This window comes from Sabethes cyaneus, chromosome 2 (genome assembly GCF_943734655.1).
Source record: "Sabethes cyaneus chromosome 2, idSabCyanKW18_F2, whole genome shotgun sequence".
In the NCBI taxonomy this organism is placed as follows: Eukaryota; Metazoa; Arthropoda; class Insecta; order Diptera; family Culicidae; genus Sabethes; species Sabethes cyaneus.
This window is the reverse complement of record NC_071354.1, coordinates 26,605,831-26,664,897: the sequence shown is the minus strand read 5'-3', so window position 1 is coordinate 26,664,897 and position 59,067 is coordinate 26,605,831. Positions and strand designations below refer to the sequence as shown.

General features: G+C 41.3%; 1 protein-coding gene and 1 pseudogene across 1 annotated transcript; both read left to right on the top strand.

Moving 5' to 3' along the window:
• The first annotated feature begins 431 nt into the window (after window positions 1-431).
• Window positions 432-13,989, top strand: LOC128737698 (major prion protein-like). The gene is made up of 3 exons (XM_053832393.1): window positions 432-527; window positions 591-792; window positions 13,812-13,989. The coding sequence occupies exons 1-3, from the start codon at window positions 456-458 to the stop codon at window positions 13,913-13,915; spliced, it is 378 nt and encodes a 125-aa protein (XP_053688368.1). The 5' UTR covers window positions 432-455; the 3' UTR covers window positions 13,916-13,989.
• An 8,845-nt stretch (window positions 13,990-22,834) lies between these two features.
• On the top strand, window positions 22,835-57,912 carry LOC128735207 (homeobox protein 2-like; annotated as a pseudogene).
• The last annotated feature ends 1,155 nt before the right edge of the window (window positions 57,913-59,067 follow it).

Here is a 59,067-nt window from a genome sequence, read left to right as displayed (position 1 = left end):
CACACAGCCGCCAAAGCGTTTAATTACCGCAGTGGGACTTTCCCGATCGATTCGGAGATCCCACTGCATTATTGCTCTGAGGTGGTGCATGATCGCTTGAGTCATTGTTTGAGTATAGTTTTGGGCATTTTAGACTGGTTTTTTCAACTAATAAGGATAAGGCTCCCTGCGTCACGTTCAAGACCTTGCAAATAAATACGAAACCCGACCGCAGCTAGCCAAAATCACCGAATTTTTAGGAACCTCTATCGCATCCACCGGTTCATAGGTTCAACTGATTAACAACCTAACAGAACAACAAATAATAGACGAGTTCGGTTAAAATCGGTACATGGTTACTTGTTTTTGTACTGATAACGCATCGACGCATATCATCCGGACCGGTTTCCTTGAAGAATTCACCTCAGTTAGGATTCTACATTTGACGGTGTTACATCTGAGTGTGTTCCAAAAAAATGAAGTTCTGTGGTTTACTGCTGTTGTGTTTAATCGTGGGAGCGCTTAGTTCTCCTCTATTGGAGGTTTTGGTAATTTTTGAACGTTGCTAGAAACTAAATTGCCAATTATAGTTGTACTTTTCCGCATAAAAGAGCCGTATCCGGCGTGATACTACCTCGGCACCTGCGGTGAACTTCGGTTTTCCTGTATTTGGATCCGGTGGATCGTGGCCCGGCTTCGGAGGAGGCGGTTTTCCAGCGGCACAGAGTGGAGTTGGTGGTTGGCCTCAGGTCGGCGGGGGTTTTGGTGGTGGCGGTGGTCTTCATGGCCGATTCAACTTTGACGATATGCCGAGTGAGTGTTTGAAAAATATTATAGTTAATTTGATTTGATTTATAGATTAAATAGAAAGTTACGCTGTTGTTTAACCAAAATGCATGCTTAAAAAAGTTCCAGTTCATCACGGGTAAACATACATTGAAAACATTTTGGGTTGAAGGTTATGTAGTCAAACAAGTCGCTGGTTTTTTAGTTCTTGTGAAATGCTTGCTTAACCATAACGAGGCGGTATTTCATGATGGAAAAGTGATTGAGCCAAAAACATCACATCAAGAAGACTTGGAGCGACCTCTTGCGAAAAAAGTGGAAGCTCAAAATAAATATGGTGGTGTGCGCGAATACGGCAATGTATTGCAGAGAAGTGCATTCATATTCATACATCAGATGTATGCAAATTCTTATACGCGGATTATCGTTGGTACATCTTCCAAGTTACTTTGTTTTTATAACGCATTTTCTGAACACAATACTTTCTCCGGATGCCTACATTCAAGCACTGTCCTAATATGAGATAATACCTCGACTCTACCTTCTTGCTTAGCGGCTCCTCAATTAATGACTACGACAAGGAGCTTGAGCTCTAGATCATATTGCCTCACTGTTTTTCATCTGTTTTACTTAACCCAGAATGCCCTTCTTTTTGGTATTTCTTCGGTTTTTATCCAACTCCCCTAGCTTTGATTAGTATCATTCTAGCGTATTTTATTTCTGTCATTAGTCTGTCTGTCTGTAATCTGTCATTAGGTTTTGGTGCTTTAGATTTTGGTAACTACTTTCTGGTTGGTTCATCCTAAAACATTCGTAATCGTAATGACATGACACTTAAATAGGAAGCAATTAAACACCGGATTTTCATTTCAATCTGACTGTTATCAACTGTTGTTTTCGTTTTATAGTCGAGCGGGTCGAGTCGGTCAATCCGGTCACTTAAACCACAATAAAAACCATTTTCTTTATTTTTCATTTATGTTTGGTACCTATGAAGAATTTTAACGTTTTCATGCCTCTGGCTTCGAGCCGGTGAGGTAAAATATCGAACCGAGTTTCCACGGTTTGCCAAAAAGAATAGAAGGTCAAGTTTTGTTAACGGAATGTAGCACTTACATATTTATTCTGGTGCGATGTCCTTTAGGATTTCATCTGCAGATCAATGTTCCGCCAACAAGTTTCTTGCATAGCAGTCTGTCTCCAATTTCTCGAAAGTCCCACACTTTCCAGGTCTAGCTTTTTTTGGTGTAACCATCGGTCACGCTGCGCTCTTCTGCGTCTGGTACAAACCGGACTCGAGGCGAACATGTTTACGGGTCTTGTTGTCCAGCATTCTCACAACATATCCCGCCCATTGTACCTTCCTGCTTTAGCAACTTTCTGGATGCTGGGTTCCACGAAAAGTTGCGCCAGCTCGTGGTTTATCCTTCTCCTACATACACCGTTCTCACATACACCGCCAAAGATGGTCCTAAGCACACGACGTTCAAAAACGGCCAGTGCTTTCAAGTCCCAGCCGAGTATTGTATAAGTCTCGCACCCTTAGAGGACTTCCGATTTTATTAGCGTTTTGTACATGGTACATTTGGCTTCATCCCCGTGAAGCCAACCAGACCTAGGAGTCTTGTGGAATTCGTAGTAAACACGACTTCCGGCACAAATACGTTTGCGTATTTCTCTGCTGCAGTTGTTATCCGACGTCATCAACGACTCGAGGTATACGAATTTGTCCACTACCTGTCGAAGTCCCCTACGTGTTTCAAACGGACTTGATATCCTCACACAGCACTGTACACCATCCATCGTGACCATTATCAGTTTTGTCAGCTTCCCGGGAAAACCGTTTTCGTCCGTAGTTTTCCATAGCTCTTCATCAGCCACGTAGCCAGAGGTGGGGGCCAGGAGTCCTATCTTGGCTCCTAATACATTATATGCATATCTTATTGGTTATAACTATAATATATTATAATACATTTAATGTATTGTGGTTCTAAACGAAAAAATATGCACATAAAACAGTTAAAATCGGAAAGCAGTTCACTGGTGGTGTCCTAAGGTCGAAGAAGCGATTAAACTCAGACGAAAAACCCTACGTAAAATGAAAAAAACACCCCCCGACCACCCACTCGCTGCTGAACGAACTCAAATGTTTCGAGACGCGCGAAATAAATGTCGCTACATTATAAAAGAGGCAAAAAAATCCAGCTGGGAAGAGTTTCTTGATGGAATCGATGCCAGTACCTCCGTTTCTGAAATGTGGAGACGAGTTAACGCACTATCGGGCAAAAGACGCAACGTAGGACTTTCAATAAAATGTAGTGACGGAACAGTTACAGACGAACCAGCCAGTATCGCCAATCTAATGGGAGAGTACTTTAAAGGACTGTCTGCCACAGACAAATACACCGACCATTTTCAAAAAATCAAAAATAAACGCGAAGGCAGCATTATTGTTTTCGAAAACGAACCAATCGAAGTGCTATCAGACTATAACGCCAACTTCAACATGATCGAACTTTTAAGAGCCATCGCAAGTGCCCGAGGAAAATCTACAGGACCAGATGAGGTAGGGTATCCTATGATTAAAAATCTCCCGCTCCCAGGAAGAGCAGGCTTGCTGCGAGCCATCAATAACTGCTGGAAAGACGGAACCTACCCGGACACATGGAGAACCAGCACAATAATCCCGATTCCAAAGCCAGGTAAAGACCTCAACACACCATCAGGGTACAGACCAATTAGTTTAACTAGCTGCGTGGGCAAAATAATGGAAAAAATGATCAACAACAGACTAACAAATATCCTGGAAGAAAGGGATCTATTAGATCAAAGACAATTTGCCTTCAGAAAAGGGCGAGGATGCAGCACATATCTAACATCACTGGGAGATATTCTTGACAGAGCACTGGAAGCTAACCATCATATAGATATCGCGACTCTCGACCTAGAAAAGGCCTACAATCGCGTATGGCGCTACAAAGTACTCAAACAACTTAAAAGCTGGGGATTTAATGGAAGGCTCGGTCAGTTCATCGAAGGTTTTCTCACCGACCGAAAATTCAAAGTTGCTATAGGCGGAACGGAATCAGAAATATTTCAAGAAGAAACTGGGGTACCGCAAGGGTCAGTATTAGCCGTCACACTTTTTCTTATAGCCATGAACGACGTATTCAAGAGTCTGCCTTCAGACATATACATACTGGTGTACGCAGATGATATTGTACTCGTGGCCACCGGGAACAACGCTAAGCGAGTCCGCAGAAAAATTCAAACTGGAATTCGACGAATAGCTAAATGGGCTGACAACTCAGGTTTTGGAATGGCAACAGAGAAATGTGCAGTGACACACGTATGTCATCACCGACACCACCCCTGGAACATACCAGTAACTGTCGATGGAACCAAGGTCCCATACCATAAAACAATCAAAATTATCGGAGTTACCATAGACCGCCAACTAACCTTCCTGCCACATTTCGCTTCGGTCAAGTCAGATATGAAATCTAGGAGTCGACTCATTAAGACCATAGCTCGCAGGCACAATAATGGAAACCGGAGATCGTTACTGCAAGTCGGAGATAGTATTATAACTAGCAAACTATTATACGCGTCAGAACTAACAGCAAGACGCTATGATACTTTGATCAAAACATTAGCACCTGTTTACAACAAAATGGTACGATGCTGTTCTGGGCTGCTTCCCAGCACCCCAGCCATTAGTAGCTGTATAGAAGGAGGAATACTCCCTTTCGACATGGCCGTCGCCAACACAGTCATTCATCGCGCTGTAAGCTACCTGGAAAAAACAATAGGATCCAATGACCCAACTGAAGCTGCTCTTCATCCTATTTTAAGCAAATTCTCGTCCATAAAAATACCACAAATATACGAACTACACAGTGTTTTAGACCGCCGCTGGGACATCGAACCACCCCAAATCGACTGGTCCATAAAAAAACTCATCAAAGCTGGCGATCCACCCAATAAAGTATTAGCCGTATTCAACGAAACCATTAACCGAAAATATAGGCGCCACACTATTATCTACACCGATGGTTCAAAAAATGACGTAGATGTAGGCATAGGCATTTCTAGTCGTAGTGAAGGCATGTTTTTCAGACTACCAAGTGAATGTTCCGTATTCACTGCGGAAGCAGCAGCCATACATACAGCAATCACACAACAAGCGACGAACTCCGACACTCCCGTTCTCATCTGCACTGACTCGGCAAGCGCACTAGCGGCCTTAGAAAAAGGATCTAGAAAACATCCATGGGTTCAAGCGATAGACGGCATACGAAATCGAAGCATCACGTTTTGTTGGATCCCCGGACATTGTGGAATATCAGGGAACGAGGAAGCAGATCGCCTAGCGGCCACCGGTCGAAGAGGTAAAATGTTAGTGGAAAAAGTTCCGGGAACAGATATCAAAAACTCCATAAGGCATCAGTTCCAAAGTGAACTCGTATACGCTTGGGGGAAAGAAAGAACCCTATTCTTGAGGAAAATTAAGAACTTGCCTGATAGATGGAACGACCGTACATCCAGAAGAGAGCAGCAAGTACTCTCCAGAATCCGCACTGGTCATACACTCTTAACACACCAAGAACTATACTCTAACGGCAGCAGGCCAAACTGCCATGTTTGTACCGCACCTCTCACCATGGAACACATCCTAACAAGCTGCCCTATATACCAACATCTTCGAGACCAACACGAAATGTGCTACTCCATTCGGGATACTCTATCCAACGATTCGGCACGCGAGGAACAACTTCTTTGCTTCCTTCGAGAGGCAAACCTATTCGATAAAATTTAACACAAATTGTAACTATAATTCAGAGTGGCGAATGAACTTCCAGGTTTAAAACCACTCTCTAATAAAAATCAATACCAACCAACCAACCAACAGTTAAAATCAAAATTGGGCCCCCGGGCCCCCCCTTCTGGCTACGTGGCTGCTCTTCATGGTTGATAGTACCGTAAGTGGCTTGTAGACGATGAATAGGTGATGCGTAGAGACTTGGTATTAGTGAGAATTTGTCGCAGGCCGTCCACAAAACCGGCTTGATAACTTCCCCCGAATGCAAGAGTATATGGTTCTAGGTGATTAATGAAGGACTCAAAATACACGTTTTTGCAGCAGATTGCAAATCTCTAGGACCTTTCCTTACAAAGTTATCGCTTTTGGCTCGTGAAGTTAAGGAAAAAGAAAGCTTAAATAAGCGATAACTTTGTAAGGAAAGGTCCTAGAGATTTGCAAACTTCTGCGAAAACATGTGTTTTGAGTTTTTCAATAATCGCCTAGAACCATATGTTCTTGCAAAATGCAACCAATATACGCTAAATATGAAAAACTTATTTTAAAAGAATTTCCAAAGAAAATACTCTACAGCTCTGCACTCGATAGAGATAGAAATGTCATTTCCTTAGCATTATTGTTTATCTTTATATTTTCTACAACTTTGCCGAAGAAGCCATGTCTATCTATCTACGAACACAAAAAAAAATAGACGTGTGTCGAGCCTTTCGCGAACACGAAATACATTAAACGTATGCTTGCCGTACTCTTATTTCGGTGTGTGGGGACAAGTGTAACCCATACAAGTTTATAGTACTCGACTTAAGCTTTAAGATGAAGTACGGATTTCATAAATCCACTTGCCCCATTTTACCCCATGGGCTCGTGAAGCTATGGAAATTTGAAGCTTGAATATGCGATAACTCAGCAAGTAAAGGTCCAAGAGATTTGCGGTCTTCTGCAAAAACGTGTATTTTGAGACCTTCGATAATTGCCTAGAACATTGTATTCTTGTAAAATGCAACTAACAAAAGCTAAGTATGAAAAACCAATTTTTAAAGAAGTTTTAAAGAATATGTCATATAGTTCAGCACTCGATAAAGATAGAAATTTTATTTCTTCAGCAAAGTTGCTTGTTTTTATAATATTTACAACTTTGCCGAAGAAACTATGTCTATATTTCCTGACACAAAAAAGTTATTTTTTTATACTTAGTGTCTGCAACCGCAGATCGCTGAATTGCGTGGGTAGCGGCGGGCTGCTTCTGTAATAAATGGTCGTTTCTTCAACTATACCATCATAAACGTGCACAGTCTTCACGAAGGTAGAACCAACAACGAGAAGGAAGCAACGAGAAGATCGTCATTGAGGCCTGCTCAAAATCAGAAGCACTTTCTTTCCCCGCAAAGATATTCACAAAGCCACCTGGAGATCACCTGACCAACGAACTTCGGACCAAATCGACCTTATTCTCTTCGATGTCTTGACTTAGTCAGCTCCAGGCCGTAGTTTCCTCTGCTGTACGAAGAAGTCGTCTCCATTCCACTCGGTCCATGACGGCAATTCGCCAGCCACGTAGTCTACGTAGGGTCGGCAGGTCGCCTTCCACTTGATCGATCCATCTTGCTCGCTGCGCGCCCGCCGTCTCGTTGCAGTCGGATCGTTATTGAGAACTTTTTTAACTGGGCTGTCGTTCGACATCTTTACGACGTGCCCAGCCCGTCGCAGGTGACCACGTTCCGTCTTCCATCTGCACTCCGCCGTATATGGTGCACAAAACTTTTCGTTCAAAAACACTAAGGCCGCGTTGGTCCTCCACGAGCATAGTCCATGCCTCATGGTCGTAAAGGATTACCGGTTTAATCAGCGTCTTGTAGATTGTTAACTTCGTGCGGTGGCGAACTTTGTTCGATCGCAGCTTCCTACGGAGTCCAAAGTAGGCACGATTTCCTGCCATAATGCGTCTTTGTATTTCTCTGCTGATGACGTTTTCTGCGGTAACCAGTGAACCCAGATATACGAACCCTTCTACCACGTCGATTTCATGACCGTCTAAATGAACCCGGGGAGGGCGGTCAGCATTCACTTCTCTAGAACCTCTTCTTTTCATAGCAAGAAACACAAAACTCACACATATTTCTTCCCGCTTGATCATATTCTGCTTTGCTTCAACTGCTAGCCGGAGCTTTACACCTATACATATAAATTCGTTGTTGAACAGCATAGGCATTCTCTCGTGCGATACGTAACTGTGACTGAGCGTAAGAGAATGAATCTCTAAATAAATCGTAAAGTTAAACAAAAACACACATTTAAACTACATGTTTATTTAATTCTTATTAGGCTTTTTACTTTCTAATTAAGAAAATGTCGATTCTCGCGAAGGAAAAATGTAAATTCTGCCAATTTGTTTGCCATCTTCATTCATGAATGTGTGCTAGCTTTTTTCGAAGCTGATGTTTACTCTGGCGGTTAATTCTCTTTCGCTCTCTGGTTCGTTGCATGAAATGCCAGCTGTGAAAGTAGTAAGCAAAATGCTCTCAGCTGAATTTGGTTCACATCGCATAGCAACAGAGACATCGAATATAATAGCGAGAGAAACTCATATGTGAGTTCGGCGTTTCTGATCAAAGTTGAAATTTCTTGTGCTTGAAATCTTATTGAGTTTTTTGCTGCTATGAATTTTTCAACACTGCTCAAGACTGCCCCTGATACTCGAACAACACACATTACTCGATCCATCGTCGCCTTGACCAATCGCGTTAGTTTATCCGGAAATCCGTAGTAGTGCATAATCTGCCATAGCTGATCACGATCGATCGTGTCATACGCCGATTTGAAGTTGATGAATAAATGATGCATGGGCACGTTGTATTCGCGACATTTCTGCAACATTTGCCGAAGCGCGAAAATCTGATCCGTCGTGGCACGGGCACCCATGAATCCCGCTTGATATTGCCCCACGAACTCCTTTGCAAATGGTGATAATCGACGACATAAAAGTTGGGAGAGTACCTTGTAGGCGGCGTTCAACAGTGTGATTGCGCGGTAATTACAACAATCCAACTTGTCGCCCTTTTTGTAGATGGGACACACGATGCCTTCCGTCCACTCCTCCGGTAGTAGCTCCTGGTCCCAAATCTTCACAATGACCCAGTGCAGCGCTCTAGCCAGTGCATCACCACCGTATTTCAGCAGCTCGCCGGGTGGCTGATCAGCCCCAGCCGCTTTATTGTTCTTCAGCCGACCGATCTCTTCTGCTACCTCCTGGAGGTCGGGGGCTGGTATTTTGTCGTCTTCTGCACGTACCCCAAGATCTATTGCCATACCGTCACCTTCATGTTCAGCTACATCGCTGTTAAGGTGCTCGTCATAATACTGCTTCCACCTCTCAATCACCTCACGTTCGTTCGTGAGAAGATTACCGTCTGATTCCCGACACATATCGGCCTGCGGCACATATCCTTTGCACGAACGGTTTAACTTCTCGTAGAGCTTCCGTTTATCGTTAGCACGGTACAGTTCTTCCATCGCCTCGCGATCTCGTTCTTCCTGTTGGCGCTTTTTCCTCCGGAAGGCCGAGTTTTGCCTGTTCCGTGCTTGTTTATATCGCTCCACATTCGCCCTCGTACGGTGTTATTCTTTTCGATGGCCGGTTTTTATCGAACATCACCAACGTACCCACCCTACGCCTAAGGGGTGCGATCATCGACTCGGATCATTACCTAGTAGCAGTACATGTGCGCTCAAAACTATCGACGGTTTATACCTCGCGACAAAGCCGCCCTCTTCGATTAAGCATTCGGCAATTAAACAACCCGCCAGTTGTCGAAAACTACGCGCGTCTATTGAATGAAACTCTTCCATCCTTTATGGAGCTAGGTCAAGTGTTTCGACCCTCGAAGACGAATGTAGCAGAATATAAGCGGCCGTCAATGAGGTCGCAACCGCGGTGCTAGGAGAAGTGAATGCACGAAATGATTGGTTTGACGGAAAATGTCAACAAGCGATGGGAAGGAAAAGAAGAGCCTGGAAAAATTATCTAAGCATTGCCACGAGGGAGAATTTGGCCAAGCATCGACGAACGCCGAATGAGTTCACCACGATCCTGAAGAGGTAAAAGCGCCAGAAGGAGGATAGAGGTCATGAAGAGCCAGAACAACTGTTCCAGACCAGGCTATTGAGGTTCTGTGAGGTTCGCAAGTTCTATGAGAAGGTAAACCAATCTAGTAAAGGATGCACTCTGAAGCCTGATATATGTAGGGACTGTGGTATCATGATATGAATCATATTGAAGGCTGAAGTATGTAATAGGATGTTTACTCTATATTCACTGGGGTCACCTGCAGCGTGTACTGGTTGACAGACGAGGGAAAAGTAACCTTGGGATGGTTGAGGCAATCATCGTTGGAATTAAAACGGTGGCTAGAAGGATTACAAATCAGTGCATCGTAAACTAAATATATTGTAGGAAGAGGCTCCAGAGAAAATAACGTTTGCCTTCCACGGTCAGTGACTAGAAGTCACTAGTAGTTTTTGATGAATTCGTATATTTGGGATCTCTGGTCACCGCCGACAATAATACTAGTACAGAGATACAACGACGTATGCAAGCTGAATGTCGTGTGTACAAACGGATAACGGAGAGTGGCGTAGGTGTCGCAAGCAATACTCGGAGAGATTCCCTTCGTTCGCCTGGCGAAAATTGGGAGACTACGATGGGCCGGCTGCGTCGCAAGAATGCCGAATGACTGTGCAGTAAAATCCATTCCCTTCAAGAACCCCACCGGCATGCCGCGGCACCAGAAATAGAAGGGCTCAACGTGCTGGATGGCACGACCTGGTTGAAGCCAACTTCCGTGTGGACAACTATTACTGGAAACTTGGTGCTTGGAATGTCAGGACTCCACTTGAACCAGCACGCGCGGGTATCCTGGCAAGAGAGTTGCAGAAGATAAAAGTCGAGGTTGTTCGTATGAATATCCCCCTTAATCTAAAACTGTCAAAAATTCATTGCTGCTGTCATTGCTTAGTGCGGTGGCCGAAGACGGGAGTAGTAGATCCTATTGCGGGCACGACATTCAAGTATCACATCTACTACAGTGGCGGCGATAAAGCAGAGCATGGAGTCGGATTCGTATTACATGGAAAATGAAGCGAGTCATTAGGTGGAGACCCATTAATGACCGTCTATGCGTGTTGAGAATTAAGGGCAAATTCTTTAACTACAGTCTGATAAATGTGTACGTACCGACGAACGACAAACCCGATGACGTAAAAAAGGCGTTCTATGATCTTCTCGACAGGACGTATGGAGAGTGCCCAAGATATGACATAAAGATAGTCATCGGGGATACGAATGCACAGGTTGGACGTGAAGAGTTCTTTCGTCCCGTTATTGGTAGAGAAAGCCTCCATCCTACTCCGTTAACTCGGACCATTATCTCGTAGTAAGCTAGATCCGTGCCCGGTTGTCCAGCGTATTCAAATCGAAGCCAACGAGGAAGATACAAGTAATCATTCGGCGGTTACCAGCGGAGGGAGTTGCTGCAGAGTACTCTCGGAAGACTGATGAGCGGATCGGTGAACATCTCGGAGAGAACCTGAATGAACAGTAGAGACACATCCACGACGCGATCAGTACTACAGCGCGGGAAATGGTGGGTACTACTGCTGCAGCCACTTCCAGTGAGTGGTTTGACGCAAAGTGCCAGCACGTGACTGATGAGAAGAATCGAGCCAGAAGTCACATTTTGGCTGCAACTGTGATACGCCAGAGCAGAGAGAGATACCGAGATGCTAGAGCTGCCGAAAAGAGACTTCACCGTCGTAAGAAACGTCAGCACTGGGATCACGTTCTTGCGGAGGCGGAGAATTGCTTCGATATTTCGATGCATTGTTGAATGGTGAACAAGATGGAACGGTCAATAGAAACCGGATAACGATTGATGATGATGAACAAGCTATGGATCCACCAACTTTGGACGAGGTTATGAAAGCAGCGAGAGAGCTGAAAAATGGCAAAGTAACTGGAAAGGACGGCATTTCCGCCGAGGTTTTGAAAGTTGAAAGTCATGTTATGCTAAAGGTATGAACTGAGGAGGAATTACCTACAGACTGGCTGGAATCATATGCCCAATTTACAAAAAGGGTCATCGACTCGAATGCAGCAATTATCGAGGTATTACTCTCCTCAATTCTGCATATAAAATTCTCTCCCGCATCCTGTTTCTCAGACTGAGGCCGTTGCAGGAAACCTTTGTTGGCGAATACCAGTGCGGTTTTCGAGAGGGACGCTCCACGACGAACCAAATGTTCACCTTGCGACAGATCCTCGATAAATTCCCGGAAGTCAACTTGCAGACTCATCATTTGTTTATAGACTTCAAGGCGGCGTACGATTCAGTTAAACGAAACGAGTTCTGGCAGATTATGCTTGAACATGGTTTTCCAACAAAACTGATTAGTCTGATACGTACTAGCCTTGATGGTTCAAAATCAAGCGTCAGGATAGCGGGTGAGACATCGGACTCGTTTGTGACGTTAGGTGGTTTGAAGCAAGGTGACGGATTACCGAGTTTGCTGTTCAACATTGCATTGGAAGGTGCTATTCGAAGGGCCGGCGTGCAGAGAAGCGGTACCATCATCACGAAATCTCATATGCTTCTAGGGTTCGCGGACGACATCGATATCATCGGTGTTAATCGTAGAGCTGTGGAAGAAGCGTACACGCATCTTAAGAAGGAAACTGCGAGAATAGGGCTTGTCATACATTCTACCAAAACAAAGTATATGGTGGCTGGTAGAGAGCGTGGAGCCCTTCGGGTGTTGGAACTGCGGTGGTTATGGAGATACTTTTGAAGTGATCGACGAATTTGTTTACCTTGATACGTTAGTGATATGTGACAACGATGTGAGCCGTGAAGTAAAAAGCCGGATAGCGGCTGCCAACAGGGCCTTCTACGGATTACGTAGCCAGCTGAGGTCCCGTAGCCTACAACTCTGTACAAAACTCGCGCTCTATAAGACGCAAATTCTCTCGGTGGTACTCTACGGCCACGAAGCGTGGACGTTGAAAGAGAGCGACCGACGAGCTCTTGGCGTTTTCGAGCTTAAGATCCTGCGATCAATTCTTGGCGGCGTATTATACGAAGGAGTGTGGCACAGGCGCATGAATCATGAAATATACCAAGTGTACAAAGATGCGGATATTGTGAAGCGATTAAAATACGGCAGGCTACAAAGGGCTGGCCATGTAGCAAGGATGCCGGATGAGAGACCAGCGAAAACAGTATTTAGCAGAGAACCCGACAGAGGCCGACGACTTCGAGGCAGATCCAGTACCCGTTGGATGAGCGCTGTTGACGAGGATGCTAGAACAGCGGGTGTTAGGAACGACTGGAGAGTGGCAGCCCAAGACCGAGTAATGTGGAGACGGCTCCTGAATTCGGCATGGATTCGATAAGCGGATTGTCGCCGAAAAAGTAAAGTACAGTATTAACAACGAGTTTTGGTAGAGTACAGTATACGTAACGTATCACTAATCACGCGCAGAATTATGGTAGCGGTTGCGTAAATTTGCCAGATTATCAGTACCAATTCTACGCGGGCCTTAACTGCAGGCCATTCCATTGAACATTTGGTGTGACTAGGAAGGTTAAAGAGGGTCGGACACATTGTGAGGATACCTTACCTTGTACCGACTAGTGCGGTACAGTTAGATCTTTTTAGTATCGTGTAATGTATGAGCTGACACTCGATCAGCGAAAGGAAGGATAAAAAAGAATTGCCTTAGATTTATTCAATACTCTCGGGTCTTGCTGCAGGGATCATGATCACTGATCCGTGGATTGTTGAATGAAGCTAATTTGTCTACTTTTGATTTCTATCCCTGCATGAAAAAAGTGTTTTCTAAAAATTAAAATCTGTGAATGAAGCAAAGCAAACTGAACTGTAAGGTGTGTTTGCCAGGGACATTCGCTACTACACGCTTTCTCAACTTGTTTAACATACTTAGCAAAATTATAAAACCACTTTTACTTCATAAACCTTCCCAGTCCGCCTAACACTGGTTGATAAATAAAAGCTGTAATTGAGCTAGACTGTTTCCAAAATTAATACATGCATATTTATTATACTTTCACTTTAAATTTGTTTAATCAGTGTAATTTATTTGACACGGCTCATTTCACTCGGAATTGCTCGGAATAGTAAATATCGGTTTTTTTGCTACTCTTTTTTCCAGACGTTGAAGGAGGCCAAGTCACAAGCGGGGTAAGTTGCACATACTCCGAAGGTGGAAAGCAAAAATGCACCCACCACCAACATCACGAACGCAAGAAGAACTAACTTTGGGAGGATAAATGCTATGCTCATCTGTACCAAATCGTTTGCTGAGTAGGTGATAATCGTGATTAATAAATTGTTCCCCAGAATAAACAGTAGTTCTATTTACCATCCTCACCGGAATTAAACTCAACCTTACGTAATCAAAATAATCATACAAATATCCCATCAATTTGCAATTCAACAAAAAAACAAAGCGATTACACAACACATCGAATTCCGTAATTCGTGAACTTTGCCAACTCACATACATAGGTAGGTACGATCAGCTCTTGTAGCCGGATGGCCTTGCATACATCATCGGGGCCGGTGAGGCACCCGCAGAGGAAGAAACCGATCACCACGACTGATCTGCCTGGTGGGCTTCCGTCGACCGTTGCCAATGCGATCGCTGGCAGATCTCTGGCAACGGTCCCGCAGGTAATTTTTGCACGCGTGATTAGCTGCAATACGCCACAGCCACAGCCAGCCACACATCTTGTTGCGGGCTGAACGGCCGCATTCTGGAAGCGTTGCGTTGTTGAGGCCACAACATAGTGGTGCAATAATTTTCGGTTCATATATACCTAGATGTTCACTTTTCGCGTATGCATATACAATATCGGAGTTCAGCAGATATTCGGATGCGGGCTGAAACAGTTATCTGCGGCCGGGAAACTACCAGAGATACCAGTTACTGTAAGCTGTCAGCGCTGCCTGGCGCGATATCAGACCAGTATGAATATTTAAAAAAATATCGTCGAATGATATTGTTTCTTTTTATGGTTGTCTGAATAAATTGGAGGTTGCCTTTTCGGGAGAAAGAAACTAGTTACAGCTGGATTTTTCGCGTAAGAGTGAAGCTGGTTTGTTATTTGTTTTTGTCGCCTGTCTCCGCTCGAAATTTAAATGTAAAAGGAGGTAACTTAATCAGATTCGACCATTTTTTGCATAGTTTTTGTTTTCTGGATTTTTGGTTGGTTGGAATTTTAATTATGCACTTTTGTTCCTGCTAACACCTCTTTTCCAGTCCCAGTTAATCTTAGTTTGAATAAAATAATAGCATTTGTAAACAAAAATCTAAACAGAAGTCAGCGGCTGCACAATCGCAAGCCATTCTGACTGTAATTTTCTACCATTATTGGGTTTATATGGAATACTACAACCTACTTGCTTGGAATGCAAAAAAAAAAATCTTTTGAGTCCGTTGATCTCCTGTCGGAGTGATGCATGTGCAACAGATCGTATCGGTTGACTGTAAGAATCCTTGCCGAGCCAGATTCAAGCCGAGATTATACAAGATCAGCTGCCTAACTCTACTGCACTGCCCGAGAAGCAAGCTATCTGTTCTCAGCTTGTAATATTTATTATAGAATGATACGCCGTGCTCGCTACGTTAGTATTGAGGGCATAATTAATTAGAACTATCGTATTTAAAATATCATCAATTCAATTGATTTGTTGTGATTTGAAGTTAGGAAAAACCAGGCTATAAAGTATTTTACCTCAATTAGCATAGCAAAAAAAGAATTTGTCATCATTTGGCTACGAAAATAAAACAACGGAATTCATGAAAAATATTATGGAAATGCGTGCCTAGAATAAACAACCGAGCGAAATTGCTGTTTTTCATAATTTGTATAAATAACGGCACGAGGATCAACATACAATGTGCGATTCAAACCGGTGACAATGCTTAAGCTAAACTAATGAAAGACAGTGGGCCAGAGAATAACGATTTCAGTCAAAAAAGAGAGAAACAGACGACTAAAATCTAATGTCACACACACACACACACACACACACACACACACACACACACACACACACACACACACACACACACACACACACACACACACACACACACACACACACACACACACACACACACACACACACACACACACACACACACACACACACACACACACACACACACACACACACACACACACACACACACACACACACACACACACACACACACACACACACACACACACACACACACACACACACACACACACACACACACACACACACACACACACACACACACACACACACACACACACACACACACACACACACACACACACACACACACACACACACACACACACACACACACACACACACACACACACACACACACCCTTGCTTGTTCAATAGCAAATTTTGGAAATACAGTGGACTCTCGGAAAAGTTAACTCTCTGAAAAGTTTATTAATCAAAAAAGTTAAGCGAATATTAGCTCTCATGCAATACTCTAAAAAGTTAATTTTTGGCTTTGTTTTGCTTTTCTGAGAGTTTGAATTTATTGGTTGTCCAAAGCGTTCATTCACACAGCTGTGTTTTCCTTCTATCCCTTTAAGCACGGAGGGTTAATAAATGTTTGCTTAATTTAGTAACCTACACAATTGTGTAGGTTCGGCCTTATCTTATACCATTGCACTATGGGCAAAAGCGAGCCGAAAAAACGGATGAAATTAAGATATGGCCTGCAGGCTGATAAAATGTAGGTGATCTTATGTAAAATTTTCCAGAGAATCGCATGGTGCCCACCGCTTTCCTGTTTGTCATCGGGAAGTGCCCCATTTTCCTCATTTTCCCCTATTTTTAACATTTTTTACCCTTTTTGGACTATACCAAGCCAGGCTTTGAAAAAACAAAACATGAAAACCTAAATATTTTGTGTCAAGAAGTCCACAGAATTGAATAGGGTTGACTCCGTTTAGTTTAGAGCGAGATCATCGCATCGATGCTCATAGGCTTCAGCTTCTGAAGCAGCGGAACGGTCGTTACGTAGCTATGCAAATACACGCAACTTTTTGCAAGTTAAGTTTTTACTAACCTTAATACAACAGATTACCGGAATTACCAGATTGGCTTAAAAACATTCAAATGTTGATCCAAGAATTTGTCTTAGAAAATCCCGTAGTTGAGTACATCAGTGATCAGAAAATGAGATGTCAGCAACAGATTTCGTTTTATTTCATCTGCGATCTAGAGTATCTCCGGGAAAATGGATCCGGGAAAATTTGCCAATATATTTTTTCATTGAAGGTCAATCTAAGGTGGTTATTTGAAAACAACTTGTATAAAAATCGGTCAAAAAATAGTAAAAATAGAGCCAAAAGTGTAACGGCAAGTACACTAATTTTTGAAGTCCCGGCGGGAACATAAAGGTTAAAGTAGGTATTCAATAAGGCCGAATCTACACAATTGTGTAGGTATGAAAAGCAATGTGCATAAGTAAGTTGTACAAATTATTTCCCGTGACTTTTAATTACATCAATTAGAAATACTTATTACCAATATTTTTTTATGTAAGCAATTTCGAAATACGTATCCAATAAGAAAATACGACAAATACGAAAATACGAAAATACGATTAACTACAGGGGGGCCTGTAGCCGCAAGGTTACCGAGTCTGCCTTGACAAGCGAGTGGTCGTGGGTTCGAATCTTAGTAGAATCAGGCCATTCGATGTTAAGTGACTTTAGCATGGGTTTATTCTCAGGCCCCTCCACATCCTTCCTACTGCATTCTGCATTTACTAACAATGAAAGCCTCTTGCCAGGGTAAGTTATAAGAGTGGTACTTGCTTGAGGTGCGAATGAAGCCTCTTGTTCAAGGGCAAATTATAGCTTGTTCCGCTTCCTGGTTCTAGGAACGAGATTGGCAATGCATAAGTAGTAAGGAACACATACATACACACATACACACCCTCACTCTGTGCTGAACTCTGCTTTACCGACCATGAAGCCTTTAGCCGGGACTGGTTATAAGAATGATACTTGCTCCAGGTGCGAATGAAGCCTCTTGTCCAAGGACAAATTGTAACTAGTCTCCGCACTTCCTGGCTCTAGAGCTAGATTGGTTGAGAAGTAGTAAGAAGCGTAGAGGGAAAAAAGGGGTGAAAACACACCGACACTTTAAGCACGGATAATAAGCAGCAGTTCGCTCACTCTATAGCGGTACTGCAATAACAACGAAGTGCGGAACAACACCTGGATAAGCTCACAATAGATCAAAATGGTGGTCGTAGTGATAATATCCACACACACACACAAAAAACCTTAAACTAAACTGGATTAAATTAAACTAAATTATTGCAGTTTTACGCTGCAGTGAATCGCATTCGTGGTTTTAGTGTTGCTACGAACCCCGTGTTATTAAAAGATCCGCATCGTCCGAACAGGCAAATCGTTAAAAACCGGAAGGATAAGAAGGAGCAAAGTTAATCAGAAAATAGGGCAGAAGAAGCGTGAGCCTCGGCGAGACAAGAGTAAAGGTGATGTTTTAGTTGTCGAAGCAAACGCGAGCGTTTCGTATGCAGCAATCCTCCGGAAAGCTCGAAAAGCTCCACAGCAGAAGTGGCTCGGCGAAAAAAATTGTGAAGACCAGGCGGACCCAAAACGGAGAGATGCTCTTTGTGATACAAAAGCACACGGAAAGAAATTTGATTCCGATGCCATGAATGGAATCATAAAATCATGAAATGTGAGTTCATGTCAAATCGTGACTGAACTGCCATATTAGACAGCACAAAATCATGAATAATAGTTCATGATTTTGCGTTGTGTTGTACTGCAAGAAGCTCGTGATATCATGATTTTTATTCATGGTATATTTTCATAAACCATGAGCTAGAAACCGGGAATCATGAGTCATTTTGCTCGTTTTGGAGATCAAATTTCTACCCGTGCACTCGTCAATCAAAAGCGCAGTCGGACGGTACGCACTAGGAGATAATCGCTAAGTCGCTGGGGAATGAAAGAGTTTTCTCAAGAAACCGTGATCGAGTACAGGGATCTGAATGAGATCACGACAAAAAAGGAGCTTACAAGTACGTTGATAGCACAGTACGAACGTGACGTGCCATTAGCAATCCGGCTGAGGAAGGCCCAAGCAACAATTTGGGTTTTATTACACTCTTATGATGGCATTTAAGACCAAAATTGGCCTTTAAAACCACCATAAGAGTACAATAAAACTCACATTGTTGCTTGGGGGCCTACGGTGGAACGCAGATAGCGGCGATTTGTCTCTCGGCGATAGCAGCGCTAAGGCTACTAAAGAATTAGCAATAATTGCAGAGCAGACCTGAATTCCTCCCGGTAACAAAAACTGGGCAGTTGATTAAGCATCAATGGCTGCGATTCACGTGAAGCGCAAGTTTCCCATCGAGGAAGTGGTTTCCAGTTCGCATGCAAGTTTCGTGATTGTCAAAATCAACGTGTTCTTCGTATGCAGCTGCTATGCACCCCCAAGATGAAGCACAGATCGGTTTCACCACATGCTGGACGCACTGACCAAGAAACTGATCGGGCTCATTGGGCTGTGGAGTGGGGTAGCAGATGTACTAACGTCAGAAGGTATTGTTTGTTGGCAGTCCTAGCTAAGCTGGAAGTTGCACTATTCATCGAAGGTTCCTTAGCACTTCTCGTAAGGACGGTCAGGAAACCATTATTAATGTCATTTTTGGCACTCCATCGCTAATACCAAACATGAATTGAAGGGTCTGTGAAGGGTATGCCCATAGCGATCACCAGGCGGTTAACCATAGCATTATCATCATTAACCATAACATCAGCTAGTCGAATGCGGCTATATTCCTACAAAGAGCTAGAGTCCACGAGCGTCGAGGAATTCTGGGTTGATGACGTAGGATTGATCCAGAATGCAAACGAGTTGACGGATGCGTTGGCGATGGCTTGTGATGTTACCATGTCCAGAAAACTGGAGCTGAGAAACGAGCAGTGCTCAGCTTATTGGTGGAATGAGACCCCTAAGGCAAACTTTGTGCTAGTAGTCTCAGCAGGGCCAGAAGACACATTCAGAGAGCCAGAACTACAGCGAATCGAGAAGAGCGTAGCTTGTTGTTTAGCACAGACCAGAAGTGGAAGTCCGAACGATTCGGCGATCAAAACTGGTAACAGAGTCTTTTTTGTTTCTATTTTTCTTTGGGAAGGTTTTCGCATAGAAGCGAATAACAGCAATATAAGCAGAACGCTCGCTGCCAATCGCATAGCAGCTTTCACATGTTTTCGTGTGCATTCGTATGCGTTCGTGTGTTTTCGTGGAAAAAAGCGACTCGCTACCGCCAGGTTCGTTAGTATCTGTAGAAAGTAGTATGTACGTGTTTGGATTTCTACTTCCACTTCTGTACTGTGACGAAATGCTAATGCAAAAAAGCTAATAGATTATAGCGGTGGACGTCAAGCAACAAAAAGCATAATCAATTTTATTGCTGCTTCCAGCAGAGCATGATATTATTGTTTGAATTTATGCTGACTCTTAAAGAAGTTATAGAAGCCTCCTGAAAAGTTAACCTGTAGCGGTCATAAAAAAGTTCAAGTAGAGGTCATAGTTTTAAGTGCAATTTTTTGAAATTGGTCATGAAAATCAATAGAGGAATGTATAAAATAAAACTTAAATTGCTGCTTGAATGGTTCACAGTACAAAATAGTGCGTTCCGGCTCATGGCCGTAATAGTATGCAGTGCGTACAGAACCATTTCATCGGAGAAAGTATGTATTATCGTCGAGATACTTCCCATCTGGATCGTCCTGTAGGAAACTATAGACGAAAACACATCAGAGGAATTCGGAAGCTGGTGAGAGAGGAATCGTTGGCTAAACGAGAGCAAGTTTGCGCTAGAACCCAGATCAGTAGATGGACTTTTAGGTCATACCGGTTACAGTGATCTGGTTGAACAGGAACCAATGGGCAAGTAAACTTCCACTAGACGCAGTTTCTGTCAGGGCACGGTTGTTTCAGGCTATACCTGCACAAGTTCGGACATGCAACGACACCTGTCTGTCCAGAATGTGGAGAAGTAGAAGAAACAGAGCAGCACGTTGTCTTCGATAGCCCGAGATTTGCCGCGGTTCCAAGCAGGATGCCACCCTTGACCGTGGATAATGTAGTAAACGAAATACGTACTTAAAGTCGTTGTTTTGTTTTTTATTCCTTTTCCTTCATGTTTTTACATTGCTTTTCAGCCAACGAGGAAGCGCGGAAACTAGCTAAAATTTTCCCATGAACAAGAGGTATCATTACGCTCCTCGAGTCAGTACCACTCTTCTAACTTGTTCTGGTAAGATGGCTTCATTGCACATGCAGAACTCAATACCGTTTGATGACTTTATTGCGTTTTGCTGCGTAAAACGTCTACCTATCGATGCAGTTGAATATGTCCGTAGTGTTTAACCGTTATGTGTGCGACAAAAAAAACACCTTTAGCAGGGCGACAAGGGTACCCGGGTACCCAAAATTGATATTGTTATAACATCAACAATTTTAAACCGATTTTGATGAAATAGGTGTCATTTGATTCGTTAATTTATCTAGTTTTGAATTATGTGGCCATTTGGCCTTTAAAAGATTTACGGGGCCCAAAAATCCGGAATTCCGACAGAGTGTCCGCTGTGAGGTAGGGACCCGTTTGTATTGCAGGAAAATCAGTCATGCGGGTATAAAAACTCTAAAAATTCATACAATGAACTATTTCATATAATGAGATGAATCAGGTTGGCCATTCCAGAGTAGGTTCCTGTGGGGTCATGGGTGGCCAGTCTAGAATTGGAGGTAAAACCTAGCAATATGGGTATCAAAGTTCTTGGAATTAGTTCGGGAGGTAATATTTTTTACATTTTGATGTATTTTGATTGGTTATTTCGAAAACGGTTTCTACGGGGTCACAGATCATACCGCAGGATTCAAGATAATGCTTAGCATTATCACAACAGTTCAAAACGTAGAACAATGCGATACATTTGGAACCAGTTCCCAAATTATTTATCAGTACTAAACTGGCCATATCAGTTCAAAACATCTAAAAGATCCGCTAAACCAATCCTAATAATGGATTAGGCACCCAACTGGCCATCTGTAACCCTACAGGAACCCAATTCTGGAATGGCCAATGCGATCTAAAGTCACCAATTTATATAATAAGATGAAAAAAGGGTCCACAATGTCAAGTTCAAAGCTAATAGCTTTGCTGAAAGCTGATATTCTTTCAAAACAAGCGGCTTCCCACGCTTTACCGGACGTTGCTCCGGAATTATTGATTCCCGGGAACTACATGTCATTTGATGGCCAAATGCTTTGCCTAATCAAAACTGGATAAATGTACGAATCAAATGCCACTGGTTTCATCCAAATCGGTTCAAGATAGCCAAAGTTATAAACATAGCAAATCATGGGTACCCGGGTACCCTTGTCGCCCTCCTACGTAATAAAAAAATTCAAGTGCCTCTCATTGGTAATTCCCTTTATGGATATGCACCAAAAAAACCTCAATTACTTAAGATCAACGAGTTTTACGATGTCGCAAAATTTCAATGACGTATGTTTTAAATTGAATGAGTTATAACTATTTTAAAACTGAAAAGGTACCCGGGTACCCTGTTGCACACATAACGGTTAATGATTAGTTCTACTTGTGGTTGGAATTATGTTTATGCATAATGATTAAAATAACATTTGATTATACAGTAACAATCCGTTACGGTCATGTTCAGTACTAATATTACAAAAACCGTGAACCATATCACTGACTTAGGGCACATTGTAAATTCTCGTTCAATTTACAGCTCATCTCCCGCTTCCCAGCCTACAGCGATCAATAAATACACGCCCGTCGCTGATGTGAAGCGATCGTCCGACGCGGCGCGGGTTCGTCGCTTCTTTCATTCTCTGCGCATCCAGCTCTTCGGCGGGATATCGAGATCTACTCAGCCAGCAGCTCAGCAGGCTCGCGCTCAGCAGCAAAACGGCTACGTGATATGTGTGTATAAAGTTTAAACCAACCGAAATTCGCATCGCATTAACTCGCCGCGTGCCGAACAGTACGGACGAAGCTCGCTGTACCTACGTGTATCTTTGTCTTCTCTCGTGACTTTGTGATTTTCCACGGTGTGTGCATATTGTCGTGTGACGACGGGTGATTCACTTGCCACGGGGTGTGATTGAAGTCGGAAGAAGCTAAGTGGTCTTAAGACGCAGTTAAAATGAAATATCTAGGAGCATTACTCGGTGTCGTCATGCTGGCCGTCGCTGCCAGTGCAGGTAAATACCTACTTGCATGGGGTTTGTTATAGGAAAAAATAGTCAGTATTTTTAGTTTGAAACAAACACGCCGCTTGAGATGAGCAGCGACAGCTTATCCGCTAATGGAATAATGGTGTGAATGACAAATGTAGGACCAACTGCCCGAAATACCGGTTTCTTCGTACACTAGCTGCTGCTGCTTCTTCCTAGCTTCCTTCCTGCGCGTTAATTAAGCGAAACTTTGCGCTGAGATTTTCGAATGAACAAAAGTCGGTGGATAGGAGTGATAATTTTGTACCTTTTTTGCTTGTTTACCTTCTCGACGTGACGGTCGACGTTACGAAGAACTACCGAAGTATTATTTCACTTTATTTAAGTATAAATATTGTATTATGAATATGGAAGTATTCGTGACATTGACACTGAACATGAAGCCGTATATTCTTGATGGCCTTACCTTGATGGTGGTGGGAAGCTCTCAGGCTGAGATCAACAACAATAATTTGATGGATGTTGTATTAACGTATATTTTAGTTGGTGAGTCGATGGAAAGAAGCGTCTACAACGTTGGATGAACAAAAAAAAATTACAAAGCATTCCATTGTACGTCGATGCAATGATGCAATCTTCGGTTAATGCATTTGCTGATCATGATTCTATGGATTCTGATGATTCAAACAGGAAGAGTTCACCAACGTTCACGTGTTGTGGTCTATAGTTGTTTTTCTAATAATAGAAGGTAAGGTTGCTCACCTTTTAGCATAATACTCCCCCGGGCCACGAACAATTGCAAATTGTTCAAACTCAAAACGAAGCTGAATGGTTTTTTACCCAACTAGCAGAAGTTGCTAAATAACCCATTTAAAAATGAAATATCCAATTTGCATCGGATGGATGGAAAACAATCGATCGATTCATCATGAATCCGTTCGGTTTATCCCACATCTTCCATGGTCCCGTAATGGGTTCTTGGCCTAATTCCTTTCGGGCAAGGGTTCTTTTCAACAGCAGCAGTAAACTGTTATAAACATCATCATGGGTCAATCGGAAGAGCAGAGCAGCTGGTTGTGTGTCTGCGAATTTGAAAATTTGCATGCTGCCTGATTGTGTTGAATTACGGATTCGGATATGGGCAGCGTAAACGTTGGCGAAGCTGCCAATGGAATCATTCCGGAAAGCAAAAGATGGTTTAAACGGTGATCGATTAATCCGTCGAAAATTCAATCTGAATCGAAGCTAGTGAAAGTCTTTCGTTTTGGACCTAAACTGATAATTACTAGTCACAATTGTTCTCGTTCCGGTTCGGGTTATTTTGGGACTGCATATTCTCTTTAATATTCATATTTATATATGTTCAGGTTAGTCAATCTAGGTTAACTACAGCTTAAAACCGCATTAATTTGTGTGCCGTCATCTTAGCTAAACAATTTGCATTTAGTATTTTAACCGGTAAACTTGTCCTATGGCTTTTGTTCGCGGCTAGAGGCTCCAGATAGCCAATGTGAATTAGAAATTTGAACCCAATTTGAAACTATCTGAAGACTGCTCTGCCAGTTAAGAAAAATTATTCATGAAAATTTAAAATAGTCAATCCTTTGCTGGTCTATTGTATTGAGTTGTTTGCTTCAAAACGCTTATTAGTGATTTTCCGTACAGAGTCAGATTCATCGGACAATAAGATCTTAACATAATTCTTCTCGATTTGTGGGTTTGCAGCCACTCCTTCTGTTTCTGTATTTTGACAAATTTATAAAAGTAAGATGCTTTTCAAACTCCCCCATTGTCTGATACATAACAGACTTTGACTTTTTCACAAGTTTTGTTATATTTCTATAGAAGTCATTACATAATAAAACAGTCACACATAAAATGCTTATCTAGATCAATGCGTACCACATCTAGAAATTGAGCTGCTTTGTCACAAAATCTAAAATGTCCGCGCATCTCTAATAAATGTTTATACACAGCAAATGTTTACAGTTTCTCAAAGCTTGTTCAACAGGTGAAAAACTTCTGCTTATAAGTTTTATGTCGATTTCAACGATGTCGATTAAGACCATTCAAAGATACGGTAGCCTCTGGCACTTTAGCTAACACTCGGTAGACGGAAAGTAACATCAGTTGGATAACTACTATGCAAAAGATTGTTTATTCTAGACCAGAGATTTCCAAAATGGAACCAAAAGTATTAGAAGCTTCGCGAAAAATTTGGCGGACTGTTTGGTTCTCATTACTTTCTTTGCGTTGAATATCTAATTCAACAGCTGTTAGCAGAGACAATAAAAATGTCAACTTTTTTTTCAAATCAATGCTAGTAAGATACGAGTTAGTTACGAGTTGCTGAGACTGGAGTGCGATGTTAAACTTCGTAGGTGCATAGGGTTAACTCCATAGCTAAGGAGGGAGTAAGGGTCACCGCCAATGAACCAATGCAAATATGCTGCTCAAGCACAGGGCTAGCCTGTTACTGAGATCCATGAAAATGGACCTGAAATTGGACTGGAAAGCGGATTTAAAAGTCGCTCTGAAAATAGACCTGAAAATGGACCAGAAAATGAACATGAAGATGAACTTGAAGATGGACCTGAAAATGGATTTGAAAATGGACTTGAAAATAAATCTCAAAATATACCAAATATGGACCAAAACAAGGAACAAAGAATGGATCTGAAACATGAAAAATTGATCTGAATATGGACCTAAAACGTAGATCATAACTAAATCTAAAAATAGACTTGTAGATGAACCGGAAAATAGGTCTGAAAAGAGACTCCAAATGCGTCTCAAAATAAACCCGAATTTGGTCCTGAAAATGGACCAAAAAGTGGATTGGAAAATAGACCTGAAAATGGTCCTGAAAATAAACTTGAATGTGGACCAAAAGTGGTTTTAAAATAAACCTGAAAATAGACCTGGCCTGAACATAAACCAGAAAATTTCTTGAAAATTTACCTGAAAACGAACTACCGTGAACGTTCCACATTCTGCGCTGTTAAGACATTTTTATGATTCTTCCGCTATTCTAAGTATTCTAGATTTAAATTAATAACGTGGATAGCAGCAACGTGTAGTGCTACGGTCTATAATATCTGGTAAAAAATGTGGGAATTATAAATCGACCAACAATTGAGTATATTTTTCGTTTTGTAAACTTATTCACGTGCCTAAATCTGTGCACTTTCTTGCCCATGTTCCTAATTCTGCGCACCCAAAAAGTGAAAATAAATACTTCTGCCATGCTGTTTATGTCTTTATACGCTGAAAGCACACCAAAAAATCCGGCATTAGCCATTACCATAATTAAATCCATGATTCGGCCTTCTTGTGCTGTCCGGGTGGCAGAGGAATATTGTTATCATTTTGATTGCCTCATTTTAAATATTTTATTCTCGATAACGTGAATTTCGATTGATTCGAGTTTTGTGCATACTGAACATTACACTTTAGACTAATACTAAAAATTGTGTTTTCATATAGAAACCACTTCCCCACTCTCTGACATCCTCATGAGGTTGGACATTAAAAAAATAGAAAACATGGTTTCATGAATTGGCGTTCATAGGTTCGGACCCCGAGACACAGCTCAGGATTCCAATCAATGCAAGTTAAAGATTCTACTTGAATTTTCATGCCTCTATACCTCAGCCATTTGGGTGAGGTTGCATTTCTTCGCGGTTTCTTCGTAGGATACATTACTGCGCAGAATTTGGAACATGAATAAAAAATCTGTGCCTAAATCTGCGCATTATTGGTTCGCATTTTTCTAAGGAAAGCAATGCATACAATCACTCTTTTTGTCTGAAACATGACTAAAACTAATTGTTCTTTCTAATTATGCTCGATAATTTGAACATTGCAAAGAATTTCGATCATAAATTTGTTAATTTTCTTGAAGGACAATCTTAGCGTTGGTGCTAACGGCGATGTTTTCTGCCATATAAAATACTTACAGTTTTACGTTAAATTATTTCGCTCTCAAATATTATGGCCGGTTTGTGAATAACGGCGTAATATTCAACAGACATTTATAAAATATAACGCAGTGATCATAGTTATGCACAATGTTAAAAAATACTTATATAAAGAAAAATGCGCAGAATTAGGAGCGGTCACGGTATAAAATGGACCTGAAATTGAACCAAAAAATGGACTTGACAGTGCACCTAGGAATGGACTTAAAATTGGATCTGAAAATAAAAAAAAGTGGGCCTGCAAAAAAATCTAAAAATTGCATTGAAATGGAGCTGATATTTGACCCTAAAATAGGCCTAAACTAAATAAATAAATAGGACCAAAAGTAGTCCTACTGAAAATGGATCAGAAATTCGAAATATCTACAAACAGGTGGACTAAAGAATATATCTGAAAATGGTCCTGAAAACGTATCGGAAAATAAACCAGAAACAGGTCTCATAAGCTGGCCGGCTTAGTTGTTAGACTGAATACTTTGAATAACTTTTCCGAGTCTCAACTATCGCAGGCAAACAAAACCAATAGCACGTGACGCCCACAGTACGTCGCATCATTCACGTTAACTCTGAGGTAAAGTCGTTAAAATTGACACGATGATAGACTGCATTTTTACCGAAACGCAGAAAGCCGACCCAGTATTATTAGTGCAATTGTGCATCTATTCAACAATATCTGAGAAATCGGCGGAAATTTTCGGTGGAGTGTACGCTTACTTAATTACTTAAGTGGCTTGCCGTCTTAAGACAAAGCCTGTTGAACAAGGTTTCCCCAATTTTAACTCGGTTGTGAGCTACCGCTCTCCAATTTCTCGCACACCGAGTACTCTTCGCCAGATTCCGCTCCACCTGGTCTAACCATCTTGCTCGCTGCGCTCCTGGTCGTCTTGTTGCTAAATCCTGGCCTGAAATCCGGCGAACACCATATTTGCAGGGTAGTTGTTCGGCATTCTTGCAACATGCCCTGGCCATCGTATCCGTCCAGCTTTAGCCACCTTTTGGATACTGGGTTCGCCATAGAGCTGTGCGAGTTCATGGTTCCGCCTCCATACTCCGTTCTCCTGTGCGCCGCCGAAGATCGTTTTTAGCACTCGTCGTTGAAAAACTCCGAGCACTCGCAGGTCCTCCTCGAGCATTGTCCACGTTTCATGCTCGTAGAGAACAACCGGTCTGATAAGCGTCTTGTACGGGGTGCACTTTGTACGGGTCTGCTCGACCGCAATTGCTTGTGATGCCCATAGTAAGCACGACTTCCGCTGATAATACGCCTCCGAATCTCACGGCTAGTATCATTGTCCGCCGTTACGAGTGAGCCAATGTAGACAAATTCGTTGACTACCTCAAACTCATTGCCGTCGATCAATATACTACTGCCCAAGCGGTGTCGTTCGGCCTCGGTTCCGCTGGCCGGCATGTACTTTGTTTTAGACGTAATTACCTTCAACCCAATCTTTTCTGCTTTAGTCTGGTGTACTTTTCAGCCACCGCCACAGATGTTCTGCCGATAATGTCCATGTCATCGGTAAAGCAGACGAATTGACTAGATTTGTTGAAGAACGTGCCCCGCGTGTGGATATCCACTCGGTTCATAACACTTTGTAGCGCTATGTTGAACAGCAGGTATGAAAGACTATCACCTTGACGCAGCCCTCTGTGTGATTTGAAAGAACTTGACAATTCACCCAAAATCCGAACACAGCACTGTGTACCATCCATCGTAGATTTAATCAGTTTGATGAGCTTCCTGGGTACGTTGTTCTCGTCCATAGCTCTTCTGGTCGATGGTATCATATGCGACTTTGAAGTTAACGGAACTCAGTTGAAGAAACTCTCTATTCACGGCTCTTTTGGAGGATCTGCCGCAGTGTAAATATTTGATCTGCTGCAGAGCAGTGGTTGGAGAATTCGCGAAAAAGTGATCGTTTGAATCGATGAACATCCCTCATGAACACACACTATTCGCCTGCCTCGGCGATAATGCACGCATCAGCTTTGAATTTTATCACGAACAGAACCTCAATGTGAACATCAGAATTCGTTCAAAAATTGAATATTGAACATTGAGTGTGTTCGATTTATCGGATATAGAATGTCCGGGGACGCCAGAAAGTATTCAAAATAATATTACCACGAAAAGGGAATAGTTTAAAGTAGTGTTAGTGGCTTTACAAGCACCAGAAAGCAGTAATTTGCACTTTTGCGTTGCTCACGATATTCGTATATTCAGCGATGCTATGAAGCGTGAGTGTATGATGCTCATTGTTATAGGCGAATTGAACCACTCGCGTAGCTGTTTTATCATGATAAAAACCGTTTGCCGATGGTCGGCGTATATATTCATTTTGCGAGTTTTCCAACCTCTGCTGCAGAGCGACCTTCGACGAGCCGGTTTGATAAGTTTCCACAAATCTGTTCGCAATTGGTGACAGTCGGCGGAAAATGAATTTGGACAACACTTTGTAGGCGGCATTGAGAGTTCTCACAATCGAACTTGTCGCCCTTTTTGTACATCGGGCAGATAACCTCATCTTACCACTCCTCCGGTAGCTGTTCCGTATCCCAAATTCTAACAATTGGCCAGTGCATACAACCGGCCAGCTTTCCTGGTCCCATTTTAATAAGCTCCGCTCCGATGCCATCTGACTTGTTGTTCTTTAGCTGCATGATGACCTGCTTAACTTCGTCTATCGTTGGGGCTGGCACCTCTTCCCCGTTTGTTGCACCGTCGAAACCGCTTTCCCCGCCGCCATGGTTCTCCGCCTGGGCGCCACTCCGGTGTTCGTCGAAGTGCTGCTTCTACCTATCGGTCACATCACGATCGTCCGTCGGAATACTGCCATTCTCATTCCGATAAATTTCGGCTCGCGACATAAAGCCTTTGCGGGTCCGTTCAGTTTCTGGTAGAACTTCCGCGTTTCCTGAGAACGATGCAGCCGCTTCAACTCTGCATATTCCTGCTCTTCCAGGTAGCGCTTTTTCTCCCGAAAGATTTGGTTCCGCTGCATCTTCTTCTGTTTGTGTCTTTCCACGTTCTGACGTGTGGCACTGCGCATCTTGACCGTCCGCGCAGCGTTCTCCTCATCCATCATCCTCCTACATTCATCGTCAAACCAATCGTTCCGCTGATTCCGGGCCACATGCCCGATGGAGCTCTCTGCTACACTGCTGATGGCTGTTTTGATAGTGTTAGAACAGTACTTGAGAGGGGCTTCGTCCAGCTCGTCCTCTTCTGGCAGAGCAGCTTCGAGTGAATGCGCGTAGTTTGCGGCGACGTCTGGCTGCTTCAGCCGCGCGAGATCTAACCGAGGCTGGCGTCGGAACTGAATGTTGTTCACAACGGAGAGTCTTGGGCGCATCTTAACCATCACTAGGTAGTGGTCCGAGTCAACGTTAGCGCTTCGATAGGATCTGACGTCGATAATGTCTCAGAAGTGCCGACTGTCGATCAAAACGTGGTCGATCTGTGATTCTGTCTGATTTGGTGACCTCCAGGTGTACTTGTGATGGATTTTGTGCTGGAAAAAGGTACTACGTACGACCATATTCTTGGAGGCGGCAAAGTCGATAAGTCTTAGGCCCATTTCATTGGTCCGCTGGTGTGCACTGAACCTTCCAATCACCGGTTTGTATTCCTCCTCCTGGCCGACCTGAGCATTGAAATCCCCGATGACGATCTTGATATCATGTTTTGGGCAGCGGTCGTATTCACTCTCCAACTGCGCGTAGAATTCATCCTGGTCGTCATCGGAACTTCTGAGGTGAGGGCTGTGCATGTTGATGATGCTTATGTTGAAGAATCGGCCCTTGATTCTCAACCTGCACATTCGAGGATTGATTGGCCACCACCCAATCACCCGTTTCCGCATCTCGCCCATCACTATGAAAGCTGTACCCAGCTCGTGTGTGTTGCCGCAGCTCTGGTAGATGGTATGTCCATCTCTGAACGTACGTACCGTTGAGCTCTTCCAGCACACCTCCTGCAACTTGCGGCTCTTCAATACGTCGGAGAGCACTCGAGTGCTCCCTTGGAAGTTGAGAGATCGGCAGTTCCACGTCCCGAGTTTCCAATTCATAGTCCTTTTTCGTCGCGTGGGTCTATTCCGATTGTTCCAGTAAGAATATATTTGTTCTTCGTTTCGTGCTTTAGTATTTTTCGTGGTGACGGCTTGCAAAGCCTGCTACACCAACCCCCTGTTTCGCCGGAGGGCCAACGAAGCTCGAAAGAGCCCTCCTTTCCTATCAGCATACGACCTTGGCTTCCACCGGGGTTGGTTACCCGATCTCCACCAAAGTTGCTCGTATCCCGGCTGGTACCACGAGGAGGTAGGAATAGGAGTTTCTGAATAAGAGGCTATGAACCACTGTAGGGTCTATTTTATGCCAACACGTGCACAAGGCACCGACGGACGGTACGCATTATTCAGCGGTTTACCAGCCAAAATACATCCAAGAAATGATGAAAATTGAAGTGGCTTCCCTTACTACGACGGGAATTAGCAATAGCATTAGCAACTTGGTTATGAGGTACAACCATATTCATTTGACAACAATAAAGAATTTCGTTCTGCTGCACTGTAGAAATCCTGTTAGAAATTGCCAAAATGGGCGAAGAAATAGAAAAGCGAATCAGCCGAATTGTTTTACTTATATTTAAAAGAAAAAGTGTTTCGTCTATAGACGTCTCTAAACTAAAACACCCAATTGAAACGCATTGAAATTTTTGGACTATTTGCTCCTGAGTTGATTGAACTGTTGAATTATTCCAAGTCCACGGTGTGTGATGTTTGATGAAACGGGATGTGAACCGTGATGAAATGATTTAGAGAACGCCGACAGAAAAACCGAAAGTGGCAAAGAAAAATAAAGGTAATCCTTAAATTTATGCGAAGTCGGTGGCTTTTTTCAATTAGAATCCTAAATTGACGTCAACAGACACTGCGAAAATGGCAGGTAAGAGCAGGAATCGCTATCCTATGTTGGATGCTGATTTTATAAATTTAAAAGCACAAGCTGACCGTAACGCGAATGAAAACAGAAGAGAAATGCTCAATAAAGCATTATGAGAATTTATTGACATAATAAGATTGCAGTTGCAGTTTTTGGACATATTCTTGAAAAAGTAGGTTTGTTTTCGTTCAATCAGCAACGTGTCCTGGAACACTTAAAGTTAGTAAGGCTTCATGCACAAATTACGTAACGTTCAGAGGGGAGGGGGGAGGTCAAGCTTGCGTTACTTTTTGTTAGATAGGGAGTAGGGGGAGTCTTGAGCAGAGTTACGTAACAAATTTATCAAATTAAAAAAATACGGAATTATATTTTGCTAAATAGATCTGAGCAGCTGAAAACCGTTTAACCCCGTTACATGCAACATAGGGTGATGCCTTATTGCTGTTTCACTGAGAAACTCTATGATTTTTGCCTCCATTCTACTTGATCAAATCCATTTTGATCAAAATTCCTGTTTTGAACACAGACCTGGTTGTGTTAAATCATATAGTTTGATCAGAATTCAAAATTGACATTCTGATCAGAGTAGTTTTGATAAGAATGTAAAATCGATGCGTTTCTTGAGTTTGCAAAACCAAAAAAAGTTAAATGGATTGTACGATTTTCATTCAATGATAGGGGGGAGGTTTAGTTAACGTTACGTAATTTAAAGGGGGGCTATGCCAAGCGTTACTTTTTGTTACATAGGGGTGGGAGGGGGTCAAAAAACCATAATTTTTGCGTTACGTAATTATTGAACCACGCCTAAGAGGTAGTTATTTGGCAAGCAATCTGCAGTTGTGGACTGAAAAGTGACGCTTTCGTAACGTAATTTCTGGAACCATGAGCAAGAAAACTTAGGCAGTTTCAACAATTCGATGACAACTGTTTGAACCGCGTAATTTACGTACCATTCCTGGGTTTGAAAAATTAAAAAGAATGGTATAAGAATTTTGTAAAGCATGCAGTCAAATTTGTCAACAATTCTTGCTTTCATTTCTATAAGCACTGCGTTGTGCAAATTACAACCCAAACAAACCTGTAAACCAATTAAAAAAATACGACAAATTTCGGATTTGAGGAGAAAATAACGGAACTATCTTGCTCCTGGTTTGGTTCGACAGACATATTGGCGTATCTACACTGGAGCACTTGGGTGCACGAATCACTATAAAATTTATTGCAGTGACTGTATACTCCACAGTTATGGATCAACTAAGGCGTATTTTACGCTAAATTATAGGATAAAAAATTTAACTTAAATCAACCTTTGTCTAAACCACAATTATGGATCAGTGCAATAAATGGTCACAGTTATGGATAAAAGCGTTACATATTATCATATAATCAACGGAAGCAATTAAATCAAGTTCGAAAGATTTTTGCTGCTAATAGCATTAAACGCAATTAAGTAATATCAGTTACTTTGCTGCAGGTACAATACATGCCATCCGGATCCGGGGGGACACATTATCTGAATGTTCATAATTTTAACCAAATCGCTCAATATTCTTGAGAATAATTATGTCATTGAAATAAACTGTAAACTGTAAAAATAAATTGAAATGATTATTTGATTTTTCTAAATCAAAACATGCTTTTAGGATGATGCGGTACCTCACCTTCTCTTTATACCTGAGCACGCAAGTTTTTATAGTTCAAATGAATCAAATTTAAATAGCTATAAAAAGTTTTCGCAGTCTTAAATTCCAACCCAATTATCAGTTTTATATTCCCAGAAGCTAAAATATATCGCAAATTTCGATAAATACAATCGACTCCAAAATTTAAATAAAAAAAACCTGAGCTCCCGGCAGTCGATTTTCTAAACTTTTCAACACCGTGAAGAAAATTACTATTATTACAGGCATTCAAGAACAAAAAAAGTGTGCTTTCATTACACGCATTCATTGCTGCCAGAAATAGCTGTAAGAAATTAGCGAATTGTTCATGTATCTTTTTTGGCTCTTTTGGCTTTTGTTTTTCGACTTCTAACATCGTTTATCTTCATTCTCCGATTGACTTGCAGAGTTCGGTTACTACATCCCGAAGGCTTTCTACAAAATCGACGAGAACGGTTACCGATCACCGCTGACCTACATCGATAATCTACCGGTAAGATAAAATAAGTGCTGCCTGTCTTAGGCACGGGGGAGGAACCAAATGGAACAATTCGATACACTACAACTACACTGTTGCGTTGTTGGTTTGATTGTTTTGTTTTTTGTTTTCGGTATGGGGGTAAAGTAATTTTGTAATTGTAGACCGATCGAGTTCTTCCGTTTGATTTGCTTCAACTAGTTTTTTTTCTTTCTTCCTGCTGATAATTTTTGTTTTGTTTTTATTCTTCTTCTACTTAGCCAATGTTCCACCGCACGAGGAGAGCGGCTCAACTGGGAGGAGGTAATTATTGCGACGTGCTTTCACGTAGTATAAAACGATGTAAACAGTTTCCAAAAACACCCTCGAGCCTGCAATCAGTCACCCTAATTGTGGACTTGATTCGAAAGTTTAGCTCGACCGGTTAGACTGCCCGGAATGCACCTCTCGAGCGGGATTTCCAACGCGCTCGGAAGTCCATTATCGGAGATTTCTTCACCACGGACATGTTCGCCCCGGCGCATGTTGTTCGGTTTTCTCTAATTGCCTGCATTGTTTTTGATCGAATGTGTTAATTAATTTCTGTATTCTTCTCTTTCTTTTTTCTCGCTTTTGATCGATAACAGTAAACTTCGGTTTCCCGATACAGTTCCCGCAATTCCCACAGCTTCCCAACGGACAGGGAAGCTTCCAGGGTATTCAGACGTCCATCACCAGCAGCGGGTAAGTGAAGAACGCAAAAATTCTGCGGATGCTGTCAGTAAATATTGAAACCAATCTGAACTGGTATCTTGCTCAGATAAGACACATATCGAACGTCACGACCCTACAGTGAAAAGTAAACAAACTTTACGTCAGACACGAACCAAACCGGTTCGGTTGTGATATAGTCTTGTGAACAGACAAGGTTACTCATCGGACAGACCATGTACGCCATAATGAAATGAAGTGAATTCAGACAGCGTGCTAAATTATTATCATCAACTTAACAGTCTTTGGAAGACAAAGCAGTGCTTGCGAATAGCAGCCAAATTTTAGATCACCAAGTTATCTTTCCCTAATTTTTCATTTAATTCTTTCGAAAAAACTTGCAGGTACTTGTTATTTGCAAGTAAAAATGCCAAATTAGACAATATTCAATAACCTTTTGGGCCTTTTTTCAAAATTAGACAGCAACAAATGAGTGATTATTCATTAATCGTTTTATATCTCTGTTAGACAAATTTGGTTCATATTTCTCACATTACAAATCCTCCCTAAACAGGATTTCAGCAACTCGATTGATGAACTAATCAAGTTCATAAATCCATTTTGTTAGACATAAAATTTGATTAGGAAATGAAATTCTATGTATTCATTATGAAATCTCAACTGTCCTTTCAATTTGGACAATGTATTTAGTGAACAGTTAAGAATTATAACGCCGTTGAAGGAAAATTATTACTTTGCCCCATTGAATTAGATAGATATTATGCGGAAGGCGATTTATTGATGAAAATGGCAATGTAGAATGGAAGCAGCAGTTAACGATGCTGAATGAACAGCCCTGAGTGATCATTACAGTAACAACATTGACAATCATTAGCCATTTGACGGTTGGAAAGCTAAGGTGCAAAAGAAAATTAAATTACATTCTTGCGTTTAAAAGACGACAATATAAAAACCAGTCAAAGAATACGTTTTTTAAACGCAATCTGCGGAAAGTTATTTCTGCTGGCAAATGTATTATGCCGGTAGTGTCATTTTACAAGCAATCTAATCCGCAAAATGATGATTGTACATCAATCTATTTTCATTTAAGATCTACAAGAAAAGTAAATATCCCGAAATTTTGAATTCAACGTGCTTTATTTTTAATTATCACCAGGTTAGGCTTGCTCAAGGGACATTGGAACATTGTATCAAGATTCGATGATTAAAAAAATTTAGAAACGAATTTTTGAAAATGTAGACATTCCACTGTCCGTCAATTGCTTGAAGAAAATCTTAACGTTACTCCACTGAAGGCGCTTTTCTAGACATTAACATGGAGCATTGGCATTGGAGTTGGATACGAGCCTAGAAGTAAATTAGGCAAAGACCGACTATTTACAATAGCATCGGTTTCAATCACCATTGTAAGAAGACACATTATTCAACTTGGCATTTCATTGTAAGCTGAACATCACGGTTTTACTTGAGTGGACTATGCTCTCCCACGATCCACCTATACTGAGTGCTGAAGGTGGAATGAAAAGCCTTTACGTTTCAGTATTAGTGAATGTTGCGGCGGATTCCTGACTCGTTGTACTTTCGGATAAGGAATTTAGTTGTTTCTGGGACTAAAATTAGCGTATTCATATGGCCATCGATATCCAAGAATCCGTCTTTATCAAGTTTCGGCAGTCGAGTTGGCATTTTGTCTGCACCACAAAATTCTTGAGCAAAATCGGGCAAACCAGAGCCCACCATTCTCCTACTTTTCCTACCATAGATTCTCAGATTAGAGAAAGTTTGTAATTCTTCCATAACAGTTGAGAAATAGGGGTAGATGGTGCAAAACATTTTACTTCTCGTCATTTCCCTGAAATGAGACCATCACGAATCGATTTCTCGTTTTAATCGGTCGATTTTGTCAACTGTGCAACGCTCTGTCCAGTATGCTTCCTTATCCCTGGGCTGCCTCCTGAGCACCACCTCGAAAAATAAAACCGCGAGTACCAAGCTGGTTTTCGAGATGATCGCTCTACGACGGATCCCCTGCGTCAGTTGCTAGACAAGTTACGGGAGTACAACTTGCAGACTCATCATGAGTTCTTGAACTTTAAGGCGACGTACGATTCAGTCAAACGAAATGAGCTGTGGCAGATAATGCTAGAACGAAGTCTGACATGCTTCTTGGTTTTACGAATGACGTCGAACTCAACTGAATCAACCTTAGAGCACTGGAAGAGTTCTGTAGGCCTTTTAAACGGGAAGTTGTGAGATTGGGACTTACCATTAACACCGCCAAAACGAAGTACATGGTTGCTGGCAGGTAACATGGGAGTTTAAATGATGTTGGTGCCGAGGTGGAGCTGGATGGGGAAGGATATGAAGTAGTTCCTCCAGTTCATAAACTTTGGTACGCTCGTGATAGGCAACAACGACGTAAGCCGCGAAGTAAAACGGGGAATTGCAACTGCGAATCGAACTTTCTGCGGATAACGTATCCAGCCGAAGTCCCGTTATTTGCAAATTAGCACAAAACTGGCACTCTACAAAACATTAATCCTCTCGGTGGCCCTGTACAGACTCGAATCACGGACGCTAAAGGGAACTGACCGACGAGTACTTGGGGGTTTTGACCGTAAAATTTTGCGTTCAATACTTGGTGGTAAAATAGAAAATGTAGTATGGCGTTGGCGCGTGAACCACGAGCTGTATCAAGTATACAAATGTGCTGATATACTGAAGGTAGTGGCAGGCTGCGGTAGGGACCTCGTGTTGCTTCAACAGAGGAAGCAGATGCTTCTGTAGACACTTCTTGAGGTAGATCTGCCCGTTGAAGTCCCGGTACTCACGAACGGCGCGCTCCATTTGCCACATGAGCAGATCGCTTGCCAAATCATGTATTTCTTGGCAAACTTTAAAAGTTTGTGCTCTTCCTCTGGAATATTAAACATTTGCTGGGCGGTGAAGTACAGTACCACCGGAAGCTTCCGAAAGTTTGCCTTGACGTAAGTCTCATCGTTCATGATGAGGCAATGAGGCTTTATCAGCATCTTGGTGTAGTTTCCGGGTCAGTGACTTTCCCACCGTATTTTGCCATTCGTCACGATTTGGAGCCTTCTGCACTTTGTTCGTATGCAGTCCTTTCCGGTATTTGGGTACTGAACGAAGACGGACAGATTCAACTTTTTGGTCACATCACTGATCGAAGCATTGGGATTCCGCCTAAACGCTTCCACGCCACACTTGTGATCTTGATCACTAGTAGAACATCCATTCTGGCCGTATTTATCCGTTCGATGCTCAGAGTTTCGTAGTAACGTTTAACCACACGACTCACCGTTAACTGCACGATTCTAAGTTGTTTTCCGATCTCCCGATGAAAGAGTTGAAGATTTGTCAGGTGCTTGCGCAAAATAAATTCGCGACGTTGCTTTACGGGTAACGCCATGTTTTCCAATTTTCAATAAACTGGCCACGATAAAAATACAGTGCAAATAATACCCAATGGGTAATTGGGCTTTGAAATGGGACGTTGCAATTGAACCTCAAAGTCCACTAGGAAATAGAATTGTAATTGGCCTTAAAATCGGACATTAAATTGTACTTGAAATTGAACCTAAATTGAATCTGAAATCTGAATTGAATAGAATCGGAATTGGACTTCAAATGGGTTACATAGAACATGAAATCGAACTTAAATTGGATTTTTAAATTGAGTTTGAAATTTGGTTTGAAATCAGACTTGGAATTAGACATGCAATTGGACTTGAAATTAGACATGAAATTGATGGTGAAATTTAAATTAAATTTGATTAAAAATTGGCTTTAAAATGGGACATTGAAATTAGACCTTAATTGGACATTGAAATTGGACCTTAATTAAATCAAATTGCACTTTAAATTGAACTCGGAAGTGAAATTAGAACTAAAGTAGACTTAAAATCGGACTTAAAATTTGAAATGAGATCGGGGGCGAAATTGGAACAAAATTGAATTTGAAATTGGCTTTAAGACATTGAACAGGGCAAATGAAGTTGGACTTCAATTGAAGTTCAAGATGCACTTAAAATTAGACTTCAAATTGACCTTTAAGTCGGTCATTAATTTGTACTTGAAATTGGGTCTGAAATCGGAGGCAAAATTGGAATTAAATTAAATTTGATGTTGGTCTTATCGTAATTTTCGGATGCCGCAGGGAAATCTGTCGTCTCCATGTTGGCAGTTCATCATTCGACGCGGGATGCCTACTGAATCTATTACTGCTACTGCTGCAGCGAAGGGACTTTTCTAATTGGTGTCCGTGCAAGATTACCACTGGTGGGGTCTTACATAGAGCAAAAGGAAAACGGACCTCGCTCAACAGAGAATGATGAATGAGCCGGTTGCTAAGCAAGTATATGAATATATGATACTACCACCTGCCTTAGCAGAACATCCGTTCATAGCAATGAGCCTATCATGTCAAAAAGAGTTGAACATATTCAACGATTGGTCATGCCTCCCAACTCTTGTAAGAAGGGCCAAAAGGGAGTTGATCGATAAGCAACATCACTTACACGTACCAGGGATTTAGAGAATCTCCTTCCAAGGGCTAAATCACCTGAGTCAATCGTTGAATAATCCGTCTTAAGATAATTATAATAGACCGTTGAATTTTTATTAAAAAGATGTGGCTTTTCGGTCTCGAGTTTCTTACGAAAACTTTATTTTACGTTCAGCTGACGTTTCGAAGAACTATGCCTTCATCATCGGAGCAAAACGTTTATAAATGTTTTCTTAGTCAAGTGTTTAAACATGAAAATGTTAATTTTGTTTAACCCTCTATAACTATAACCGTCTACGCACATCACAACCAGATCAATTGAATTGACGGTTATAGTTATAGAGGGTTAAACAAAATTAACATTTTCATGTTTAAACACTTGACTAAGAAAACATTTATAAACGTTTTGCTCCGATGATGAAGGCATAGTTCTTCGAAACGTCAGCTGAACGTAAAATAAAGTTTTCGTAAGAAACTCGAGACCGAAAAGCCACATCTTTTTAATAAAAATCCGTCTTAATGCAGAATGACTCCAGCAGGTGGGGAGAAGAGCCCGCTCATTATCCACGATGTGTTGTTAATCGGGCCAAGATTAACCCTAGAAAGTTGACTGTTTCACTCTCCCTAGGCCCACCGCTTTAAACAAGTGCTCTGATGGTCCCTCCCTCTTCCCGATTATATTTTATTTATGAAATATGGTATATATGGGTAAAAATAGGACAATCTCACCAGCAGTCCTTCGAATGGAATAGAGTTGCGTCCTTTTAGTTTCCATAACTGCTTCTAATAATTAACTTAATTTTTCTTCTGGTATCCAATAGCCATGTGCAGTATTAACACTCGTATTGGCCAAAGTTTTCACTATATAGCAGTAAATACTTCATAAGCTAAAACGAAAAAAATAATTAAAATAACTTATATTATGCTTACCTATTAACAAGGTCGTGTGGTGTCTGCCCAAAACCTCGATTATGAGATCAGGCAGCCGAGAACAACACAGTATCGCACCTCCTAGCTTGGCTACTCAATAGAGCATTACCGGGTATGGCCACGTGGAGGCGCTAGGTAGGGGCTTGGGATAGCTAGAGCTATATTGGACGCTCCTCATTTGCCTTCCCCATTTCATACCCTGAGCCGGTTGCTAAGCAAGTATGCTATAAAATAGCTGCTGCTTGTATGCTGGTATGTGAATCCAGCCGGGGAGAAAACTAATACTGCTGCTCTCGCTGTGACGTTATGCTCTTTTACTGTCGCCGTTTTGGAAATCTAGTGGGCGGAAACCAGTGCGATTTGTACGTCAATCATTCAGAGTCAATCAATCAATCAGAGATCATTTGATGAATAGGGGAAAACCAAATCGATTTCTGCTGCTAATATAACCATCCGACAAAGCAATCGAATATTCAAAGGAACTTTTCGGATATTAGACATATTATTAGTAATTTTTTTATTGCATTGCATGTATTTCCCTACAGGACTTGATTGGACATGAAAATGGATATGTTTTAAACTTCGAATCGTACTTGAAAATGGATTTATATTGGACACGAAATTAAAGTTAAAATTGGACTTGAGATTGAATATAGTTTTACGCAATTAATTTACTTAATGCTTGTTATTTAATACCGAATTATTGAATTGAATTTAATTTAGTTATACCGCGTACCCAAATAATATATTTCCGCTTCTTTAGTTTCTGAAAAATAACGTTATTCTGAAAAATAACGGGTCTGATGCAACAGACGAAGAAGACGGGACAGACGAAACAGACGGGACAAACAGGTCGACTAAATATAAGGGACAAATGGGAAACACGAAATAGACAGGAGCGACGGAGTATGCGAGAAAGACGGGCAGACGGGACAAACGGAACAGACGGGACTAAAAGGTCGATCGAATAAACCGGACAAACAAGAAAGACGGAACGGATGTGGAGTAGGGCCTTCTGGGGCTCCCACGCAGTACCTACATACAACTAAAACTAATAATAGAATGGTAAGATTGGATTAACAACCTTAGCGGCTGACAAGCGTTTTACGACTCGTTTATTCTACTACAAACATTCTTAACCTTAAGCTTCTTCTTAACCTGGTCTAACATGTAGGAGACTTTTCCTCATCTAGTTTAGTGCCCGGGCAAAAATACAGGACAGATGGACCAGACGGGACAGTCATGACAAATAGGAAAAACCAAGACTGGATGGACAAGAAAAACGGGTCAGATGAAACAAGAGGAACAGATAGGGCAGAAGGAACAAACGGGACAGACGGCACAAATTGAAGACAAGGACGGCCATGATGGACAGGACACACAGAATAGACGAGACTGAGAGGATAGACAGAATTCATGGGACAGACAGAACAGATGGGACAGGCAGTACATACGAAAAAAAACGAACAGAAGAATTTTATTTTTTAGATTTCAGACTCCTGCAATAGAATTAGTTTACCAGTAGAATATAGCTAACAATATTATCAGTTTACCTACACCAACTGTGTATACCTACACAGGTAGTTTAAACAAACATTGTATCGCTTTACACAGGTAGTCTTAAGCAAACATTGTATCGTTTGACACAGGTAGTCTTAAGCAAACAATGTATCGCTTTACCTATCACCTTTTGTATACCAGCAGCAAGGAACCTTAAGCTCCTATAAAAACTGTAAAATTGCTTTGGCTAATTTAGTTCGAAAACAGACACTGAGGAAGCCTGCAAGTCGTAGGCGAAATACGTATCTGTCATTGAATAAAATACACATAGTAGAATTAAATTGGATAAGTTTTCTTATTTTTATTTTTAGGTTTCGTATTCTACTAAGACGCTCCAAAACTTCAGTCGAACAGAAGAAGCAAATGGGACAGACATGGTGGACGGGACAAGAGGGTTGGACGGAGTAGAAGGGACAGATAGTACAGATAGTTTTTTATTCGTATATGCATGTGTTTAAGGTTGGGAGTAGCGATCAGGGATGGTTCGATCACTTTGACTCAATTTTGATTCATTTAACAGTAGCGTCCTAACCGAGCAAAATTTGACAATTTGATGTATGGGTCATTTGTAGATAATAACTAGATCTACAATTTTGCTGAATAAAGTGTTGCTGTATCTTTTGTAGTTACGGTGCTACAACGCTAGTACCTCATTAGTAACTAAATGAACGTTCATTTAGTTACTAAAGAGGTACTAGCATTGTAGCGCCGTAACTACAAAAGTTACAGCAACACTTTATTCTGCAAAATTGTAAATAATAACGAGTTCTTCAAATGTCTCATACATAACTTTGTCAAATTTTACTCGGCTGAGACGGTAGTGTCAAATGAATCAAAATTGAGTCAAAGTGATCGAACCATCCCTGGTAGCGATGACTTTTTTTGAACCGATTTTTCTAACTTTTTCTTGTCATCTTTACTGCCTTAATCAAAGCAAGGCGACATCTCATCAACAACTTCCTCGATCTTGTTGCTAGTGTTAACGACAAGGTTGTCAGAGTACATTTAGTACAGAGTCAGTATGGCACCGAATATCACCCTTCCTTCCCTTCTTCAGTGTACCATCATGCTCCCATAGACTCGGGAAACCATCACAAAAAATAAAATTAGTTCAACTAACCTGCTAACCGTAATAAGATCTTGCAACTCGAAGCACCAAACATTGCATTCTATAGGTTCTGTTACTTTTTGGGGCATAAATTGCACTAAATACTAAGATTTCAGCCTACATACAATTCATCACTATATTTTCACTTTTTCGTCGTCGAATTTTCAATAATTTTTTTCGGCCGTTCCATTCGTCACATCACTCTCGAAACTTAACTTGAGGCACAGAAAACTTTGATTTACCACCCGAACAGTTATTTAGTAAGGTATTGTAATGATTTTGCCCTAATTCTACACTTGAATTGACAGGAAAAACTTCACTTCGTTTCGAATGCAATTCCTAATCCATGACCGTCGTTGCTGTACGTTACCAAGGGAACGAACGTAAACATTTGAGCATGAAATTGGTAAACAAACTTTTATGTGATAGAATTACTGTCGGATCTATTTCAACAGCAAAAATAGATACGCGATTCTACGTTTCATTATTGTTCATAACAGAAACTCTGTTCTCCTGGAAAAATGTGATAGCATAAACAAAACGATAGTGGCAACAAGTACTGAAATCGTTAAAAATCAGCAGGACTCTGATGACCTTCACCTTAAATCACTGAAATAAATCATCCGCTTATTTTATCAAAACAGTCTGCGCAGTTTGGGAAATATTTTAAAATTGTTACTCATCTTCGTTTTTGTGGACGAATATTAGAAAAATTGCATAATTGATCAGTACCGAAAGTACTGGTATTCTCTCGTGCCGGTACCGGTACGAGGTACTGAAAAATCAGCCGGTAGTACCGGTATTCCCGGTTCTGATACTCCCGGTATCCCGGTGTCGTCTGTGTTTTGAAAGTTGATATAAAAAGATGGATGTCGGCATGTTCTTCAGCTCTTTCGTGTCCGTGGCGATCAGCTGCTTTTCCGTTTTAGCCACCAAATTATTGGAGTAGATCCTCCGGCCGTAGCTGGGGGATGTTCGGAGGGTTGGCGATGTTCGGTATAACGTTTATCTTCAGCCGTTCCATCTCCTTCAGTAATCTCCAGATCCGGCCAAAAGAGCACATCATCCTTCTCGTGATACTTCCTAATGAATGCGGCAACTTCCGGCAGGAACTATGCACTGTATAACTCTCCGTTCACCACGAGCCCCAAAAGAAAGAACAGCGGCTTGGACATTCCCGTCTTGCTAATCGTCTGCCACGGAAGGAGCTTCTTCGGGATCTTGGTATGGAAGAAATATTTGACGTCATGACTTACCTCTCTGGTGAGGCATGTAAAGTACCCGGTTCCGTGCCAGTCGTTGCCGTCCAGCGTCAAGCAGATCTCGTCTTCCATATGACCATAAAGTCTTCGCAAGAAAGATGTTTTTGACCAGCATCTTTAGCCGTTTTTTGTGGGTGATTATCTGCTTGTCAGACACGGTCAACTTTGACTGATGCTTCCGCACGTCCATGTCCATTTTGGTCAGGTACTTCTTCATCGTTTGCCCGGTTGCTCCAAGCTCCCGACCCACGGCGCGGAATGATGAGGTCATCTTGCTCTCGATCTTCCTTTTCAGCTTCTGTTACACGGCATCCGTTCGCAGCTCTTGCCCTCCTCCAAAAGCGAGAGGATGTTGTGAATGCCGTATCGGTTATATGCATATAACCGGACACGAAGTGCCTCACGATGTCCAACTTCTTCGCTCCCTGGTGGAGCTGGGTGTATGAACAAAGCGTCGAGCGTAGTTACTTGAATGTTTTCGCCATGCCTGTTTCAAATCAACTGATAATTTTTTTTTTCTGGAAACAGGGAGTAGTTTAGGTTTGGTAACACGATAGCTAGTTTTTGTTTTATATCTTATCGTTGAGCCAATTTAATGAAATTAGGATAGATCCTACCGCATATTGTAGTACTGGATTCATACTGTATTTACAGTGAAGGGATAAAGTCCCATTATACTTTACGTCTCTTCTCGTATCAATGATCGACCTTGTATCGATTACGTTCTCCATCATCTTCACGCTAAAGTTTATGCTGCGTAAGAGGCACTAGCACAGCATATTTCCCGCCTCCGAGCGATAGGTAAGTGAGTAAGTGATTTTTCGTGAGAATTATAATGCACAAATAATTAAAAGCCCTTTGATTGGCATCGGATTGCATTGCATGTGTATAAGAAAAAACAGATTGAATCATCCTTTTGCCGAGGGAACGCTACGAGCTGGCCTTTTTCTCCGGCTTCATTCCAGAAGCACACTCCGACAAGGTAAATCGCTGGCGAATACCACAACCCCGTCAAAGCGCTCCTATCAAATTGAATCAGCACAGAGAATTAACCTGTAATTGCCAGCTCGTTTACGTGGTCCTATTGCTTTGCTTGCTCGGGTGGTGGTACGAGGGCCAAAGAATCGCGCCGCGATAAATTCGCTATTCTCTGCCCTCTGCGCTCTGCCGTACTACGGCTAAACGGCCTGACCGCAACTGCCAATTCCGTCGTCTGTGGCCGGTGGCATCCGCTAATGCGATCAGTCCGTTTTTCCCGCCGTATTCCGGTGCCCCTGCTGCTGGTGGATGGTTTAGCAAGGAAAGGCACCTAATTAGGTTCATGTTCAGAAAATTTAACAGCAACGGAAAGAGATCAGTTCGTGATGCTGCTGCTGCTGCTGCTCCCCTTGCTGACTATGCAACTGTTGTTGTGGAGCGGCAAAAAAATGGAGAATAAAAATAAACTTCATAGAGCCGATAGCATTTGTAAGATAATTTCTTATTTCTTTGCAGCACTTTTACGCCTTTCGTCTGTCAGACCGGCGCTTGGCTTTTCGACGAGATATTTTCCGCTTCCTCGATCACGTTTCTACGCCGCCACCATCCGAGAGATGGCAGAAAATAGTTCGGCAAGCGTGCCCTCCACGCCGATAGTAGAAAGAAAAATCCAAGCTTGATCGATCCACCTTACAGGGTGGTGGACTGAATTGCACGAGTTGGTTCGAAACCAATTGGTTCGATCGGAAACAACTATTGAATTTAAAACAGCAGTTGCGATACCTTTCTATCGGAAATGCGATCGAAGTCTAAGTTGTAAACAGAGGTTGGTTATAGGTTTAAGGACATTAATGTTTAAACTGTTTATAGCCGCAGTCGAATTACTACGGCTAACACAGTAAAAGACATAAATTGAGTTGTAAACTGAGACTATTTACAAATTTGGTGTAAATTCACCAAATTTTTAAGAGGACAATTACGTTTAATACCTGCATTAATGGTTCAAAACCATATTTTTATTACAAACAACTACATGCGGCACAAGTATTAAACTATTTTATGAGGGGATAACTCAAGAATAAGAATCATTTTGACTTTATCCCTGTGGGATGCTTAAAAATGCATTAGCATGATAAAATGATTGCAAATATTTCAATATAAATTGCTTAGAAAGCATCCTTTATTGTTCCTCTCGATTTCTAATGACAATTTATTAGCAACGGTTCAGTCTCATTAAATTAAATGGTTTCCTTTTGCGGAACCGTTTATTCTAGTTTAATTAAGTTTCGTTTGGCTTTTCAGTGGGCAAAAACTTTTACGAGTTTCACTGTGATGCTTCTAACAGTCGCCGTTTTTTTTATGAGATCGAACCCACCGACCGAATGGTGGATCGGAAGAACAACAAAAATGCAACATTCAACTGCCATGGCACAATGCTGTGATAAATTCTGCACACTCGAATTAAGATATACTCAAAGCGATAGAATAGCGGTCTCTTGACTATTTTCTTCTTTTCCGCAATAGCCCCCCCTTCTCACGCTAAACTTCTGCAGCATAGAACTCTCTGCCCCCGGAGGTTCAATCCAAGCCAAGATGAAAAAAAAAAACACGGATGATCTGGCAGAAAGATAGGCAACAGAAAAACCGAAACGAGCCAAGCAAAAGGAAATTGATCGGTTTTTGATCGAGTCCGATTACCTGGCGTTCGCTCTGAATAGCTCTCTTCGCGGCGCGGTGCGGTGCGGTGCAGCGCGGCCGTAATACGATAGGAAACCTATCAAGACAATGATTTCATCCAGTCCCTTTCGATCTTCCCGACGACGCGGCGACGACGGAACCAGGGAAGCGGAATCGCACGTAACGATCGATCCTTTGCTTTCTTTGCTCGCGATAGCGCATGCGATGCTTTTAGAAGAAGGCGAAAATCTCCGACCATCGTGGATGGTGGACGTCTCTAATGAGGTCGTTTCATTGTCCTATGCCCTGCATAACAAGTTTATTACTGCAACATAGCATTAACTATATTTTGTACTTCTAGATTATCTCCCTGCGCTCTGCAGTGGTTGCATTGTCAGTTTGCTCGATACACTGATCATTAGTTTATTTTTATCTGCAAAGGAATTTTAAGCACAGGTTTTGAATAACTACACTGTGACTGTTTTCTTATGCACATTTCAAATTTCACTCGTGAACCAGATATAAGATTGCAGAAGTTTTTGTGACATATTGTGCCAGTTTTCCAGTACTCAATTACCAGCAAAATCGTTTTGAACCAAATCCTTTGAAAAATTTCTATTTCAAAATTCCCGGAATGGCCAACTTGTTCTCTACTGGATTTGGATCGGAACTGCGGTTAACAGTTCACTTTTTCGGATGTCGAACGAGGCTTTTGTAGCAAAATTGTTGCAAATACTAGCGTTGCTGGACCACGATATGTTGTGTCGGTATAATTGCAATATATGTTTTTGATGATTTCATCTTGCAAAATGGGAATGCCAGATGAGGTTTCCAAGCCGCACAAAACCCAATCCAAATCATTGCATATTGTTTTCCGAAACTCTGTATCCTTTCGTAGATCTCGCCAAATCTATCGGGTTCAGTACTTGTAGTTTGTCGTCATCGTCGATTACCATCCCGAAGAGACATACTTCGGTCTTCTTCGAGCCTCTAATTTTCATGTTTTTGGTCTTCGTTGTATTAAGTTTTAGCTCAACCCTTCTAGCGTTCGATTTCCATCTACCATAGATTGCCTCAGCAGTCGCAAAATTCCTGGCTATATCGTCAAAGTTGTCTACGAAGTCTAGCAGTTGGCTACTCCCTCAAGAGCAATGTTGAATAGCATGCCGGATAAGCCGACGCCTTATCTTAATCCTCGCCGCGTTTCGAAAGGACTCGTTCCGGAGAGGCGCACGAAACATATCACTCGATCCATCCAGGTTTGACCAGTCGCGTTAGTTAGTTTGGAAAACCGCGTTCGTGCATTATGTGCCATAGCAGTTTTAGATTGACGGTATCATATGCTGTCTTGAAATTAATTACGCACGGGTACGTTGTATTCTCAACATATCTGCAAGATCTGTCGGATGGCGAAAATTTGATCAGATCTCCTGCAGTGGCATGACGCCAAACTTTGAAGGTATCAAATCCCCGAGCAGCACCCTGTTGCCACCCGCAAAATCTAGCGGTCTACAGTTCCAGTCCCATTCTACATTGCTGGATGATACGGAATTTCGCTTGCTTTCCGTAACGATAAAACCGCCGGCCCGGTCGCCGGATATAGTCGGCGTAGACAAGGTCACGCTCGTTAGATGATTCGGAGTATCGATATGGATATGGGTTCTCGATATCTTCCCGTAGCCTGGGAATCAAAAATCGCGAACAACAGATAATGATATTGTCCCTACTTTTAATTGTTGGGACAATATATGATGAAAGTTTGTCAGTATTGCATGGAAATTGGGACAACAACAAGATATTGCAGCTGTTTATCGTGGATACTGTTGTTTCATGACAACTATGCTGTTGTGTGCAAAAGAGACACACTGTTGTGTGCAACACGTATTATATGCAAACCTAATCATGTCACACTGTGTTGGTAGCTGCAATTTTTGGCAGTTACCATGGTAACGTTGGTTCCTTACCATTAATTGGTAAGCATTGTAAGCCAGACTTTGGGTCAAAGTAAGCTAGTATTTTTCTTAAGTTTTTTGCTGTTTGTCCTTTTGTTCAAATTGCTGATAATATATTATCTTTAACCAGCCGACTTGCGACAATCATATATTTTATTTTCATACCTGTAACACCAAACCAAGCGCTTGTGAGAGCAAGTGTGTATCAAAATATATTCTCACCGAAAGTTATCCTACTCATCGCCCTTAGAAGACAATTATTTATTTTGTATTGTTTGTTTTGTTATCGTGATACATTTTGGTTGCTATGCATGTTTGGTTTATAAGCAGAGAATATCTGGTTTATCGCTCTTCGTTTTTGTTGTTTATTTCTGGGTATGAACAATGATATTTTGATTCCCTGCCCGTAGCAATCGAATCGAATCGAGCGCTATGCAAATGCTGTCTTGCTATCGGCTTCTCCGATCACAGCGGTAATTATTTATAATTTAAATTTTAAGACTATTTTTACCTTTCGTTTCGTTTGTGGACTTGACTCACAATAATATTTATCGATTCGTTGTTTCCAGCTGTGTCTTTCCCAACTAACAATTCTAAAGCCACTTGGTTTTACTTGAATTTTATATTGGTTTTATTGTGGTATTATTCATTACCTCTGGTTTTATTATGGCATTACGCAATACCAAGAGAATGCGTCACAATACACTTGTAGCTAGCTATAAAACCATAATAAAACTTTTAATAAAGCAAATTTATTGTGGTTGCTTCACGATAAAACCATGTCTCTTTTAAACTTACCATACGTGTCGCGTAGCAATACAATGGGCCGAATGAATAAAAGAGTTAGAGCAAACTCCCCAATAAGATTTACACGTGAAAAGCAAAGCAAACTGTTTTATTCATACGGCCTAATACGGTGCACCAATCGTAATTGATCTTATTACGGTTGCTTGTCAAACCGCAACAAATCTGTTAGTTACATAGAGTTACATAGAGGTTTCGAAAATTACATAATTGCGATGGCGCGTTGATTTTATCCACCTCTCAAATCAATATGCACGATAAAATTTAATGTGCATGTGCTGCAAAACAAACTGCTTCAATTTATAATTTATTCTATGGTATATTTTGTTATGGTCGCTGCAAACCAAATCTATCAGGATGATCTGACAGTAAAATTTAAATTTTTTGCTCACGGATATATTTTTAAGTTAACAAAGTTGGCGAACGGATTTAGGTTTCCACCAGAGCAAGATATATGGTTTATAGCTTTGTAGCGAAAAGCTTCATTAATTATGGCGGCAGCGAAAAGCACAATCGGTTTTATTGCTACTTTCAGCAGAGCGCGATAAGACTACTTTAGCTTATTACCTGATTCTTATAGAGGTTATGAAAACCTTCTGAAGTGTGGGCTGGACTTGGTCGGAAGACAACATGTATCTGAATCTTCCTGTTTGTATTTGAAAAAGCCTTCTCGCGAGAGTCACTCCTCCTTCCCAGACGTGAACGTCAGACGTGGAGAGGTATCACTCCACCAGTCGACCGCATCACCGTTTCTCCTACAGATTCCAGAGAGAGCTTTCTCGCGCGAGAGACCCCTCCATCCTAGCCGCAATGCCACAGTATTGGAGATATATCACTCACTTAGTTGAAAGTTTGCTCTAAATCCATTTAGCTATGTTGGAGAGAGCTTTCTCGCTTGAGTGACTCCTCCGTCCTCAACACAAAGCATTAAACTAGGAGGGATATCACGCACTCAGTAAACAGCTGGCTCAGAGGTGTACTTAAGAATTTGGGGTCAGGAATTTTCCGGAAGGTTGAAGACGCAATTGGAATTGGCGGAGCTAATTCACGCAATCTAACCGATGGCTATAGATGGTGTCCTGCCTGATTGGTACCACGGTATGGTTAGTGTTGTGAGCAACTGGATTAGCAACACAGTGCTAAACCTGATCAACTGTTCACCCACCCCGCTAGCCGTCGGCAACCTAGTTAATAGTGAATAACAAAAATTTGTATCACACTACTAGGTGAATTTACAGTCACCTTACTGGTGAGAACAGATGCGCTATATTTTAGTAATGCGCTTAAAAAGGCCCCAACAGTAATGATGAAAAATAGACACAGAAACGAAAAATGATACATAAATGACGAGAAAAGGGTACAAAAAAACGTCTAGTCGATTCAACAAAAACTATAAAACTTGAGAGGTTCATGGCAAAATGACACAGAAATGCTCCATGACATCAAACTAATGTAAAAATATCTAGAGCAATGATGGAAAAATGACTTAAAACTATGAAACGAAAAAAGATATTGCCCCTATTATGACTATTTAGACTACTGTGATAATTATTTAATGCAACATAGGTAGTCGGGGTAGTCTAAATAGGGGCAAATGTCGCAATACAATAACATAAATATGATGATAAATACATGATAGAAGAAAAGTACCCTAAGGATTCAAAAATCATATAAAAAATGTAAATATTGTACGAAAATAGCCCAAGTGATTCGAAAATTACTCAAAAATTTTACAGAATATACAAATATGATACCAAAATAACACGAAAGAGATAATTCAAGACACTTTTCACGCTAAAGATGCGTAACGTTCCACGTAAAAAGCCGTAAATTTCGAAATTCATGTAAAAATAATCGCGACTTCAGTGTATAAAAACGGCATAGAAACTATACAATTATGACACGAAACACAAACACTAAACCCGTTTTATGCTTATGTTGTTTTATTTTACATGGAGTTCGGAATTTACTGTTTTTTTTTACGTGGAACGTATCTTTAGCGCGAAAAGCACTATATATTAACTTACCCTATAACGTTACCGTTATGTTTACGAATAAATGACAAAATTCCTTTCTTCAAGCATTTTTCGAGTTAATCTACTCTATAATTAACTTATAGTGAACTCTTTATCTGGATCCTCGGGTAAAATTTCAGCGACGAAAAACAGAAAATGAAAAAGAAAACTAGAACAAACCGGACAGAAAAGGAGAAAAAAGCGGAACCAATAAGGAGAAAAAACAGGATAGAAACGAACGATCAGAAAAAAGAGGGAAAACTGGAGCAGAAGGAGAAGGAAAACTGAAAAACAACGGTAAAAGAGAAAAATTAAACAAACAAAAGAAAAAGAAAACGGAAGGCAAATGGGATAAAACGAAACACAGAACGTGCCAAAAAAGGAGGATATGAGAAGAGAAAAAAAGGAACAAATGAAAAAAATGTTAATGGGACAGATAGAAAACAAAAAACGAGACTAGAAAGGAGGAACGGACCTGCAAATGAAAGAAAACGAAGGAAAAGGAGGATCATCGTAACAGAAAAGAGCAAAGCAAGACTGAAAAGGACTAAAAACGAGACGGGAAAAGAATCGGAAGAGGAAATAACCGGCAGAAAAAAAAAACTAGAAAATGGGACAGGAAAGGCAGAAAAAGAAAAAAATGTGGCGGAAAGGGTGGGAAAACCTATAAAATAGAAAACAAGGCAAGAAAAAGGAAACGGAACTGAAAAGAAAAACCAAAAGGGAGAAGAAGAATAACGAGAAAGAAAAAAGCCGATAGAAGAAACAAGGAATAAGAGAAAAAAAGAACAAACATGATATAAAAGGAAAAAGATGGGACAATATGAAAATGGCACATGAAAAGAAGATTATCTTATTCGAACCAGAAAAGGTAAAACGATAAAGAAGGAGATGTAAAAGGAAAACCGGGAGAGTAACGCGAAAAAAGAAAACCAAAACAGCATAAACGTGACATAAAGAAAAAAATGGGGCATCTTAAAAAGGTAAAACTGAACAGACGAAGACGAAAAACGAGAAGAAAAGGAGATGAAAAGAGTTAAAAAAGACGAAAACTTTAGAAACATAAGGATTTAGACTCAGTCAGTCTCCTGCTGCTCTCTCGAAAATCAAGCAAAAAAGAAGGGGCAGAAAACGGAAGGTAGAAGGAGAAAAACTGGAAAAAGCGTGGAGAAAAATGTAACAAAACCGAAATAAAGAGGAGAGAAAAAGAAAAAAAAAACACGAGAGAGAAAAAGAATAAAAACTGCCATGAGAAAACAAACGAAAAAAAACTGTGACAGAATGGGAGGGAATACATGGCATAAAAAAAGTGGAATGGTAGAAAACGGGAGGAAAAAGAGAAAAAACCAGGTGACGAACCGAAAAAGATGGAGAATGGAGTAGAAAAGACGAAGAAAAACAAGAGAAAACCTAGCAAAACCATAAAGCGAAACGACGAAAAATTGGATAAACTGGACAGAAAAGGGGAAAAACTGGATTATAAAGGAGAAAGCACGACAGTTGGAACATAAGGAGACAAGTACAGAGAAAGAGGAAAATCGGGACAGAAAAAGAAAAGTCGAAGTGGGACTGAAAATGACCAAAAACGAGACAAGGAACGAGGAAAAATGTAAGAAAAAAGCAAATAAAGGAAAAAATCAACCAGAACTCACGAAAAGGGCGAAAAACGGGACAAGCACAATTTGAATTTCAATTTCAAGTTTTATTTTAAGGTCTAAATCGGATGCCCCACCTTTTGGTTATGTCTAGGCACGCTAGTGTTAATACTGTCAGAACAGTTAAAAGGTCTTAGCAAAGCGGAGTACAAATTACAATTTATTCATAGAAAGCGCAATTTTGCTATTATTTACGGTTCTTTATAAGATAAAATTGTCAAATTGACTGGGTATCCCAAGCTAGCAGCGTTACTTTTTTATTTTTAAAATGTTGTATAGCTTAGAAATGAAAAGGGTACGACGGAGCTTATCACCACAGGTACCTAATAAGTTTTGTTTTTATTTTAAGATTAAATGCTGACTATTAAAAGGTTAGGTTCCATCTATAACCCTGCAAAAACCTATGCAAAAAGCAAAGCTATGGGCTTGGTTTTTCTCAGACTTGACACTTCTTTATCGACAGACTTCGCAGCCGACTGTTAAGGCCCGCGCAGAATTGGTACTTTATGGTAGCGGTTCAAGTGACGGCTATATAAAATCCGGCACGATTCGTCGATTTTAAACAGACATTACATTAAAGAGAATGTCATTCAAGCTCAATTAATCTTCGTTCAACTTTGAATTTAGAAATGACTAATTGAGAGCAATTTTGAAACGTCGCAATTTTTATTGCTCTGTCGCCGCATGTTATTTATTATTTTGTTATTTGCTAGCAACATTGTAGTCGTAGGCAGATTGTATATGTTTCTCCATGAAAAATATTTAAGCGCGTATCGAATGAATTTGCGTTGGATTGCTTCCAATCTGGATGACCTGTATAAGGACTCCATTCTACCGCTGCGTATTCAATTACGGATCCTACGAGAGAATAAGAAAAGAGCGCGCAGGCAAAAAGATGAATCCCAATTTTTTATTTGCCTTCGCTAATATGTACGACTAATGCTCACGAAACGAGAGCTTCTCGTCCAGACATACACAGAGATTCTAGACAACGGAGAATCTTTCCAGTGACTCGCCATTGATATTGTAGGTCCACTGAATCGGCCCTTTTTGGGATTGAAAGAGATGTCCGAGCATTTACGCACATAGATGAGAAGCGCGTTTCTTTTGATTCAGTCGACGAAGACGTTGAAAAGCCTTTGATGCTCTCGTTAATTTTTAGCAGACTTTACACTGAGGAAGAGTTTAAAACCATCCGCATACAGAAGTCTGCATCCTCGAGGTAACACAGCGCATATACCATTGAATAATAATGAAAAAAGCGTAGGTCCAAGATTACTCCCTTGTGGGGCACCAGATCGATTACAAAATTGATTCGAATGCGCGCTTCTCAGCCTCATAGAAAGACGTTGGTTAACCAGACACGACCTCAGCCTGTCTACAAAGGTCGGCAGCGCACTCACCCGCTTTACGTTAACCAAGAGCAAATCATGGTCCACACGGTCAAAGACCACCTTCAGGTCTGTGTAAATAGTATCTATTTGAGTACCTTTTTCCATGTTTTAGATGCAGAGTGATGTGAACTCTGTGAGATTTTTGGTAGTCGACCGTCCTGCGAAAAACCCATGCTGGTCACAGAAGTAATGACACTTTACTTTATGAAATAGAAGTTTATTTACGAGACTTTCCAGTAGCTTAGATCCTGCGCATAAAGAGGTAATTCCTCGATAGTTTTGCATAGCCGTGTGATCGCCTTTCTTTAAAACAGTAAACAAAAACGATTCCTTCCAGACATCTAGGAATGATGACTGACTCTGCGACAGGTTGCAAATTGCGATTAAGAGTGCACATAAGGTATCTGCACAGTTCTTGAAGATGATCGATGGTATACGATCTGGTTCTTGTTGAAAAGACGGTTCTAGCTTCTGAATAACAGCTGCGACATCTGTTTCGGAAAAGCAAATTTATCGTTTCTCAAGCATTCCTTTAATATCAATCTATACCTATAAAGAAGGATTTCTGTCTGTCTGTCTGTCTGTCTGTCTGTCTGTCTGTCCTGTGTTCCTTATAGAATCAAAAACTACTTAACCAATCGGCGTGAAAATTTGCATGTAGAGGTTTTTGGGGCCAGGAAAGGTTTTAGTGATGGTTAGAGACCCTTCCCCCCACTAAGAGGGGGGGCTCCCATACAAATGAAACACAAATTTCTGCATAACTCGAGAACTAATCAAGCAAATAGAACCAAATTTGGCATGTGGGTGTTTTCGGTGACAAGAATTTATTCTAGGGTAATTTGAGACCCCTCCCCTCTTTATAAGGGGAATTATAACTCCTCTCCCCTTTAAGAGGGGGGGTTTCCATACAAATTTCCTCATAACTCGAGAACTAATCAAGCAAATGGAACCAAATTTGGCATGTGTGTGTTTTTGAAGACAAAATTTTTTTCTATGATGAATTGGGACCCCTCCCCACTTTAAGAGGGGGGGAGCTCCTATACAAACGAAATACAAATTTCCTTATAACTCGAGAGCTAATCCAGCAAATGAAACCAAATTTGGCATGTAGGTGTTTTTAGGGGCAAGAATGTTTTCTATGATGAATAAGAACCTCTCCCCACTTTAGGAGGGGGGGGGGCTCCTATACAAATGAAATACAAATTTCCTCATAACTCGAGAACTAATCAAGCAAATGGAACCAACTTTGGCATGTGAAGGTTTTCGAGGGCAAGAAAATTTTCTACGGTGAATTAGGACCCCTCCCACTCTGAGAGGGGGGGCTCCTGTACAAATGAAATACAAATTTCCTCCTAAGTCGAGAACTAATCAAGCAAATAGAACAACATTTGGCATGTGGGTTTTTTTTTTGGTGACAAGAATTTATTCTATGGTGAATTGACACCCCTCCCCTCTTTATAAGAGGAATTATAACTCCTCTCCCCTTTAAGAGGGGGGACTTCCATACAAATTTCCTCATAACTCGAGAACTAATCAAGCAAATGCAACCAAATTTGGCATGTGAAGGTTTTCGAGAGCAAGAAAATTTTCTATGGTGAATTAGGACCCATCCCCACTTTAAGAGGAGGGGCTCCTGTACAAATGAAATACAAATTTCCTCATAACTCAAGAACTAATCAAGCGAATTGAACCAAATTTGGCATGTGTGTGTTTTTGGAGACAATTTTTATTTCAATGATGAATTGGGACCCCTCCCCACTTTAGGAGAGGGGGGGGGGTCCTATACAAACAAAATACAAATTTCCTCATAACTCGACAACTAATCCAGCAAATGGAACCAAATTTGGCGTGTAGGTGTTTTTGGAGGCAAGAATTTTTTCTGTGATGAATTAGGACCTCTTCCCACATTAGGAGGGGGGGCTCCAATACAAACGAAATACAAATTTCCCCATAACTCGAGAACTAATCAAGCAAATAGAACCAAATTCGGCATGTGGAGGTTTTTGGAGGCAAAAATATTTTCTACGGTGAATTAGGATCCTTCCACACTTCAAGAGGGGGGGCTTCTACACAAATGAAATACAAATTTCCTCATAATTCGAGAACTAATCAAGCAAATGGAACCATATTTGGCATGTGGGTGTATTTGGAGGCAACCATTTTTCCCATGATGAATTAGGACTTCTTACCTTTTTAGGAGGGGGGGGGGGCTCCCATTCAAACGAAATACAAATTTGCTCATAACTTTAGAACTAATCAAGCAAATGAAACCAAATTTGGCATGTGAGAGTTTTAGATGGCAGAATTTTTTTTCTGTGGTGTATTACGACCCCTTTCCCTTTTAAGAGGGTGGGCTCCCATACAAATGAAATACAAATTTCCTTATAATTTGAGTACTAATCAAGCAAATGGAACCAAATTTAGCATGTAGGAGATTTTTGAGTCTTGAATTTATTTTATGATAGTTAGAGACCTCTCACCCCTGTGGTAGGGGGATATGGACTCTCATACAAATAAAACAGAAATTTTTGCGAAACTCAAAAACTAATCCAACTCGAGAAATTCGAGACTCTTCCATAAAACATTAATCAACAACAAGACCACAAAAACTATCTATAGTAACACTAGATCATTCAGGACGAGCCGGTCGCGAGTGTTGCCGGTGACCCGCCGTCGGAAGCGCCGCCCACTGGGGGGCTTGCAAAACTCGAGAAGTGACAAAGATCATCCGAGATTCATGATTTATGTACAACACAGGTTAATTTGTGGCAATACGAAGTTTGTCGGGTCAGCTAGTATAAAATAAAGAAAAAAACGATTCAAACGTTGCCTCGTTGCGGCAACTTAAAATTTTTATTATATGAACTTTTATACTCTATCTGAACAAAAGACAGCCTCCGGAAATTACGGCTATTATCCAGTGTTTATTGCAATCTTGACACCTATCCGCTAATATGATGTATTTTATCATTTACAGAGGAGGCAGCAACCTGCACAACCGTTTCGATGAAGACGGACCAGCGGTGCAGTCTACGTTCACTTCCTTCAGCAACAACAACGGTGAAACGGTGCAGACCACTCACTTCGTCGATAAGGACGGTAAAGTGACAACACATAGGCACCATTCGCGTCCAGGACAGCAACAGCAACAACAACAACAACAACAGCAACAACAGGCGCAGCAGGATCAGCAGCAGCAACAACAGCAGCAACAATCGTCTTCATCTCAACAAACTACCAAAAATTAAGATCCAGGTCGAGCTAGGAAGCCGCGATTCATTAGCTTGTATCACAGAAAAAAGGGACACCGCGCGGGGGGTACAAAGTTAACAATAATAGCGATAATTTTTCCACACCTTTTCACCTGCAGACGATTTTTATTTTTGGAAAACCCCAAGACAGATGCCTTGCATTGACAGAGGATGTGTGTCCGCGATAAACCATTCAAAAATTAACATGCTCCGAAAACAGCCGAAGGCATTTTATAAACAGGCATATAAAGCCTCTAATGTTGGTCCATCGGAGCATCGATAACGAACTGAGAACGAAGCGTGGCTTCTAAAAGAGATCAACAACAAATCAAAAAGCACACATTAAACTTTTCATATTTTTATTTCCATTTCTGCCACCGCACACCGCCGCGCCGTTTTGATTCGCTAAAAGGAAAATGGAACGCACAGGAAGCGGCCATGCCGCCGCGCGTCGGTTGGGCATTTATATTTACGATCGCGCGCGCCGCACCAATTAGATCGAGAGACAGAGATGAGAAGTGGGAAAAACCCCGCGGCATGTGTGTGGAGATTTAAATGATTCGATACTAAAAATGCTTTTATTTTTTCGGTGTCACAAAGTCAGCGGCGGCAGCCAGCAGCAAAAGCAAAAGCAAACGCAGCAAAAAACTGGGCATCCCATAAAAGTGACCCGAAATGTGGTACATCGAACATACGCGCTATTTAGTAATTTAAAAATAAAGTTGAAGCCGAACGACGATGGTGGAAGAGAGGAAGGAAAAGGAACCCCGCCAGCCAATGGGAGTTTTGCTTTCGGAAGTATTTCATTGTGTGTGTGAACTGATTCGTAATTTAACAATGCCAATTTAAGTTAGGATTTAAAGTTTATTGATAGGAGAGTCGAAAATCGTGAATAAAGTTAGTTGAGTAAAAATAAACCATGGTTAGTTCACTTATTTGTTTTTGTGAAAAGTACCAAATACTGTTGAGTGGATCGCAATGAGGATACCAAGGCTACCCGACCTTTCGGAAGAATATTTGTCCTGAAAAATCGAGTATTCGTAGGAAGGCGAATTTAGTATTACTTATCACAACAACTGGCCGGCTATGCTGAAAACTTCGCACCTTGGTTGCAGTTGGATTTAAAATCAACGTTTAAATTAGATTAGTAACTGGACGTGGAGCTGGACTAGAAATTAGAGTAGAATTTGATCTTGCAAACCGACCTGATATAGGACATCAAATTACACTTGAA

Coding starts and splice junctions, on each gene's coding strand:
- LOC128737698 (XM_053832393.1), top strand. CDS start 456: ATGAAGTTCTGTGGTTTACTGCTGTTGTGTTTAATCGTGGGAGCGCTT. Junction 528..590: donor CTCCTCTATTGGAGGTTTTG/GTAATTTTTGAA, acceptor TCCGCATAAAAG/AGCCGTATCCGGCGTGATAC. Junction 793..13,811: donor CAACTTTGACGATATGCCGA/GTGAGTGTTTGA, acceptor TCTTTTTTCCAG/ACGTTGAAGGAGGCCAAGTC.